At 47.6% G+C, this 72,089-nt stretch overlaps 1 protein-coding gene across 1 annotated transcript; it reads right to left on the bottom strand.

The window, feature by feature from the left end:
• Positions 1–13,825: 13,825 nt before the first annotated feature.
• ICE1 (interactor of little elongation complex ELL subunit 1) lies at positions 13,826–70,784 on the bottom strand. Its single transcript, XM_059173598.1, has 19 exons — positions 70,461–70,784; positions 57,728–57,786; positions 57,172–57,206; positions 54,521–54,539; positions 53,667–53,778; positions 52,074–52,150; positions 51,031–51,068; positions 49,774–49,856; positions 49,553–49,592; positions 49,415–49,471; positions 42,490–42,576; positions 39,171–39,580; positions 32,241–37,025; positions 30,850–31,018; positions 28,010–28,170; positions 24,071–24,261; positions 22,069–22,175; positions 15,688–15,786; positions 13,826–14,877 (listed from the first exon to the last, which is right to left on the bottom strand). Exons 1-19 carry the CDS (start codon positions 70,542–70,544, stop codon positions 14,696–14,698), a joined length of 6,795 nt encoding a protein of 2,264 aa, XP_059029581.1. The 5' UTR covers positions 70,545–70,784; the 3' UTR covers positions 13,826–14,695.
• Between the last annotated feature and the right edge of the window lie 1,305 nt (positions 70,785–72,089).

Raw genomic sequence — 72,089 nt, 5'->3', positions numbered from 1 at the left:
ATAAACATTGGGGTACAGATGGACCAACTTGAATTCACACCAACAATGTAAGAGAGTTCCTCTTTCTCCACATCCTCGCCAACACATGTTGTTTCCTGTCTTGCTAATTTTGGCCATTCTAACTGGTGTAAGGAGGTATCTCAATGTGGCTTTAATTTGAATCTCCCTGATAGCTAGTGATGATGAACAGTTTTTCATGTGTCTGATAGCCATTTGTATGTCTTCATTGGAGAAGTGTCTGTTCATGTCTTCTGCCCATTTTTTGGCATGATTATTGGTTTTGTGTGTGTTGCGTTTGAGAAGTTCTTTATAGATCTTGGATATCAGCCCTTTGTCTGGAGTGTCATTTGTGATTATCGTGGGTTGCCTCTTTGTTTTGTTGACTGTTTCCTTTGCTGTGCAGAAGCGTTTGATCCTGATGAAGTCCCAAAAGTTCATTTTCGCTTTTGTTTCCTTTGCCTTTGGAGACATCTCTTGTAAGAAGTTGCTGTGGCTGATATGAAAGAGGTTACTGCCTATGTTTTCCTCTAGGATTTTGATGGATTCCTGTCTCACGTTGAGGTCTTTTATCCATTTTGAGTTTATCTTTGTATACGGTGTAAGAGAATGGTCGTGTTTCATTCTTCTACATACAGCTGTCCAGTTTTCCCAGCACCATTTATTGAAGAGACTGTCTTTTTTTTCAGTTTTATGAAGTTTAATTTACCAGTTTTCAAATTTTATGAACTCGCCTTTTGTCTTATAAGAAATCTTAATTTATCCTAAGCTCAAAAATATGGCCTTCTATGTTTTCCTTTTTTCTTGTTTGAGCCTTTACATTTTACAAAATCTCAAATAGGATTTTGTTTGGAGTGAATTTGTGATTGAGGTTTCTTTTTTAAAAAATGTACCTCATGCAGTGGCACCTGGGTGGCTCAGTCAGTTGAGCATCTGACTCTTGATTTTGGCTCAGGTCATGATCTCAGGATGGTTAGATCTAGCCCCGCTTCAAGCTCTGTGCTGAATGTGGAGCCTGCTTGGATTCTCTCTCTCCCCCTCTCCTTCTCCCTATCCCTCTGTGCTCTCGCTCTCTCTCTCTCAAAAATAAAATAAAATAAAATAAAATAAAATAAAATAAAATAAAATAAAATAAAAGGATCTTGTGCAAAGCACATTTAAAAAACTGAAATACAAGGTATTAATATAGAGCAATTAATATTCTCTTTCATCAATTTGGCAATTAGCAAAGATGTTGACAACTGGCTTTCATACGCCTGGGGGCATTAGATGGTCCACTGAGGTCTGCCTGCCCTTCTTGTCTGTCCAGCTTCTCTTGAGTGCCACTCAGACCTACCAACCACACTTGTTTATCACTGTCTGTCTCCTTGTCATCAAAAGAATGTTTTCTTCCATCCTTCCATTGTTTAGCACAGTGCACAGACTGGCAGTCTCCAGATGATTCACCTCCCCTGATTTCTTCCTCCGTCTACTTGGAACACACATGCACACTTAAAACGTTTCCTATATTTATACAAATATGTACATTTTCTGGTGCTCTTCATTGCTTCCTACAGATTTGGAATTGGAGTTGACATATTTCTTTAGCCTGAAAAAATTATTTTAGTGTCTCTTAGGGAAATTTAATAGAAAGAAATACGCTTAGTTTTATCGTCTCAAAATGTATTTTGCTCCAATTTTTAAGTTTCTTTTTATTTTGAGAGAATATTTGCTCCACAGGTAATTTTAAGAAACAGGGAGATCCCATGTATGCTTTACTCAATTTCTTTCAACGATAACATCTTACCAAAGCTGTCTACACTACCACAGCCAGGATATTGATACTGGTTTGGTCAAGATACAGAACGTCCATCCTATAAGAATCTACTATGGCATTCTCTGTAGTAACACCTCACACTCTCCATCCCCTAAACCACTAATCTGTGTCCCATTTCTGTAATGTTGCCATTTCATGAATGAAACTATAGGATGTAACAATTTGAGATTGCCTTCGCTTCATTTTTTAAGCCTATTTTTCAGGATATAGAATTTCAGGATATAGAATTTTCAGGATATAGATACAGTTGATAGTCGTGTGTGTGTGTGTGTGTGTGTGTATGTGTGTGTGTGTGTATCCTCTGTATTTTTCCTGATTGGCTTTTTCTGAGAATTTTGGAATTGTTGGTTGATGTCTTTCATCAATTTTAGACCATTCAGAGCAAATATTTCATTAATTACTTATTGTTTCTTATTCTCTTTTCTCCTTAAATTTCAGTTACATACTTGCTGGACCATTTGATATTATCCCACAAATTAAAACACTCTTATCTAATCTGTTGTGTGTGTGTGTGTATAATTTTTTTTCCTTTTTATATTTTTGTTTGGATACTTCCAAGTGACCTGTCCTCAAGTTTACTGATTATTTCCTCTGCTGAGTCACTCTGTTATTAAACCCAATAAAATATTTATTTCTGATTTGCTATTTCTTATTTCTACTGGATTCATTTTTATAGTTTCTATGTGTCTGCTAAAATTCACCATCTTTTCATAGCTATTGTATACTTTTCCTAGTAGACCATTTAGCATATTTCTAGTTATTTTAAAGTTTTTGTCAAATAATTCCAATATCTAGGCCACTTATGGGTCTACTTCTATTTACCATTTCTTTTCTTGATTATTATATATGAGAACAGTAGAGACTGAAGTAAGTAATATTCCCCTTTAGGCACTTCTCTTTTGGTTTAAAGCCACTGGCTTGGAGCAACCAAGTAAATGGTTCGTTTTACAGTTAAGCTACCTCTGAGCTTCTTGGCAAGTTTAGTTAATTCACCACTATCTTCAATTATTTTGAGACTGGGCTTAGGATTTTCTATTCTGCAGTGCTTGGGGTCTGGGCAGCAGCAAGACTTCCCAAATTTTTAATTTACCCAAAACACCAGTTTTCCACACCATGAGATCTTTCTGGTTTGTAAGTCAACTAATAGGTCTGTACATCGTCAGGGTGCTCTCTTTGCTCTCTGGGGCAGCCGCAGGCCTTGGGGTATGGGCAGAGATCTTGTTCTGCCTGGAGTGGGTGGATGGATGGGTTCTTTCAGCTCTCCCATTCCACATGCAAAACATTCACGGACAGTCCCCCAGGTCTCTTGCTCATGCCCGGCCTTCGGCAGCTGTGCATCCAGGGTGCCTCCGATTCACTTATATCTGTTCTCATGCTCTGCTTCTCCTCTCCTTGGTAGGTGGTTGTCTTGGACTTGGAGGAGGTGCCATGATTGTCAGGGGACATTCTCCAGCTTTCCGTGCAGCTCTGATTCTGAGCACTTGATTAAGGCATGTGGGAAAGACTTGCTCTGTGACTGGGGGGGGGGGTCCTCAGAATTCTAATCTGTTAGCCTTGTGTGACTGTTAAAAGATTGTTAAAATTCATGCCCACTTCTTATCCCCACCTAGGGCAGAATCCTTTTTTCTTATATCTACACCAGGAAGGAGAGTAGCTGTAGGTCTCTTCTCACCTCTGAATACCTTGCCATTTTCTGGAGTTCAGTTCCTGATGGGATTTTTTTTTACATCCTAAACTCTGTGATTGGTTTAGAAAGACTAGGATTTTGCAGGTTATACATCTTGTTTGGATTACTGAGAGTGAGAGACTCTTGGGAGACATCTTCTGAGTCTCTTACCTTCTGTTTTCTACCATTTTTGTTTGAGTTGTCTTCTGTAATTATGTACAGAGCCATCTTAAACCAATATCTCATCATTTGTAATTAATCTGCTTATATCGTGCCTTCTCTAAACCAATATCTCATCATTTGTAATTAATATGCTTATATCCTGCCTTCTGGCTTTATATTTTGAAATATATGTGTATGTCTCTATCTTTGTTTTTAGAAGTTTTACTTTGTTCTTCACATCTGTTGACTGATGAGTCTCCCTAATCTCTTCTCCTGTTATACTTTCATATTCCCATCCAATTTCTTTAAGATACAAAATACCATTATTGCATGTAGCCTAAATCTGAGAAATAAGACATATACAAACTCCATAAATCCAATTAAAAATCTACTTTGTTGTCTCTGGAAGTTCCCACTCATGGGATGGGTTTTATTTTCTCATCTGTTAAGTAATTTCATGGGTATGAGTAAGAATTCGTGTTCCTTGGAAATTGATCTATGGAAATTCTTTAAAGACTGGGCTTAAAAATACCTTTCTTCTATAAGGATTGACATTTAACTCAGGTGCTTTAAGTTCCCAAATAACTAAATTGGGATCGCTGTGAATGAATCTGGAGGGCTAGGGGCCATACAAGTGGTGTACATTCCTGCCCATGTTCACTTGGGTGCAGGATTTGGGGTAGAAATTATCGTGCAAGATACTGGTGTGTGTGCGTGTGCGCACGTGCGTGTGTGTCTGTGTGTTTTCCTTGTTCCAGCCATAACTAGAATTAACCAGGAGTTCCATCCCTACCTTCTCCTTCTGTGGGATTTTTTTCTTGGCTTGACCCAGAGTTTCATCTCTACCTGTGTCCTGGCTTCATGGGACATGGTTGGTTGTCACTGGTGGGCCTCCTGCTCTTCTGGCTCTAGGTCTTGTCATGTTTACCCTTCTCTGCAGCCTGCAAACCTCAACCTGATTGCCGTCTGAGCCTGGCTGACTGCATCCCTTTCTCCCCCAGGCAGATTTGGATCCCACCCTTTGTGGATTTCAGCTTCCTTGTCCTCTCACCTTCAGGAGATTTTCTGATTTTCTGCCACCTCAACTGTGCACTAGGTTTTCATGTTTTATTCAGCATTTTTTAGTTGTGCTCCTTGTCTGCAATTCTGCAGGATTCCCTCTTTATCTTTCACTTCTAGCGGGCTCACCTGACAACTAGTGTGCAAGTCTGTGGTTTCCAGGGGCACTCAGGAGCCATTTCATTCATTCATTCATTCATTCATGCATGCATGCATGCATTCTAGAGAGAGCAGGGAGGGGCAGAGAGAGGAAGAGAATTTTAAGCAGATTCCACACCCATAGTGGAGACCACTGAGGCCTCAAACTTACGACCCTGAGATCAAGACCTGAGCTGAAACCAAGAGTTGGGCGCTTAGCCAACTGAGCCTCGCAGGAACCCTGGGAGCCGTATTTTTAAAGCACACATTGGGATTTGGGTAAGTGTGGGTAACTGTGTGTACTTGTCAGATAAGGCAGCCACACACTCATCCAGATACCCACCTTACAGAGCTTCTGAAGGGGAAAGCCTGCTTCTTTCTCAGTCCACCAGCCCATTTGGATTTTTAAAATATTGGGTTAAAGTGACTTTTATATTAGTTTAAAAGTAAGTCTAAGAGTATCACCACAAACTTACTTTTGGTCAAATTAAATTTCAAACAAGCCTTTATGATTTTTAAAAAATGCTTAACAATCATTTCTAATTTTAAATTAATCATTGGGCAGAAATACACACTTCTAAATGATGACTAGAAATTGTCTGGTGTTAACTGCTCTTAGAGATTTTCAGGAGTGAAAGGTGGAGTAAGTCTGTGCAAGCTCAGTAAAAGGAAGTACATAACCAAATCTGGAACTACAGAGACATGCTGGGTAACAGTGCAATCAGTCTTGGAATTCTTAATATGCCTTCCGTCCTGCAGAGAAGAAACACTTTACGTGTGGGCACAAGCTGGGGGCAGACACAGTGGGCATTAGAAACTGCAGGTTCTTGGGGCAGCTGGGGGTATCAGCCATTTAAGCTTCTGCCTTAGGCTCAGGTCATGATCTCAGGGTCCTGGGATCGAGTCCTGCATTGGGCTCTCTGCTCAGAGAGAAGCCTGCTTTTCCCTCCCCCTCTGCTGCTCCCACTGCTTGTGCTCTCTCTCGCTCTCAGGAGGTTAAATGAAATCTAAGGAAAAAAAGGAAGAAAGGAAGGAAAGGCAGGTTCTAGACTGAAGCCACAGAGACTCGACTCGGACGCCATCTCTGCCTCCCCATGGCTGGGTCTTGGGGCAATGGGGTTGACATTCACCTGCCTCGTGCAGTGCAGTGGCCATCCTGCCTTTTTGGTTGGGGCACATCTGCAGCTCCCTTCTTCCAAGAGACATCAAGAGACAATGGGAGGGTCACCTTGGTGGCTCAGTTGTTGGGCGCCTGCCTTTTGCTCAGGTCATGACCCCAGGATCCTGGGATCAAGCCCTGCATTGGGCTCCCTGCTCAGCGGGAAGCTTGCTTCTCCCTCTCCCACTCACTGTGCTTGTGTTCCCTCTCTCATTGTGTCTCTGTCAAATGAATAACTAAAATCTTTAAAATTAAAAAAGAGAGAGAGAAAGAGAGAATGGGAAAGATCATAAACAAAGTCTGACCTTTCTGACCCCTTATGTTATGCTTTGCTCAGTCCACCTGGTGAAACCCAGGATCTGGGATGCAGGAAACACCTTAACCATGGACACAGACAATTCACAGACCAGCAACAAGTTCCTGCAATTCTGTCTAGGGCTAGCCCGTATCGTCACTAATGTCAAGGAGTCCTAGCCTGCCTGCCCTCAGCTCTGGGAGCAGCTACAGTGATGGCCGTAGCTGAGTTTTAAATGGCCTCAAAGGAAGAAAGAGATATATAACATTCCTTTGTTTTAATAAAAGTAGCTTGCCTTGAAAAACTCCCTACCAAGCAAAAAATTCAAAAGTTTAATCAATTGAAATTAGTGGCACTTAATTACTTTAATAGCTAACAAAGAATATTGTGATATTTGGATATAAACTTGAACATTTAAAGCAAATCTCCCACCCCACCCCCCAAAAATGAGAATCAACAAGAAAACAATAAAGGTAAAAGAAAGCCATCAAAACAACTCCATTCCAATGGTACAAGATTACTAGCTGCAATCACCAGGCCACCAGGACCGTGGAAGAAGACTATCAGAGCTTTAGTGGGCTGTGCTAGTGAGAAGTGATGTCTCCTGAGCTCAGATTCTCAAGATCTGAATGGACATTTTTGGGGGACACCATGCTTTCTATAGAACAGTTTTGAGCCCCACCAAAATCTCTTGGGTGACTCTTAGAAGGATATGACTTAGAGTGTGCACCAGTGATGGCTGCACCAAGACAGAAGACCCATCCCAAGGATGCCAGGAGCCTCGAGAAGTCACCAAAGACTAAAGACATTGTCCCCTCCAACTCCGCCTGAGAAACAGCACGCATCCCTGGCCCTGCTTCCAGCCCCAGGGTTCCAGGGAAGCCGCCTTGGGATTGGGTTAATGGGGAAGAGCTTGGTCTCCAAAGCCCCTTGCTTGAAGCCCTTTTCCAGGCCCTTCAGGAGCCCCGCCGACACCAGCCCCTGCGTCTGTGCTTCTGCAGTAGGTCATCCCCGGAACACACCCGGGGGGCACATCTGGGCTCACCTGCGATATGCATGAGGTCCTTTTTTGTCTATGCCCTTCTGAGCCTGGGACCTTGAGGCTGGGCCCGACTGAGGGGTTCTGCAGGCTGCGGACCAGGTGCAGCGCGCCCCCACCCGGCAGAGCTGGCACCACGCCTGTCACAGACCCCGCCTGCCCCAGATGGTTTTGAAATCCTGTGCAGGAGAGTCTTCTTACTCTAAGATTTTTCTTCTCTCTCTCCTTTCTCCCCACTTGGCCACACTGTGGAACGTGAGTGAAAAGGAATTGCCAGGTAGAGGGCCACATGTAAAAACAAACCATGCACCATAACCTCTCCCCTGTCTCGGGTGCACTGAGAAAACGGGGGTGGGCAGCTGGAGAAAGCCAAAGATAAAGCCACGTGAGCGGACAGTTGCCACTTGTATTTATCTTAATTCGTTTTTTTCAGCGCCAGTGTTTCTATTTAGAAATGAAAGTTATAGGTTTCACAGTTGCACCAGAATCCAGAGAACTCATTTCCTCATCACTAGACAAACAGGCTTAATGAACAAAGACATCTGAAGACATTACTCTGGACGACCGCCACCAGGTCCGGAGCCTGTGTCAGGGCCTGTGTTGGTCCCCTCAAAAATACAAATTTGGAAAGGTCAGGAGTGAGCGCTTTCAAAACTACTTCCCATTCCAGTGCCAGGTAACACACAGATTTCCCAGCTGCAAACAAAGGCTGGCTCTTGGGTGTAGACAGAGGAGAGGTGGTCTGCACAGCCCCTGGGCCTGGGTCTCACCCCTGCTTCCACTGCAAGAGGGCTCCCCAGGGACTGTCCCTGGGGACCCAGCTGGAGACCGCCCTGCACAGGGACTCCTCCCACTTCGTAAAGCAGCTCTTTTGCATTTGAAGGTGGAGGCCAGGGTCCTGTTTGGTTTTCTCAATTGGTCTCTCCCTGGATTCTCCAGAAGAGACAGGACTCTTGAGTACTTGCTGCCACCATGAAGGACCCCAACTCTGCCTTTCTAGAAGTTTCCACACTCATAAGTCTCCAGAATTAGTAAACGCTCTGCAAGAGGCAGGTCCTCCGCACGTGGGGTGTCTCTCTCCCTCTTATCCCCCACACCCCCGGGGTGACGTGCTTGCAGAAGCTCCAGACGAAATCACAAGAACATTGGAGTCATTGATGGGGGCGCCCCCTGCTCTGGGCAGGGCAGCTATGGGGGCTGGCAGCGTTCCGTGGAACACAAGAAACCCCTGTAGGCTAAATGCCTTTTTTTTTTTTTTTAAAGACTACACTTTTTCTCCACAAACTCATTTTTTTTCCAGACGGAGAAGCATTGTTAAAAGACTACAGAGATACAGGTCAGGGGAGCTTTCTGCCTGCGCTGGCACACTCAGCACTTACCCAGTCTTCCTGCCAAAGAAGTTTCTGCAGGTCAGATTCGGGTTGTCCAAACATTGGCAAACAGGACTGTTCATGATTAAAAGAAAACGCGTGCCGGATTATCTCTGCTCATGACTGATGGGCAGGTCGAGGTGGTTTCCAGGTCCCCAGGGACATGTGGGAAAGGTGCAGGGACCAGGCAGAGTGCCTGACATGTGAGGCCTTGGCCATTCTGCCAATGGTTCACTAACCTCTTGTCCCCTTCCATTAGTCCATACGATTGAGGGGCCTTAAATACAGCAGGGAACAAAGCAGGTGTAAACAGATGCTGACTTGGTTAACTCCGCATCATACAACATACTCCTTGCCTCTAGATTCCAACTCCCAAAACATTACTAGGTGTTCATTTTTGAATGATTGTCACAACAGCTTAAATACCATGCCTCAGAAGGCAGAATGGTTCCTTCACTTGGGGTTTGCTACCTATTTATTAGGTTGTTTGCAAGAATCTGACTGGTGTCGGCTTGGACATCAGGCGATCCTAGGAGTCGCCCACCCGAGACAAGGGGTTCAGATGCAGGCGCTGTCTGGGCGAAAGCTGGGTTCAGGCCGCCGCACGCCCCTGCTCACCAGCCTCCCCTTCCGTCAGCGGGCTCCGCAGCGCTCCCCACGCTTCAGGGGGAGCAAGAGCCCCAGTGGGAGCTCCGCATCCTGAGGCCGGAGCAAAGGGACAGCCCTCCAGACCCTCCGGCACCTTCCGCTTCAGAGCGTGCCCACTTCCAACAGCTCAACATGATTCAGTTCTCTTGGTCACCCCAGGCCCTCCCGGCCCCATGCCTTCCACCAAAGGGACAGCTTCCCCAGAGGACCCAGTTCCCCATGGGCAGGAGAATCTGCAGCTCAGCTGTTGGTGACCTCTGGGGTCTGTGGCAGACAGGGAGGACAAGGGCATGTGGCCCCTGACACTGGCCTCAGGACACCACCTGTGGATGTGGAAGGAAGCCCAGGAGCCCAGGCGGGGAGCTGTGGGCCCAGAAAGGAGGGCTGGAGGAACGGGGCTGGAGGGAGACTGACGGGCCAGTGTGTGACCTGCTTTCATTTTTAATTTATGACATGCACACAGTACGAAATCAACATGGAAATTAAATTAAAAATACACCGTATCCCAATTAGACGATTAAAATGGGTCTATAATAATACATATTTACAAGCAGCAACAGGACAATGGAGCGGAGCAGCTCCCGTGAATGCAAAGGCGCGCTGGGCTCAGGGCTTACATACGCGATCCCTAGCTTTCCTTCTCTGAGGCTGTACACTCTTGATTTAGGGCAGATTATCCCCGAGCAGCCAATTAATGACTGTTTGTTAAGAAAAAAATTAACACTCTGAGAGACCCCGCAGACAACTGAGAACAAAGAAGGATGGTTCTCGGGGTGGGAAGAGAGTAACGGGCCTCCTCTTCCTCTCCCGCTGCCCCCACACTGAAGCAGGAGGGGTCAAGGGGGTCTCAGCCGAGTGGCCGGGAGGGCAGAGGTAGCGCCCAGGGACCCCCGCTGCTGGAGCTGTGCACCTGGCCTGCAGGATCGTTCCGCACAACCTGGACAGCTCCACTCTGGGACTCTACGGGTGTGGGGGGAAGTCATGCCCTCTGAGAACCAGGATCTGGGGATTGGTCCACCCGGCGCCCCCCAGGGTCCCCTCCCTGGGCACAGCGCCCTTGGATGGGCTGGGCAGGACCAGCTTTCTGGTCCCGTAGGAGAGTCAGAGGTCCACCTGGGGGAGGCAAGGCTCCAAGTGTGGGCATGGACACGCGGGGGCACGTGTGCCAGGAAGCCCTGGTTGTAGTGTTGTTTGCAAACCCCCAAGGTCCTCCACAGAACGCAGACACTGTCGCTTCCCTGCAGCTGGAGCGCGCCACCTCCCGCTGGCACGTCACTCACAGCTCGGTCGTTGACCACTCCGCACGAACACACTGGCTCAGTGCGGGACCGCTCTGGACCTCACACAAATGACCCCTGCACATAAAGACAACATGTGGCGCCATACATGTAGGTCCCTCCTCGGGAGTCTCGAGGCAGGAACACGAATGGTTTGAAAACCATGAACTGAATTTCTCGGAGAAAGTGCCCGGCAAACAGAAGGATGAAAGGGAGGAAGGCTTTAAGTTAGTGGCTGTGTCTTCCTTCTGAAGCACTTCCCCTGTGTTTCCAGAACATTCCACACTGAAGCCTGTGTGGCTTCTTCAGTCTTCACGAGGCACGGTTAGACGTACACTTCTGGGCTCTCTGCACACTAGGTTCCTGACAATACCGTGCGACACGAGAGGACACATGAGGAATGTGACCTGGAGGAGCGGGGAACGCTCAGTATGGGCAGGCTGGCGTCACACGCCTGGCTAACCGTGGGGGCGCTCACACAGCCTCCCCCCCACAGCGCCACCACTGACGCACCTGGCCGCCTTATTTACTCTTCGTTTTGTCAAAGCATTCCGCTCTAAGATCATTAAAGAACATCCAGAAAAGAACCCAACAAACAGGCAAAATCTGCATTTGCAGTTGGCGGGAGGGGGAGGAGTGCTCCCCAACTCCGCGGTCTCCCACGTTACCTCCACGCGTCCCTCCCGTTCACTGCTGGGGAGAACGCACTCCGCTCAAGGCCCAAGGCGCGCAGAAGGAGGTCTCCCTGGGTGACAGGCCGGGGAGGGTGACGCGCACTCGGCCTGCATCCCAGCGAAGGTGCCCTCTGTGTCCCGGTGGTGCGGTCCATGGGCGAGGCTGCAGCGCCCCCTAATGGCCACGGCGCGACTCTTTCCATTCCCAAGCTCGCACGCAGTCTCCGGCTCTCCACATCCAGGCTGAGCTCCACAGTCACATCCTGTCTTGAGAGAAATGACAGCCTGAAGTATCACCCGCCAGTGGATTTTGTGTTTGGGATGAAAGGCTAGGGCTTTCTCAGGAAAGTTCACGGGCACAGGGCTCAGAAGTGAGCTCAGATCATGGGCCACACTGCTCACTGCCCCTCCTCTCCGGCGCCATCCCGGGGCAGCTCCTCAGGATCCTGCGCCCTTTGTGACCAGCAGCCCAGCCTGGAGCGTGTGGCCCCATGAGAGCGTCATCGCAGGAGCAGAGGAGCAGATGGCCAGGCTTGTCCTGGCTGCTCAGCTTGGGCCACCCAGAGCCCGTGTGCTTCCCGGGCGCCCGGTGGACCCAGCGCTAGGCTAAGGCCTCCCCCATTCACTCCGGCTGCAAGTGCTCACTCACCTGTTGACACGCTCGTTTAAATCCTACACCCCACAGCCCAGGGGTCTGCTTGGATACCAGAAATTCAGTCTAACCGTAGCTTAGAATTGCTTCACAGCCTGAGGGTGCCAGAGCGCTCCAGGGGACGTCGGGTCTGTCCAATAGGCCACAACACCGAACGGACACTGACAAGTGAGCTCCACACACCTGGTGACCAGAGCTCAACAACCAATGGAAAAAGTCTGGGGTTCCCTATCCTCTGCCAATTAAAAACACATAAGCCTACTGAGCTTATAAAACTATGACCAACCCATTCACCAGAAATTCCCCTACAAGCCACCTGCAAACCTAATCTCTTTGCCTTAACATGCTTACCTTTGGGAAATGCTCCCCAAGGTCACTGCCACCCACTGAAGATAAAATGCACTCATCACCTCGCCTGACCCGTGGCACAAGTGGCCGCCTGCCTGCCTCCCCCCCCTTCTTCGCTATGGCCAGGAAACAACCGTCAAGGGACCACACCACTGCCTCCAGCCCCTGCAACTTCAAGTCACAAGGAGGTACTTGTTGGCAAGGTCTTCTCCCTTGTGACTTCACATGTGCATGCACGCGCATACACACACACACACACACACACACATGCACACAGGTACACAGCTTTTAAATAGTCTCCCCACGATGTCAACTCCCCAGCTTCTGCCCGATTTATTCTACCTCCATACTTTTGCCTATAAAAATTATGCTCGTGATTCCTACATCCTGAAAGCACACTTAGTATTTGTGATTCCAACCACCAAACCTGTGCCCATCCCCAACCCCTGGTGCCTAACCCAGTAACCTCGGAGTCTCGACTTCTACTTGGCCCGTTCCCCAGTGCGTGAATTTAGCAGGGAACCTCCAAGATAGATTTGAAACCCACGTACCCTTTGTCTTCTGCGGCCACCCCAGGCTCTCCCCAGACTTCCTAAGCAGTCTTGGTGCCCCTCTTGCCCTGCTCCCATCCTGTGGCCCCAGAACGGCCCTACTAAAATGTGATCTCGCATAGGAGACCTCTGCTCAAACCATCCAACCACCACCAAGCCTGGAGCTGCCCAGGTCCAAAGGATGGCAGTCACCTGCATGACGGACCAAACGCTCGCCTCCTTCAACAGCGTGTCCGGGCTATACCAGCCCCTTCCCGCATGTAACGGGCTCCTCCCCTTCAGAGCCAGTCACCGGTCCAGGACGGTCACTGGTCTCCTCTCAGGGCTGGCTCCCGCCTCCCAGACCCTAGCTCACCTGCTGCCTCCTCAGAGGGACCCTCCTTGCCCAATACACAGAAAGAGAGGAGTCACCCCTACTACTCCTGTGCACAGCTCCACGCTTCCTTCATGCCCTCACTACAATTTCTGACTGCTCATTCACTGGGGTGGGGGGTAGGATTTTCTCTCCCAGCAGGTCACAGGCCCTGGCTTTCTGCTCTCTGGCTCCTCCCAGCGAGGCCCCTAGCGCGAGCACATACTCAGCAAACACTGGAAGAAAGAACAACACACCAACAAAGAGCTTCCAAAGGGCAACGAAGAGTTATTTATAAATCTCAATTATGTTTGTTATAATTACTTTAAAAACACGAGGCAAGAGTAGCAAAATAGTTGTCAAATGTAATTTTTAAAGGGCAGCAGTACTTGTAAGTAAACAAACCCAATCATGGGGGCCAATCAGTATGTAATCATCCGGTTTCCAATGTCACTAAGAGCATCTCAGAGAAACCCGCTAGACAATGGTAATGTAGCATGTTTCTACCACTTGGAATGGCCGTTTTATCTTTGGTTAGAGTGGAGAATTTTCCGTCTTTGGTTAGAGTAGAAGGAATGCCAAAGTGTCACTCTTCACTGATCAGAACAATCATGTGCATGGCTTACTTTTAATTTTTTATTATAAAAAACACATACAAGAATTTTAAGAAATGATGAATATAAGACAAATCAGAACCACGGTGAGTTATTAAACCCATTTTCTATGTACAAATACTAAAATTCCGAAAGTGGAATATCATCAAATGTGAAGCACATCATAGCACGGTCCATATATACACGGCACACACAGAGACCTGCCTGTGCGTCTCTGAATTGTCTATGTACAGGTCGCTGACACAAAGCCTGCAAGTGAACGTCTACTCTTCAGCCCTCCTTGTCCTGATACAGTGACAGTTTGAAGGGCCTGCAGAGATAGGAAGATGATGCACTAGAGCGGGTCTCTAAGGTTCTCTTGGGTTCTCCTCTGACCAGTCGCGCACTATACCTTGAGAAACAATTTGAAGCCCATTTCCAGCTGAGACAGCCGAAGAGTCTTCTAGCTCTTTCTCAGCCAGCTTATTTTTCCCTAGTCAATCATTTCAGCGCAAAGTTCAAAATTAGCCTGGGAACCAAATCACTGCTTTTATATTAAATTCATTATAAAATGCCACTCAATTTTAAAAAGCGACTAAAGGACACTTTCTGCAGCAAAAAAGGGCTAAGTTCAAGTTTTTGTTGTTTGACCAAGACACAATAATACAACCCACATGTCACGGAATCACAACAGCCTTAAGTGAAATGTATGCGGTTCAGGGAAAGGCAGCCCTGCCACGGCTGGCTTCTGTCTCCTCACCAGTGAGGAGAGCCTCTGGGCATTTTCTCTCTTCGATGTCTTTCCTTTTAAAACCTCAGTTTGTGCTCCGCGGGCTGACTCATCTATTTGTACTCGAGATATGTAAAGGCACTTCTCTAGACACCGGGCGCGGGGTGGCTTAGCCGACTTCCTCCGCGCACAGCGAGCTGACTTCCTCCAGGCAGCTGAGCACCGCGGAGGGCACGCTGTGCGCGGTCTCTTGGCGCCAGGCCTCCAGGATCTTGGATATTTCCGCTGGATTGCTGGGACTCAAATCACAGAGCGCGTACACAGCCGCCAGCTGGATGCCCCACGGGATATCTGCAAGGAATTTTCATATCCGTCATTACACAAGAAGATGCTTGTGATTCAAAATGTTCATGCTGTCCTCCACTGAATCACTATTCACATACAGGGCACCCGCTGCCGGCATGAAAAATATGAAAGAAAAGTCCTACAATGAAACAATGGGTGAAGCACACATCTGCAGATGGAAGAAACAGAAGAGCAGCGGAGCAGAAGGGCTGTGGGCAGGCCCCAGTGCTGACCTGGCCCCCAGCCCTGGCAGAGCCAGCACAGGCCATGCGGCCAAAAAGCTCCCAGCCTCGTGTGACCCGCGCCAAAGCTTCCCGGAGCAGCTCTGGAAGGATCACACTCCATTCCAGAGTCTCCATAAAATGTGGATCCCAAAGCATTTGGCAAGTGGTGAGCCCACTGGCTATCCAGTGGGAGTTTTACACGTTGCTCTGAACACGAGGAACGCAGCCCTGCGGGGAGTTTAGCCCGCCCCGCCCCGCACACCACAGTGCACCACCGGAGCAGCAGCCGGGGCCACCGGGCCGCAGCCAGGCCCAAGACCCTGCTGTGAGGGCCTTCTCATTTCGCAGAAGGCTTTTCAGAAGTTATTTAACTAAAATCAGCTAAATTTTAGTTAAATTGTAATTCAAACCACACACCAGAAAACCCACAGCAGCTCCCACGCGGGGCGCACAGGCCGAGTGGCCACAGGCCAATCCCCGCAAGCGCGCGGCAGTGGGGGGCACCGAGCACCGCGCGCAGGAAAGATGCAGATGCTGTGTACAGGAGGAACGCGCGGGACTCAAAAACCACTTCAATCAACAAAGGTTTTACCTTCGTCCCGGGCGTGCTGGATGAACATGCCGATAACAGAGCTGATGTTCTTCACAGCGGACGGGAAGCCCTCCTTCAAGCCCAGCTGGCCTAGGCGACCTGAGGACACAAGGAAACCAAAACGCAAGCCACCTTCAGTGAAGTGTGAACTTCTCGTAAAGCTCTAAAATTCTGGTTTCCTTCCTGTAACACCGTGTACGTGAAGGATCCTGAAGTTCAAATGGGAACATGTTTCTTACATGAAAACAGGTTAAAATGTGAGGCACCAGGACCCCACAGAGCGCCATGTATCTTACTGGGGGCGGTGGGGACCGAGGCGACCAACCACCCCACTCTCACTCACACGCAGGACACAACAGGACCTGGCTGTCTCAGCAAAGGTATCACAAGGAGTGGAACTTGGAAGAAAGACTGGCTGCCGCAGGCTCACTGGGAAATGGTGGACTTCTATGAGGTTCCAGGAAGCTCTGCACAGCTGCCCAGCAGGCCTGGCTTTGGTCTGACCCACAGCCGTTCTGACCCAGCCGAGAAGCACAGCGGCACTTGAGTGTGGTTCGCAGACCCCCAGAGTCCTCAGGGTCAAAACCATTTTCACACCACCAGCACTTTCACTCAGGAGTGACCTGCCTTCTTCCCAGGGCTCAGCCCAGACGGACGGCACGAAAGCCGGGGCCCCAGGGCCTGGGAGCTGCTGGCATGGGGAGGGAACCAGGACGCTCCCCAAGCAACACCCACATCTCCCTGAAAGAATGACTGACTGACTACAGCTCTTCAGACCAAGACAGACACTTTCTCAAAAATGAATAAAGTGAACCTAGTCACTGCAAGGAAATTTATCACTGTTGTCCAAGATAAAATGTGAGCTCTTAAGCAAAACCAGTATTTTGGAAAACCTTCCATCAGCCACCCAGAGCTTGACAGCTTCAAAAATCTGATGAGATCAGTGACGACATTAATGCCTGTTTTCTCGATACTGTTGATATTTGGAAGACCTGTGCAAGTCAGTACTTTCCAAGTGCGCGGAGCAAGTCACAGAATCACGACTGGGCAGAAGGCCACCTCCACGCACTGCGAGAGCCCCAGGCCGCTCAGTGGAGACTCCCTGGGGAGGCTCAGACTTCAAGCTGCATCCAGCCTTCCGGGAGGTCCCCCTTGTGGAAGTTCACCACAGTGTCGAAGAACATCCACAATGATCTGAAGAGGCTATTAAAATACTCCTCTCCCTTTATCAGCTCCGCACAAAACTGTATTATCTTCACACACTTCAACCAAAACAATGTCCTGCAAGAGCCTGAGTGCAGAGCAGAGAGGCCCCCGAGCCAGACAGTGAAGAGGTCCGCGACAGGATAAACGCCTGCGACAGGATAAACGCCTGCGACAGGATAACTGCCCGCGACAGGATAAATGTCTGCGACAGGATAAATGTCAGCGACAGGATAAATGTCCGCGACAGGATAAATGTCCGCGACAGGATAAATATCAGCGACAGGATAAACGCCCGCGACAGGATAAATGCCCGCGACAGGATAAATGTCTGTGACAGGATAAATGTCAGCGACAGGATAAATGTCTGCGACAGGATAAATGTCCGCGAAAGGATAACTGTCCGCGACAGGATAAATGTCCGCGATAGGATAAATGTCAGCGACAGGATAAATGCCCGCGACAGGATAAATGTCTGCGACAGGATTAATGTCTGCGACAGGATAAACGCCCGCGACAGGATAAACGCCTGCGACAGGATTAATGTCTGCAACAGGATAAATGCCCGCGACAGGATAAACGCCTGCGACAGGATAACTGTCCGCGACAGGATAAATGTCTGCGACAGGATAAATGTCCGCGAAAGGATAACTGTCCGCGACAGGATAAATGTCCGCGATAGGATAAATGTCAGCGACAGGATAAATGCCCGCGACAGGATAAATGTCTGCGACAGGATTAATGTCTGCGACAGGATAAACGCCCGCGACAGGATAAACGCCTGCGACAGGATTAATGTCTGCGACAGGATAAATGTCTGCGACAGGATAAATGCCCGCGACAGGATAAACGCCTGCGACAGGATTAATGTCTGCGACAGGATAACTGCCCGCGACAGGATAACTGCCCGCGACAGGATAAACGCCTGCGACAGGATAAAAGCCGTCCTCCTCACCGCTGTCGTCGCTGGGCAAATCCTGCCCATTCATTTAATGTTAAATGAAGAGCTACATGTTATTTTCAATCCTGAACATGTTAACACCTGGTAGGTACGACCTGGAGTGACAGAAGCTCCGGGGTTTCTCGTTGGGGGCAGCGAACGCCAACTGGAGGCTAACGCAAACAAGAGGAGGCCACACAGCTAGTTCCCACTCACCTGGTCCTTCCATCATTCCCAGGATCCGGGGACTCGAGCTTGCTTCAAAGCAGAGGCCCCATTCTCTGTCTCACGGGGAGAGGACTCTGGGACACGCCCGGATGCACTCGTACCACCTTTCTCCTGGGTTCTTACGACAGGCCCCTGTGATCTCTCAGTTCTGCACCCACGTGTTCTCGGTACCACACACATTCTCGGGTCTGTAAGTGAACCCAGGCCCTCAGCTGCATCTCCTTCTCCAATATGGAGAAACAGGCCGAGGACACTACACAGACCTTTACTACTTACTATCCCCAAGAAAAACCAACTTAGTGCTGGTTACATGCACCCTAAATGCTATGACAGAGAGCAAACACTCCATAAATTCCTACTGATGGATGAATGCCTGGAAAATTTCAAATCCAGGATGAAACTATAAATATCTGGATAATTTCTGGTAAATCTTCCACTGAGGCTGAAAAGTATTGTACTTCAGGGATCAGGAACTTCACTTACTGATCACTCAATAGCAGGTAATTATCTGCTTCCAATCGGATCAGACTGGTAATGGTATATCCCCAGATCTGTCCTGCAAGACAATCTACCAGGGGGGTTCAACCCGTTAGTGACAGCAGAGATAGGAACGGGCGTGTGCCAAACACAGATGTGGGCTCATCCATAGGATGTGAGTATAATCTCAGGTAATAGAGAACTCTATGAAAATGGCTTCTGTTCTTTCAATTAAAAATGCTTAATGAATTGGATTTTGTAAGTGATTTAAATTAATGGAGCTATCAGGGTTATAGTAAGAGGAAGTCATAACTCAGAGGTAGGTGGCTTAGGGGAAAAAACTTACATACATGATGACAAAGATGATGGACAAATTTGCTCACTACATGGGAAGAAAAGTCCTCCTACAGAAGGAATGTGAGTCCAGGGTGGCCCAGCCACATTAAAACATAACAAGTAAGAGATGTGGACTTAACTTCCAAGTCTAAGGACTGCCCAGCACCCAGGGAAGCGTGAGGAGGGCAGCTGGGGGCCAGCTGGGAAGGTGCCTGTGTAGCCACCAGGGTTTTCATTCAAGAGTGCAGATACAGACATCCCGAGGGAAAAGTGTGCTGAGATAATTTCAAAAAGGGAACAAGCCCAAGAAGAGACTGGGTGCAAATCAACAATGGTTACACAGCTGGCCCCACAAAAAACTGCTGTGCGAAATGGCGTTCTCCTAGCTTCTAGGATCCAGTCAAGATCAGATGGGCCAGGGGTAGTTCACGAGCTCTCTGGGGGCAGAAAAGGTACCACGTAGCCCTGCACTCAACGTGATCCAGCAGTATGCCAACTGCGGTCCCCACTCTGCCACTCCCCACGGTGTGGCCCCAGAAACAAGGGCTGCGCCTTTCCAAGCTCATGTCTGCCCGACAGAGGTAGGTTCTTCCACTTCTCATGGCCCCCTGAACCCACAGCAATGCACTCTACAAAATGTGCTAACACGTCATCGTTGCAGATGTCAGACCCTGATCTCATAATCCTACACTGGCCAAGAGCAATCTTCACACCCCTGTCCAGCACCAGACAACACAGAACTGCTCTGACAGGAAGCGTCTTTATTTCCCATGGAGTGAAACTCCAGTTAGGGTTTTGCAAATCTAGAAATAAAAATAAACATAACTCCTTTATTTTATGAATGATTAGTGATTTTGGTCATTATTAAATCACAGCCCAGCAATTTAATTACTTGCTAAATTCTTCAGTGTCAGCTTCAGAAACCGCAAGAAGTTCTCCAACGGACTATCTTCTTAGAAACAGTTCCAACTCCCAAGTCTGACAGGTGTGCAGACAGGCCCACGCACATCCGACCCTGACATGACTCCTCAGAACTCTGCCAGCAGGCCTCGCCTGTCTCTGCCCCCCACCCTCGCCATCCACCCGCATCCCACCCCGTCACCCAGGAATATCGCTTCGGTGGACAGCCAGCCAGAGCAGGCAAAGCTGAGCCGCCACTGGCCAGCCCCAGCCCGCGGAACCATGGCCAGCCCGGCTGTCCCGGCGGCCCTCTCCTGTCTACAGAACTAACGAGGCTCCCCAGGCCTGCCTCTGCTCTCACTTTCACCATCACCACCTCTTTGCTATCCACCCTCTGGATCACATTCGATATTTTTATGTTAACATTTTATCCCACAATACTGGTAACTATGTATTGTCAATTATTCCTGTAATATACAACTATGTATGACTTTAATTATGTCAGTATCCACACACACACATCTTCTAAAAAGCTTTTCAGGCACTTTGGACATCCAGCCAAATGTGGAAGACTCCTGAAAGCCCACTGTAGGGGAGATTCAAGCATGAGGCTGACGCTCTGCCACGGACGCCCAGGGACTGTGAGGAAGTTACCAGAAGTGACCAGCAGCCTTCCGCTCTCCCACACCCGTCCCCTCTCCTGTTAACGGCCAACACATATGTGTATGTAAACAACAGCAAAAATCACACCATATTTCCTAAGTGTGACTTCAAAAAGTTTATCATGTTCTTTTCAAGATTCCAAAGATACTTTATCTAGATCAATAGATCTATTTAAGGATTTAACAACATCTCCCAATTTTTTTAATTTTCAAATAGGTTCTATAATTTAAAATGTCATTTCCAAGTATGAACATTTTTCTTGAATCCTGGAGAGAAGATGCTATTGAAAGCAGAGCGAGATGTCCAGGTGCCAGTGCACTGCTGAGAACATGTCCCCAGCCCTGCTCCATCCGTACTGCTTCTGGGGTAGGGCTGAAATGGTTTCTCAGGGCTTCCTGAAATAAGGGACTCTGCACACTGTGTTTTGAGACAGTCCCCCAGGGAGCAGTTCATCCACTTCCACACCTCAAGCTGTCTTTGGAGGCATCTCTTCAAATTCCCCTACCGCCTCCAGTAATCACTTGGCCCACAGGCTCTCTTTCTGGTAACTTCCCCCCAGGTGTACTTCTGGCTCTATCCAGTGGAAGGAGATGTCTTCCCTAAGAGCAGGCTGCTGGTTGGACCATTTTGCACATTCACTTAGCACCACGTGCTTCAGAGCAGCGATGCCTGTTTACTGGGACGGCAACCTAACTAGCTGTTATATACACGTCACAGACGATCTAGTTATGGGACTTACTTAGGTAACTTAAATATTCGCAAACCTTACTTCAAGTGGTACTATCTTGAAGCTCTAACTAATTAAACTCCAAAGATCCTTAAAGGTCACGGTGAGTATGTTCTAGGATCTGAGGGGCTACAACACTGGTTATCAGATGAGCCTTGATGGTGTGGCTCAGGGGGCAAGACTATGTGCTAGAGATGGAGAAGTCCGTTCAAAGTAAGAAGAGCCTTCCCCAAATTAGCCGATCTCATCAGTGATAACTCTGCACAGTCTGGAGAGCAACTCGTCAAAGATGATGCAAGGAGGAAAAAATAAGTAAAAATAAAAAATAAAAAAGTATGGGCGACAGGGAGTAGAACCAAAAACCCCAGAGATCCTGCTTACCCACGATGGAAAAGCATCTATGTCCCATTTAAAATCTATTTAAGCAAGATTTTAATTTCCGGTATGGGCTTGGAGGAGAACAAGGCTAGTAGTCCCTAGTCATGGAGTTGTGTGATGTGACCCTGCCCGGGCCAGCAGAGAACGTGCTACACGAGCAGGACACAGCATGTTACAGACACCGAATGAGTCCCGAGCATCACAGGCTGCAATTCCATGTGCTGCTGGGCACATGGGCATGTGCATGTCCCAGGAGGAACCAAGCAGCACACGTTCAATCACATGTCCAGTGGACCGCGTGAAGACCTCATCTCTGACAAAGTCAGAGAAAACAGTGATTTATAAAGAAAGGGTCTGAGCGAGGAGAAGGAAGTGAGAAGGCATCTGATGCGGTGGTGGCAGAAATCCGTCACTGCGGGAGGGTTTGGTCAGCGACCGCTATTACACTTATTCTCATTATTACACTTATTCTCCCACATATAATATGTGATCAGTAACAATAAACATTTTATTAAAACAGACAACTCACCGATCAGCCTCAGTATCGACGCTATAATAATGTCAGGAGTATATGCAATGTTCGCATGTCCTTTTCTGTATTTTATCCACTTATCCATTACAGGCCACAGCTCTTTACTAAAAAACAACAGAATATATATATACATACACATGCATATACGTACACGAATGTGGAAAGCTTGCATGCTCACCGTCACTCAAAGATCAACAACTTCAAAATGGTCCATGAGAAACAGACAATTGATAAAGAAGGACTTTTCTTTTTAATTTACTTATTTTAAAGTAGGCTCCATGCCCAACGTGGAGCTCAAACTCACAACCGTGAGATCAGGAGTCGCAGGATCTACTAAGCCAGTCAGGCACCCCAGAACAAGGTCTTCTGAAGATGTAACAAAGAGACCAGACACAGGAAGCTCACACAGTCTCCAACCATTCAGATACTTGGGTCCACACTGACTAAAAAGAAGCTGCAAGTACCTATAGGCTTGGACCTTTATTCTGTTTCCACCCCTTCTACAAGGCTTTGAATAGGGACGCTAGACAATGTCCCCAAGTCACAGAACTGGAAGAGGTGGGAATCTGGATTTTTACTGGGGATATTACAGACGTGCATGTGGCACCTGAGTTCTAGAAGCCTCTGCCATGTCCTCGGAGGATCGTGGAGCTCAGAGGCAGCAATCAAACCACACCTTACAAACTCTCTACTGACTGAAAACAGTGCCAGCTCCTCTTTGCTTTCCCTTTCTTCCAAAGTCTATTTACTTCTTATATAGTATTCACAGTATTAAAAAGTTAAATGCCAACACACAGAAAAAAGGCAAATTAAAAGCACCTCAAATTAAGACATTTTCAGATAACATTACTCAACTAATTCTGGACTTTTCTTTCCCTGTACTTCTCTAGGCGCACAAGTATAAATCCAGTGACGGTGAGCACAGCACTCAGGGCTCCGGGTGTGGCACTGGCTCAGGCACAGATCCCACTCTTCACCACTCTGTCCTCGCCCCCAGCAGGGGTGCCCAGAACCACCTGTGGTGGACTTACTTGTCACCCTGCCTGCTGGGCTCCTCTGAGGCAGGAGACGAGGCCACAGGAGGCACTCACATCTTCATACGGACAGTGCTAGACATGCTGCACTCCCTTAGCCAGCAAAGCATGGGAGCTACTTCCATGTCAGTATCTACACATCCACTTACAGCGATTCCTTTAATGTGGCAGTACCATAATTTAATTCCCTATCATTTGACATTTAGACATATAATCTGTCCCTAGTGTTAAGGAGGAACAGTTTTCCACAGAACACATTCAAGTACCTGCAGGATACGGACTATTAATCCTTTGCGAATCCTCTATAATGCCACAGACTCCTTTAAATCAGTCTTTCTCAATCAGGCTTCCAAGAAAATTAAGATCTATGGAACAATCACCTGAATGACGATTTTCTCCGCTCTCCCACCTCCTGTTCTTCCAGAGATAGTATATGGCTAGTGCTAGAATTCTCCATGCACAGAGAAGAGCAGATTCATTACATAAAACAGATGCCTGAGACTAAGCTCCCTCCAGAAAGCCAAGTGAGAAGAGCTGCTAACACGGCATTTTTCCTATGTCTGTTCACATGGGTTTCCCAAGTATCTGAATGTTAAGATCTGATCATGGCACATTCCCCTACACCAGTCATGGAGGGCTGCCTTTCTGGGCACTGCTCTATGAGTTGGGGATGTTCCAGTGAACCCAAACCCCTCCTTCACAGGGGTCACCGCTCCTTGGGAGAGAGAAAGTAGTATCAGAATATCAATAAGTTACAGCCACCACAAAAACAAAGCAAGGGGATGTAACAATAATACATGTCTTTTAACAAGAGTTTTACCAATTTTTAACCAAATCAAATATTGCTTGTAAAATGTTTCAGCAACCTTCAAGAGCAAAACCAATTCAAACCACAATTCAAACCATGTGACAGCCTACCTTCCAATTCAAGAACCCAACTTTCAGTAAGCACAACAGCCTCGTACCTTATAATGTTATCATGTGTCCAAATCCACTTCTGATGGCAGCAGAGCAGGTCGATAGCAAATATATACTCCCAAGTGTTATCACTTAAGTCTTCTCCAAATTTTTCACTGGACTGAAACTCCGTTTTGGGACACAATTGTATGGTCAACAGCAGCTTAGAAACCATGAAACCCACATCCACAGGAGCATTCTAGGAAATGCAAAAGAAAAAAGAAAATTTAGAGTTTCAAATATAACACATCTTATATTAGTCATCTCATAAGTAAGAACGTAATAAGCATTAGGTGAATAATCATTTAATTTTAAAAAACATTTATTCAAAGTTGTATTTTAAAAGGAACTCTATTTATCGTAGTCCTATACTATTTGCCCTAAGATGATTATAAGCACAGAGACTGCTAGGCCAGATAAGAAAACTCCAGGCAGGGGCACCTGGGTGGCTCAGTTGGTTACGCATGCCATCTCTTGGTTTTGGCTCTGGTCATGATCTCAAGGTCCTGAGGTCGAACCTGGGGGCTCCATGTTCCAGACTCTCTCTCTGGCCCTACCCCAGGAAAGAGGCTTACTCACTTGTGCTTTCTAAAATAAATCAATAAAATATTAAAAAAAAAAAAAAAGCCTCCAGGCAGAAAGCAGAATCTAATCAGGCAGGAAGGAGATAAGCAGCAATACAGACAGAAATGCAGATTATTTTACCTCAAATCAGGGAAGAAAAGTTGTAACTTTTTTAAACTTTGAAAAAGTTCTTCCAGTTCTATCATCCTCTGACCCTCAATATCAGTCTTTTTACAAAAATTCATAAACTCGAGTCAGCCAGCACCAGACTCCTCACCCGGCATCTTTCACACCTGTGCACATCTGATGCTATACGTCCCGGGAGCCCGAACAGTCGCTCCTGCAGCTGAATGTTATCCTTTATGTGAGGGACCAGTCTGCTTACGCACTCACCGCGGCACACAGCCCCACTATCCAGCCCAGGTTACCCGTGAAATGCTATGAGCGTGCATATAACCTGTCTTTATGTGGACATTAATTTGACATCTCTTGGATAAATACCTAGCAATGGATTTGTAATTTTTTTCCTTTCTTATGCCTTTTTTTACTGGGTTCTGTTACTAAAAATAAACAGGGGGTGCCTGGGTGGCTCAGTTGGTTAAATGTCCGATTCTTAATCTCAGTTCAGGTCTTGATCTCAGGGTCATGAGTTCAAGCCCTGTGTTGGGCTCCACAATAGGCGCGGAGTCTACATTAAAAAAAATATTTCAATAAGTAAAAAAAAAACTTGCAAAACATACTAGCAAAAGACTGGAATTACTGGGTTCTTCAGAAAACTAGCCAAAATTCAGTGGAATCTCCACATGCTTTTTATACAGTAAACTATACATCAACATTTCCACCTCTTTTGTGACAACTGAAAACAACTGATTTATCAAGCGTTCCACCTCTAAAACCAAGTTTGGTCATTTTTATTTTGCTAAGAAAGCATCCTCAGCTTCCAGCCTGTCACTACAAAGCTGCAGGTGGTGGGCTTCTCAACCTCTCTCCCACATCTGGAGTCTGTTTTCTTTCTCATTTTTGAAATCCTCACTATTTTCTATTTTCTCTTTTTTCATTAATCTGATCTGGGAGCTCTATGTTTTGCTACTATTTCTTAAAGGCAATGAGTTCTTTTTCTACATGTTTTTTCCTTCTCTGTTTCATTACTATTACCTTTAAACTCTATTCCTTTTTTCCTAGATCCCTTCTAGGATCTCAGATATTTAATTTCTAAGATGACAATCAGCCATTCTATTATCTAATATTAAAACATTTAAACTACCTTAATGAGTATAAGTTTTATAACAACTAGAGCTCTTTGGTATAGAATGTTTTCCTTCTCAATGACTTTTACAACATTTGTCTTACTTTTGAGTTCCTGTTTATTCCCAGGTTGTCCAGGACCACGTATGCCAACTTTCAAGTAGTGTTTATGGAATCTCTGAGTTACTTATAGAGGATTTCATGGAATTACTACCAAAGAATTTTGTGTATGGAATCTTTACTTTTTAGGAATTAAAGTTTTTATGTGGCCAAATTCATCACTGGTTTTATAAATGTGCCACAGACATGCAAAGAAATATATATTCTTTCCAGTTTACTTGTTGTATTACTGAATTCCACTGTTCTACTCATTTTTGTCTATATGATCTGTTGAATTCTGTGAGAGAAAATCTCGAAGTCTTATAATGGTATTTTTATCTCAAGTATTACTCACTTTTTATACTTTTGATTTTATATTTTTATTTGATATGATACAGAACAAACACATTTGGTGAAAGTCTATTTTCTTTTTAATGTCTTTGACCATCAAACTACCATGTCTGGTTTCACCCCGACCGGGCCACCAGGAGGCGCCGGTGCACAGCAGGAGGACAGCAGGGGCCCCTGGCCGGCAGGAATCTGGGAGGATGCGCATGACTGAGGCAGGCCAATGGCATGAGGTGGAAGGGCTCTTCTGACTAAGCTGCTGACCTGAGTCCGATGGTGTCTCCCAAGAAGACACTCATTTCTCTAGACGAGTTGCTGGAAAGATGATTACAGTCTTGCTTTTTAATGTTTCCTTAACTTCTGTTTACCAATATTCCTTTCCTCTATTTCTTACAAGAAAATAGAAGTCGGGGCACCTGGGTGGTTCAACCAGTTGGGTGTTGGGACTCTTGATTTCAGCTCAGGTTAGGATCTTCGGGTTGTGAGCCTGAGCCCGGCATCAGGCTCTCTGCTCAGCACGGAGTCGGCTTGGGATGCTCTCTCTCTCCCTCTCTCTCGTGTCCCTCCCGTGCTCTCGCTCTCTCTTTAAAAAAAGAGAAAAATTCTCTCTCCCCTTCCCTCTGCCCCCACTCATGCTCTTAAAAAAACAAAGATAATAAAAAAGCCTAATGAATATTAATATCATAAAACACAAAAATGGAAAGCAAAATGACATATAAAACTGCACTACACACATAAGCCAGGATAACTACAAGAGGAAATTAATATACGGTCATTTAAAAACAAACCAAGGCTGGGACTCCGGGGTGGCTCAATTAAGTGTCCAACCCTTGATTTAGGCTCAGGTCATGATCTCAGTTTCATGAGTTCAAGCCCTGAATTAGGCTCTCTGCTCAGCACGGAATCTGCTTGGGATTTTCTCTCTCCCTCTCCCCTGTGCCCCTCCTGCACTCTCTCTCTCTTAAAAACAAACAAACAAAAAAATCCCCCAAAAACAGAGATTCTCTCCCTCTGCCACTCCTCCCACGCACATGTGCACACTTTCTCTAAATAAATAAAAAATAAAAAACAAAGATCAACCTCTCACTGAATTCTACATTGCTTCTTAGAGTTTACCACTGTCAATTCAGCCTCCAGAGATTCTCACTAGACCACCGCTGTAACATAAAAGAACACTAATCTAGATGGTATATCAGCACTCAGTTACCAAAGAAAATCAAAAAAAGAGGAAAAGAACACGTAAGAACTAAGTATTTAAATAAAAATTCCATCAATCAAAAAGAAAAACACAATATTTAGATTTTAAAAAGTCAAGACAGGAACGAGTTGCAATGCCATTTTTCAGTTCTCCAAGTGCCCATCACAGAAGCCAACGCCATGCAGCTCCTATGAACCACCCCCTACCTACACATTCCACATGGTCATCAGTCATAAATTAGTGAATGAAAGAAAATTTTTGGAAATTACCAAAACGCCTACAGCTCCAATCCTTCCCAAAGTGCCTCATGCGCATTTCCTGAACTAAATGCATAAGCTTAAGCTAAAATGGTATTTTAAAGGATTCAATAGGAAGAGTCCTGTCCCTGAAATGCCTATGAACTAATTCAACACGAAACACAAAACTGAGTAAGGACATTCATAGGAGATCTACAAGTAAGGTCTGACAATTGAGAAATAAAAACAAACCTTACCTTTTCCCAGTTGAGAAAGGCTCTCAAACAGTTCCGGACCTCTCCTTTAGCACGTTGCCTGGCAACCAACTGCATCGCCTTATTAATCACCGATTGGGAAATAAATATATCATGCCACATATTTGCAATGAACAAAGTCAGTTTCTCTGACTCTGGAAAATCTATGAGGAAAAAACAAAACAAAACAAAAAAACCTTTATGTCTAATCAAGTGAATAAATTACAAGCTAAGAACCAATTTTAATAATTTCACTTGTGCCTTGCAGGGTCTCGTACCACTGAAAGCGGGTGCCCGAGGAGGTCCTGCTTTGTGCAAATCTGCTTGTTTCTCCCCCAACCTTTTCCCTTTGGCAAACCTTCCTTAACTAGATCTGAAACAGAATACCTGGACAATATACAGCACTGTCTCATGAAAAGAGCCATCAAATCCGGACACGAAGCAAAGGCAAGCCTCTCTCTTCAGACTTCTGAAACCCTAGAACTTCCCCATTTGAGAAGTGTCATTTCAGGCTATTTCTTATGCACGGGGAAGACAGAACTCACCTGTGCAACACATGAAAGGCTTCGGATATGGAGATGTTCTTATACATCACGGATGAAAGCCTTCTACTGTGCATGCTTCCCCACAGTTGGCTTTGTTTCCTCAACCTAACCCACACGCCGCTCACACACAATGAAACACACTCTTAAGCACCGTCTGATGGATTCTGATGAGTGAACATGTACCCCCACCACAGCCAACACAAAGAACATTTCCACCCTCCCAAACCCCATGGCCTGCACCCTTCCGGTGCCTCCCTTCGCCCCCGACACAGACGACCCCGACCCGCTCCCCGACACTGCAGGTTAGCTCTTTCCTCCGCTGTCCGTCGGCGCGCTCGGACAGCGCGACTCTTTTCTGCCCGGCTCCCTGACTCAGCAGAATGCTTCCGCGACCCACTGTGCTGCCACCGCCTCAGCAGCCCCTCACCTTGTGTGGCCAAGCAGTACTGAGCTGCTTGACACCACACACCCGTCCTTCCTGCAGCTAACAGACGTCCGCTCACGCACTCCGGGATCTGCGGGTGCGGGAGCACCAGTCTAGGGGAGGTGTGGCTCCACGTCTGCTAGATAAGGACCTGCGAGTGGGATTTCTGGGTCATACGACCAATGAAGATTTTGATCTTGTGAGAAACCGTCCGTGTTTTGCGACTTGGTTGAACCAGTCGACACAGAAAATCCTCCCACCCCAGGACCCTCTCCACATGCGGCGCCATCTGCCCGGCATCTTCTCCCTCATTTTTTAGTTGTGTTTTTTTTTTTTTTTTTTTAAGATTTTATTTATTTATTAGAGAGACACAGCCAGAGAGGGAACACAGCAGTGGGAGAGGGAGAGGGAGAAGCAGGCTTCCCACTGAGCAGGGAGCCCGATTCGGGGCTTGATCCCAGGACCCTGGGGTCATGACCTGAGCCCAAGGCAGACGTTAACCGACTGCGGCCCTCAGGCGCCCCCTCCCTCACATTTCTTAGAGGCACTCGCTGGTGTCTTCACACCTCCAGTTCGGAAGCTGCTCTGACAAGGAGAGCTTCTGTGACCCCCCAGTCTCACAAATCCCCCTCCACGGCACAGCCCCTCAAGCAACAGATCCTCAATGGCTGCGTACAATGCATCCTTGAGGGGTAGGGGGACGTAGGGACAAGACCGAATCCCGGCCCTGACAGAGCACACAATGTGGTAAGCGGAGACGGCAAACAGAAGCGTTCGGGATACAAGGCCGGGGGGGTAAGCACCGTGAAGAAAAAGCCAGGAGCCTGCAGGAGGAAGGCCATGGGAGTCCCGACAACAGGGGGGGATCGCTTCTGAGGGAGAGACCTGCTCCCCACGAGCCTGACAGAAAGGGGGCTGGCGGTGTTTGACAAGAACAGAACCTCGCGGGGGCCTAGCAGAGTCCACGCCGCTGGCCTGGCTACTTACCCGCCACTGCGGGAGCCCCACGTGCGCCGGGGCCACGTGACCAGCAAACACGGGCCTCACCACTCGGGCGGGTCTGCGTCTGGTTCCAGTCACCAGTCACCGTCCGGGCCCTAACACCTAGCGAGCACACCGGGAACTACTGCGGACCCACCAACGCCGGCAAGAGGAAACCAAGAAAGGCAGAGGGCCGCGGACGGCAGCCTCGCTCACAGAGGTACACACGCCGGGCACCTTCCACTCCCGGCTTCACAAGCCCTGTGAACGCCCTAAGAAGGATGAAAAACCCCATCGAGCTCGGACTTTCTGACAGGAAACTGAGCTGCGTTTGTCTATCGTTACTCTGTTTACAAACGTGCCCACTGAGCACGTCCTATTACAGAGGCGGACTCCTGACCCGCCCCGCGAGCGGGGAGGGAGGCAGGGAACGGAAAAGCCGCCCCGGAGAGCCCGCCTTCCCGCCCTCTGCCCCCTTCCTGCTCCGGGCCGCTGCGCCGCTGGAGAGTTCGGCCTTCCCCAGCTTCCGATGCAGCACGGGGGTCTGTCCCTGACTTTACAGTCATGCCCTTACCTCGTGTTGCCAGCATCTGACTCTTCAGTAACTACACCAGGAGACAAACACACAGCGATGAGAGACCCTGAATTATGTGCCAGTGCACATGTATGTGTTGAGAGAAGCACGTGTATGTCACGTCAACTCTCCCACTGAAAACCAGGCAGGGCGTGGGACAGCTCAGGCTCTTCATGGCCTCTGATAAATGCCCAAACATTAACACTATTTTGAAAGATACACCGCAAACACTTAGCTGCAAACACAGATCCAAGCGTAACAATGAGGTAAAAAGGCAGAAGTGGGCTTCCAAAACAGAAATGTCACTACCTAAACGTACCTTCCTTAAGTAGGCTGTAGCAAAACAAACGAGCTCTTTCCAAGTCGCCAAGTTGTCGACAGATGCCCACATACACTCTGCAGAGGGCGTGAATGTAATTGCGCTCCATGGAGATCTTCTGAATTTTCAGTTCTGAGAGGATAGAGTGCAGCAAGCACTCTGCTAAATGCTAGGTTTGAGAAAAAGAAGAAAAAAGAGAAGGTAATGTACACTTGAATTGCTTCTGTCTACTAAATAGCTCAAGTTACAAAACTGAAATAGGGCCATAAATCTCGCACTCGATCAGCCAGCAGAAAAGAGCGGTCACTGTGGCAAACCACCTGCTTTTACTCAGCCCAGTGACCCACCTCCCGTCCCCCCGCCGGTGTGGGGGGCAAGAGGTCCAAACCTGCAGGCTGCCTGCAGGGGCCAGGGGCCCTGGCCGAGCACATCCGTCTGCCTGCGGCCGCGCCAAACAAGTATTCTTCCTTGTTTGGGCTAAAATAATTTAGTGTGTGTGCACTGCACTCGCTCTACATTCTTCTCCCATTTCTGTTTTCTGAATTCTGATGTACCCTACACATTTATCCTGTTTAGGTCTTAAAAATACTGGGCAACCATTTTCCTACGTAAGAAGAAGGGCATTAAATAATTTGATCCATTTGTTCACTTGAAAATAAAATTATCTTTTCAAAGTGACATGTATTACTTTCTCTACTTTCTGAAAGTAAGCAATCAACAGAAGACACATCCGTATTGTTCCCACCATGGCTCTCAGGGTGTGCAGGAGACCAACACGGCGCGATCCAGGAGACACTGGAAAGAATCCACACAAGGTGTCGACATGGAAACTTGGAAAATACAACCCTAGAGAAGTCCTAAAACACCAGTTGTGTGAATCTGCACAGTATTCCCACTTTAACTGTCCCTATCTTGAAACCAAGATCGGTTCCTGTTTCATAGGTGACAGATACTAAAAAGGAGGCACAGCGGAACCCCTTGCTCTCTTTCTGGAAGGTGCTCAGACTCAAATGTGTACGTACTGTTCACAGAAAAGAGAGGCTCCATTACAGGAAAATAATTTGATATTTTGGAGCAAATCATTTTGAGCTTTTAATCATGCCAGAATGGATGGGAAATATGCAACTGTAATCCTGACAATCACTTTTATTTCTTTAAAATTTTAAGGTATTTGATGAATACAAATGATCAGATCCCCAGTGTCTTTTTCCATCTCAAGTACACAAAATGCTGACTAGAAACAAAGTGTAGGTCACAATGTTTATGTGGATATCTGTCTATCTCTGAAATCAAGTTTCTGTTCAGGGTCATCTGCCACTTTGCTGAGAGCAGAGAGCCTGTCTCTGAGGACATGCAATTCCTAGCACTCCTACAGAAGAGCAACCACGTACCTTTTTGGTTGTGCTAAATTCATGAACAACTTCCTTCTCTTGATCTCTCATGACAGGCTTTTTGGAGATATTTCCTACATACACGTGACTTCGAATGACAGGTAAGAGATCAAAAGACGACTCTGCGATCTTCTTCAGCGCATCGGCTATGGCTTTGTCATGGGACTCTACGGTTTCTTTTGGGTTTGGAGGCAACTGTGAAACGGCACTGACGGTCAGAGGAGAACTTTCTTCCTCTGCCGCCACAGCTTCGGCTTGCGGGAGGCTCCTCCGGAGGGCCTTGCTGACTCCTGTAGTGGCGCCCCCAGTTTCTGGTTCTGGGGACCCGCTGTCCAGCCGCAGTCTTTTGGCGCTCGTCAGTGTAGATGCGGACAACGTCCTTTTCCCCCCTGCATCCTGGCGAGTCCCCCCGCCTCTGGACTTCTCCTGACTACAGTCACTCCCTGAGCTGCCCCCTGTCTTAACAAAGGCGGTGGATGTTGAGGTGATTGCCTTGAAGCCTGTGATAGCACTGACAGGCCCCGCTAAGCTCTTCCGGTCTGCAGGAGGACCGCGAGTGAGCTGAATGTTCCCTTTGAGAATGTTGAGGGTACGGGCCCTGGCAGACAGTTCTGGGTACATGGTGTCGAGGATTTTAACGGAATTCTCTTGGGGTCCAGCCACAGCTGTGTGGGCTGATGCCAGAGGCGGGAGGCGGCCAGGCACAGGGAGGGCATGCTTTGGGGTGGCAGCACAAAATTGCAAAGGTGAGGACAATATCCTCTCGCCGGCCGGTGCAGCAGATGGGGACGGAGATGTGCATGGGGGAGAGAGGCCTCCCGGCCCTTCCGGCAAAGGAGACATCACAGGAGGCACAGGGAGTTCACACAAGGGAGAAATCTGGCCAAGAGGAGAGGTAGGTGAGGAGGGAGAAGAAGTTGCCAGCAGCGGAGAAACCGGCTGCGAAGTCCTTGGAGGTGTAGCGACCAGAGGAGCAAGCAAGGGCGGCAGAGGGGGCCCCACCTCCCGCCGGATTTTACTCAGCGTGTCAGAACCATCTGTAGGGGTTGATGTGTCAGCATTGGCTAGGATGGTCTGAGTTTGAGTTCTCTGAGTTTTTGTGTTCTCTCTTTCCCCTGAAAATGACTGAGAACCTTCATTCTGATTAGTGTCAACTCGGCTTGATGCCAAAGTCTTTGCCGACTTGTTCGATTGATCTTTGTTTGAAATCTTTGATCGATTCTTATTTTTGCTGAACGGCTCTAGTTTCGAGTTAAAGTACGTGTGATCAGATGCAATGGTCTGAGACTCAAAGTTCTGATCATAGATCTCAGAACTAATCCTTACGCTAGGTTTGACAGGCCTGTTACGCAGACGGCTTTTATCAAAGTTGGTGCTCTGGCTACTGCTGGAAATTTCCTCTTGCGCACATGATAGGTTGCTGCCGCACTGGGGCTCTGGAAACGGAGGGTCAGGGTGACCAGTCTCTGGAGATTTCTCCATGGAAGTAAGGGAAATGAAGCCAGCTCCGAGGCCTCCTCCATCTGGGGAAACAGGGGTGTCTTCAGGAGTGTCACACAGTATGACCTGGTCCACATCTGGCATGAGAGCTACCCCATTTATGATGGTCCAGTGGTCCCCCTTTTCAATGACGAGATTTTGATCCTTATTGATGAGCACGTTTATGACTTCGGAGGTCACTGTGGATATCTGGCACTGAAACGTTGTTTCTGCCCCCTCCTCAGCACTGCCTTCTATGGTCTGCCCCGCCACGGAGTCCGAGCGCTGGGGGGAGGGCCCTGCCCCACCACCGATCGGGCTGCTCACACTGGGAACACCCTCAGGACTGCCAGGAGTGACGTCGTGACTCGACAAGCCGCTAGCAGAAGGGCCCTTGCCAGTCATGCTGGCTACTGGAGGGGATGAACCTGAAGGGTGTGGCGGGAAGCCACTCGCCCCCTGAGGGGGGACGTGCTCTCTGCCAGGCTCACCGGTCATGCCACCGTGCGTATTTGAGAGCACTAAGTCAGCAGCGTCTTTTCTAGGAGAGCTCTCGCAGCCGGCCTGAAGCTCCCGTCCAAACCTGGTGAGCACCTCGGACAGCGCTTCCAAGGAGCGCCGAGTGAGCCGCCCTGTGCTCTTCAGAGCACCCTCCTCGTCCTCCGATTCAATCCACTCTTCGGAGGTTTCCAGGGTTTCTTCCTCACAGAGCTGCTTTCTGTACTTTCCTCCTGAGAGGTCACCTGGCTTTGAGTCTTTGTTCATTTCTTTACGCAGGGTTCCTTTGCTAGAACATTCTGAAACAGAGTCCCCTGAACTGTAATCTCTTAACTGACAACTTTCAAGAAACTTCACGACCTCTGACGTAGAGAGCCCGTCGATCTCAGAAAGAGTACTGATGTTGAAGTCCTGCAGCGCGGAGGTCAGACGGCCCACCTCGACGGAAGGCCGGGTCTCGGCTGCGCCAGCACCTGGGGCTCCTAAACCTCTTCTGGAGGCACGGGCAGCCCCCTGCAGTCTGTCCCCCAGCGCGGCTTCGGGCTCACTCTCCCACTCGCTGCCGCTCGGCGCCTCACTCTCCTCCACCTCCGTGTCGCCACCTCCTCCCTCCCGAATGCCCGAGTAACAACACAGAGGCCCAGCGAGAGCACTCGCGGGGACAGCACGCGTCTCTTCATCTTTTCTGAGAATCGCCGACGGGAGAGCCGTCCCTGTGGTGCCTGAACCTTCAGGAGAAGCCCCGCCAGGAGTCTGAGACGGCAGCTCTGGGGACTCCTGCAGGCTCGGGCGGACACGGGGAGAGCCCTCCGGGATGGCCAGAGCCTCACTACCAGACCTGCCCGTGCCCCCATAGGGCACTCTGTCAACAGCGAAACTTCTCGACACTGGCCCTTCTGGAGCGGGACGGAGTTGGTCCCCATCCAGCCCAGGGGAGTCCAGACTCACGGCATGAAGGAGCAGACTTTGCTTCGGCACTGCCTCCTGTGCTGAGGCTTCGGTTGTGACGCCTTGGTTTGGGACAGGGATGTTTTTAGGAGAGAAAGACGGTTTGCTATTTGTGGAACAAGGAGAACTTCCGACTGGTGAAGAGCCACTTGGAAAACTGAAATTTAATTTTCTCCACGAGGCAGAAACTTGTGGCGAGGTCCCTTCCTTAGCAGCCGCTCCCTGGGCAGCCCACGCCGTGTCCTCTCTTTCTCCGCCATATCTGGGTACAGAGGACGTGGCAACAGCCCCAGGATCGGCGTGTGCTGCCACGAAGGGAGGCTCAGTCCTCTGCTGCCTCCAGGGTTCCAGTCTAGCGCTCTGCACTCTGTCGGGCCGGGCCTGCTTAGTGATCACGGACACTTGGTTAGGCAACAGTGACGTAGCAACCCTGAGCCCCATGGGGTTATTTTCTGAGGCAAGTTCAGGCTTCGATGTGGACCGTCTACTTTCTAAGGAGGATGCGGCCTGTTGTACCTGGTGGTTAGTCTTCTGTTCGGGCTCCGACTTGGCCCTCAGCCTTTCTTCCCCACCTCTCCGCAACACATCACTATGGTGCCACGAAGGGCTTTTCAAAACAAACCCACCCTTGGTCAAGCTACGCTGAGACGCTAGCAATGGTGTAGAATCCGCCCTAGTCCCGGGGAGCTCAGCGCTGGGACCCTGGCTTCTGCACTGTGCCTCTTTCATAGCTTGTATAAATACTGACTGTGCAAGTGAACAGACTTTGGGAATGCCTTTCAAAACGTCTCTGGACTTGACCTCACTGTCGCTCTCATTATTAAAATGTGATGCTCCCAACTCAGGGCTCAAAGCACACAAGCTCTTCTCCAGATGGTTCTCTCTGGCAGGACACTCTGGGGGCGCAGGCTGCAGATCTAGCACATTCAAGGTTTCAGCTTGTAGCTTCTGTTCTGAGTGGTGCAGTTCCATCGTGGTAACTTTAGCAGGAATGTGTGGGTCATGAGCATACTTTAATCCAGAGGAAGATGGGGAGTCACTGCAGACAGACGATGCTCCCGAGGTAGAAGAGGAAGAAAGGCTGGCATCACCACGGAGCCCTGGGGCACCCGCTGCGTCACCTGCATCGTCCTCTGGCTCAGGCGATGCTCCTAAAATGAAGCCTTGAACATCTCGCTTCTTTCCCAATACGCTACACATTCCCTGCAAGTGGTCAGAGATTGACAGACGATCTGATTCAAGAGGGATTTCATTAGTTAATGTCCACTTAGTAAACTGTGATTTGGGGGATCCTATCATTTTGGATAGTAGGGTTTTTCCTTCAGATTCCATGAGTTCACTGAATGGCCTCTTGCCGAGGGGAGAGGAACCCACGTCAGACTTCCGGAGGGCCACTCCGTTGCCCTGTGCCTGGCTGCCAGACGACATCTCAGCACACACATTTCTGATGGGTTCATGAAGTGTGTTCTCGGTCTGCACTGACTTATCCGCCTCCCTGACTGCTCTCTGTCCTTGTGCCTCATCCGAAACGGCTCTTCTCCCGTCCCTCGCGGACTCACGTGACACCATCCAGTGTTTCTCGCGAGCTCCGGGGTACGCAGCTGAAGGCTCTCTCAGCGTCGCTGTGAACGTCCCAAACCCGACAGCTGTCACTTCATTTACTTCCAACGTAGTCAGAGCCTGGGTGGCTTCATGTGATTTGAGCTTTTCCTCCCAGGTACCAACACTTCCTTTACTTTTTCTGGATGAACCAAAGTACTGTGATTCAGATGTCTCATCTTCTGAAACAGACTCAGCAGAATTTCTATGTTGAGACAATTCATTATCACTGGAATCTGTATACTCTCCGAAGTACGTTTCCTTAAAAATGAATGAGTTATTCTTATTAGTTAAATGTTAACTAAAACGACTAAACATACCCAACAATTAAATGCCTTAAAAAGCGATTCTTAAGAAATACTAATTGGACCAACTGTGTCTAACTCTCAATCAAATGCATTCCTGAAGAATCCTTTCAGACACAGCCTAGGAAAGGGGGAGGAAAGGGTAGCCCCATCCGGAAGCTGCCAGCAGGGAGCCGAGCTTAGGCAGAGCAGCCCCTGCCACCATTCCGGACCGCCTCCCCGAGCCCCCCACCCCCACACTCGCAGGGCACGCTCCTCCCACAACAGACAGGGCCAGCGTTAGTCTATCCTCCAAAGGGCCAAACATTCCTACTCTCTGGCTCTTCCTCCCCGTTTCCGGGCACAGAACATGTCCAACTCCAGCTGCACAGCCTTCCACCCCCCGCTTCCAGGTCACTCCTCTGCAGGCGTCCAGCTCCAGCAGAGCGGAACTGGCCACCACTCCGGGAAGCGACCTCCATGTACCTCCTGCAGACATGTCCTCGCGCCTGGGCTGCATCTGGGCTGCTGTTACCAAGTGAAGAAGCTCTACCTCTTCCAACAGTACGCACACCGACACTGCTCCTTCCCACTCAGCCCCTCGTCTCTGCTCCAGAAACGCCCCACACCCCAGGGCAGCCCCTGCTGTTTTAGCTGAACTGCCCCCATCACAAGGCACAGCAGGAGAGCTGGCTCCTCCATCGCCACCAAGCTCCACCATGCTCCTGGCTCTAAAATCCTAGTGCCCATGTCCCCTGCAAGCCCGTGCGCCCCGCACCCCTGCAGCCCCGGCTGACACCGGCGCGCCCAGCCCCTCCCCAGAGCAGGGCCCCTGCTTTCCTTCGCTATTTTGCAGCATCCTCGCCGCCTCCACCTCCAACCACTGCACTAAACACCGCGCCGAACCCCCGCCGCCTCCGCCTCCGCAACCACCGCACTAAACACCGCGCCGAACGCTGCTCGTCAGCCTCCGAACGCTTCTCAAACCAGCCCCAGCTCTTGGACCGCAGTGCTGCTGCGGGGAAGAGGTGTGGAGAACGCTGGAAGCTGCGGATTCAGGCCGGGATACCCCCCTACGCTCTTACCTCTGTCCAGATCATCCCCAGTCCCGATGCCATCACACAGAGGCTACAGGGAAACTTGCAACTGAACGTCTAACTTTAAATCCACTTCCCAGGTCCACCAAGGACTTCCTCCTGCCCTCACGATAAAATGGAAAGTCCTAAGGACAGACGGCCTCTGCTGCCCTGGTAAGCGTGAACGTTCTCTGGCACAAGCTCACCTTCGGTCCCATGACCCTGTGTAAGAGGTCCTCCACCGGAAGCACCCCTCCCTCTTGAACACTCAGCTGGGTCCTGTCTTCCCGGAGCATCCCTGCCCTCCTCGGCCTCCCTCAGGAGCCTGGGTCCTCTCCAGCTGGTGTGCCCCCAGCTGGGCAGTCTCTATCACAGCTGTGCGATCACCTGCTCCCTCCCCCGCCCAACTGCCACACAAGATCCAGCCAAGTGGTAACCACGGACTAAGTCACATCCGCGTTCCCAGGCCAAGCATGGCCCTGGAACAGAAGAGATGTACACTGCTTCCTGAAGAAAGGGAGTGACTCAGAGCAATGCATTTATCTGCTCCTTAAGCCAAAAAGCATACAAATCTGCTTCATCAAGACTTAACTCCCTAAGAATTTACAATAAACCATTCTGCAAAACATGAAAAGGTGATGAAGTCATCAAACGGAAGCAGGGAATCTGGCAAACAGAGGTTAATGGGCATGTGTGTTACGTACATGGATTCCCCATCTCTGAAAAGCTTCAGGCCTGCAACCATACTTTAATGCATTCACTGCGCTAGGTTCCAGGCAGCAGAGAGAACAACAACTAGAACACGGTCCTCCCACAGGGGAATGTGAATTAGGGTGAGGATAAAGACACACAGAATGCAACCTTAAGTGAACATGTCATGGGCTCCACGTTCTTGTAAAGAGCATGGGCATGCCCTCGTCAATGCGCACATCTGCCCCAAGAAAGTCTGGTTTGAGTATCACTGAGCAGCACCCCCTGAACATAGCCAGCGTGCCCGCAGGAGCAGCGCGCCCACAGGAGAACTCAAATGCCAAGTACAGACTCACAGGCGCCAGTGCCGACGGTAACGTGCTCAGGGGTGGCAGGGACACCAAAGGGGGTGACGGCACCGGAGACAACAGAGGAGGAGGACGTCTGAAGAAGTCAACTGCAGCCTGGAGGTCTTCATCGAAACAGTGATCACGGTCAGAGACGTCAGCACTGTCCTCGTCAGTCCCCGGCGTCTCACGCTCAGGACGCAGGCCCTCGTCAGCTACGTGGTCACTGCAGGGCGCGGCTCCACCGTCCTCGCGCCTCCCCACGTGTCTACATGCAGAGAAGTCGCCCTCTATTTCCATGGATAGTTCTGCCAGGCACGTCTGCACAGCTGCGCCTTGGAGTGGCCTGCCTCCTGCTGGAGGGGGCACACCATCGTCCCTGGACTCTGTGGGCCCGGGGTTTTCTTTGGCAGGTTTCTCTGTGGGAGAAAAAAAGTAAGTATCAAACATATGTAACATTAAGAAAACTTTAAAAATTACCCTAAGTATTCAAAATGCCTGCTTTATTGAAGAAACCCAAAAAACAAGAACATTTTTTAAAAAACGCCCATTCCCTTTCTAGTGAACAATCACTCTGTAAGACCTAAAGACATTTCCTGTAGGTACACTTCCCTCCCTATACGCAGGACCAGGAGAAGGGCAGGTGGGTGGAGGTGATGCCCTGGGGCCCACGGGCCTCAGCGCGCACAGGTGGAAAGGCATCACGGCGGCGGGAACGGGCCTCGCTGGCACACTCCCCTTTTCAGTAACTGTCTTTCCACACAACCAGCAGCATTCGGAGACACATCTTTGTGCAGAGAGACCGACAGGGAACACAATTTCCTCTGTCTGCAAAACAATAAAAAATCAGCCAACGATCAAGCCTACCCAATAACCACGTTCATACAATGCTATAATGAAGAACCTCAACTAGGTCACATACATACATCGCATTACGGTGCAATGGGAAAGTTACTATAAAAAGCCAGTGATTTGGGGGTCTTGATTTTGATGAACTGCTGTGGTCCCAATTATCAGTGAAGATATTTGTGTCCTGGGAAATAACCACAAATAACCATTTTTCATACTTGAAAGCTGTACATAAGGACTCACGGCTCCCTGGAGAAGTGACTGACTATAGGGCTGGGGAGTGGGAAATACAAACAGGGCCTGAAACATCTTGCCGAGCCAGAAAGAAGTTCTCAAAACAGGCTGGGGTATGCCTCAAGGGCCCAGGAGTCAACCCAAAAACAGTCCCAACAACCAAAGCTGGAGCAATATGAATGATGAAATAAACACAAGTTATGGAGCACAGGCAGAGAATAGAGTTCCAGTTAGTAGAGGTAGAAGGAACAGAGAAACTATAGAATCACTAGCAGACCAGGCAGTAGTGGTACCACGCAGGCTTCATCGGCAGATGCTAGACTCAGCAGGCCAGAGCGGGGAGAAAGTGACTGACTGCAGAGCATCCACGTGTCTCTCTCAAGATAATTCACAGTAACTTAACACTGGAGAAGCCCGGCAGATACCACCTTAAACAAGCACTTCCGCTGTCACCCCAAGTCATCCATTCCTCCAATCACTCGCCGGTACAATGTCCCGGGCAGAGCACAAGGAAACCACGGCAGAGTTCTTGCTGGAAAGAGTCGAACTTCACTTAATATGAGAAAACAGCACACGAGACAAAACTGACAGGTTTCCTATGAAATGATGCTTCCTCTCTGAAAGTAGGAAGACAGGAGACAAAGAGACACGGATGAACCGCCAGACCTGGGGGCCGAAAGGCAGAAGGCTGCTAGGTGCAAGGTGGGCTCCGGGGACCAACACGCGCCCACACATCCATGTGAGCTTTCACTGAGCTTAACCGTCTTGCACCAAGGGTTAAATTTAGGGGAATTTGGATTTGGAGTCTAAGAGAATTCCCTGCACTATTTTTATAAACCTTCTCATATAAAAACAAAAAATTACAAAAACAAAGAGAGTATGTTTTAAGACTGAAGATTCCAGGGCACCAAAAAAAAAAAAAAAAAAAAAAAAAGATTCCAGGGCGCCTGGGTGGCTCAGCGGGTTAAACCTCTGCCTTCAGCTCAGATCATGGTCTCAGGGTCCTGGCATTGAGCCTCACACCAGGCTCTCCGCTCAGCAGGGAGGCTGCTTCCCCTCCCTCTGCCTGCCTCTCTGCCTGCCTGTAGTATCTATCTGTGACAAATAAAATCTTTAAAAAAAAGAAAAGATTAAATAGGGAGCCCTTTTAATAACATCTTAAACAACATAAAATCAAGTGTTTAGAATAAAACACGGCAACTAGCTGATGAAGCTGACTGAGAAAAGGCCCAGGCTACTTCTGCCCGAGCTACTTCTGCTCATGGACCATGAGCCTCGGAGGCTGGCTCAGGAGACCCAGGTGCCACCTGCTTGTATCAGCAGGGTCCCCACACAGCGCGTGACAACTGACTGAACAGCGCCCCATCCAACAGGCCTCTCTCCAACTCACAAAACCTCACGGAGTCAAGCACAAATGAGAATCAGCAACTTGCCTGGTAACACTTTTCTGAGGGAACTCTGCCTTCTGGAGCCTGAGAGAGAAAACTAGGTACACACCTCTACAGACTCAGATCCTCAGCAATCTGTGAACTCATCAGAAACCAGTATAATGGGGGGGGGGGGGGGGTGTTAAGTAAGGAGCATTTTAATCTTATGCATGACAGCTAACTTCTCCCAATCCACTCTGGGATAACTAATACCTCTATCCAAAGCTTAAATCCTAAGTAGGGTGTAACTGAGAACGTGGCAGAAGGCCTCCACAGTTTTGCCTGCAGATCAAGACAGCCCACAGATGAAGCCACACCTGAAAATGAGCGGACAGCACTGAAGAGTGCTAATCTGATATGACAGCATGAAAGGAAACCACTGCTTATCGGACACCACCAGTATTCTAAAGGACACAGTGAATGTACAGCAGACAGTTCAACCAAAGGAACTGCTTACAAAAGTAAATCCAATGAGGCTGCTACTGGACAGAGGACACCGAGAAATGATTCGGAAAGCACCAGGCCTCCCCAGTACTCTGCATGTTCCCGCCACACGCACTCCACTAGGTGCCCTTCCGGCTTCCCTACACGCCCTCTGACGGAAGCCACCATTGGAAGAGTACAAGCCAAATGCACTTACTGAGACAAGAAGCCACGCTGAAGGGGAAGGAGCTCTGTAACTGAAAGTACCCATTCCAATTTATCTTATTCTTTCAATGTCAGATTCAGGAGGCAGCAAAGGCTGAAGGCATATAATGCCCACGGTAAACATTTCTACTTCCGTACATGAAATGTACTTCTGGAAGCTTCTCTCTCACCTGTGATGCATCGGCTGCCTTCACCAGGTAGTCTGTGTGTTGTGTTTATGCAGAGCCAGAGCTCCTTCAGAAGTAGCTTTACTTTTCCTGCACAAAAGAGCAGAGTATTAAAGACATGTCATATGGCTCAATCCACAAAAGGCCGACACACACTCCTGGGAAATCAGGATTTCTTAGGGGCTGGGGCAACAGCTACGGACCAAGACTTCTTCCCCAAATCCAACCACTGTGCATAAACAGCTAAGCTGCTGATGGGAAGGCCTGCAGCGCTCCAGCTGAACGATGAGGGCAGGCTTGTTTTTTCCCTAGGGGTGAGGGGAATGGGAGGGCATAAGACTCCTAAGACCAAATCTACTTGCTGGTAAAAGTCTTTATCACCTATTTGTATGAATGGACCATACACATTTTTGGCACTTTCTATAGAAAGTGGTGAGAGATGAGGGACAGAAGCACAGATATAATGTCTGATACAGGAAACGCTGGCTCTACGTTTACTGCAAACAATAGCAGAAAACACCCCTCAGTGACATGAGGGGGTCAGAAAACTCATCAGAACTGACCATGCTGGGTAGAGTGTCCAATTCATGATCTCAAGGTTGTGAGTTCAAGCCCCACGGTGATGTAGAGATTACTTTAAAAATCTTAAAAGACAAAAATCAAAAGACAAAAAAACTGACCATGTTGTAACTAACCTGGGGGCTTTGTGGAGAATAGGACTCATTAACAGTCTTAAGGGGTTAACAGGGTGGAAGACAGAAACGTGTGTGTAATAAACACGTGGAAAGGAAGAGATTATCGCACAAACAGGCAGACTCACAGAGAAACATAAGCTTTTAAAAGGGAAGTGAAAGCCTTGGAATTTTTATACATTTTCAAAAGGATTAGGATTCCTAGAATAGTTAAGAACCATTGGTTCAGGTTGAGTACACATTTCTACAGATTTAGGTCCTCGATCATCTGTGAATTCAGATCGTTTTAAACACAGCAAGCCTAATGAAATTCATATAACTAAGTGACACTATGGTTTTATAGTGAGTTTAACATTAATATGTATATACATTCCCAAAAAACTCCCAGAACAAAAAATATTCATAAAAATTTAAGTATGACTAGCTTGTGGCCAAATATGCATAAAAGACCAACCGTGCTAATAAAAATTCAACTAAAAAAAGGCTTTAAGTATTAAATAATTTCAGGCCTCCTCAAGTTCTATTATAATTTCCCTTAAGTTCTTAAATCGGCCTGAAGCATTTATTGAAAATACTGAAATCTTTAATCCAGTTCTAGAGAAGATAAAGACCAACCTTTTAACCCAAAATATCTGCAAGAACTCACATATTTTGAAATAGGTCAGCCCTATCTAAGCTGCCCAGCTGCATCACTCCACAAAGAGCGCTGTCCCCAGAAGAGCGGGCCAGGCTAAGTGGTGAGGACACAGTAACAAGGCAAGCTTAAAAGTTTCCCATTTCCAACCTCTCTGAAGCCCAATCGACTTCTGACTGTCACCGTGTATGAGGCACACCCATTCTCGAGTTTGAAAATTCCGTGATCAGGTAACTTATCCACATTGTGATTTAACCTACCCAGAAGCCTGCTTCCAAATACTGTAATCCCCTTTGCTTAAATGACCTGACCAGGAGCCCTGCTTATTACGTATACCCAAAGCAGCAAACAAGGAACCTTAAAAAAAGAGAGAAAAAGTTACTTTTCTATTCCTATGGAAGCTATTAAGCAGAGCTATGCCTTTTCTGAGCACTCGTTCACTACCTCTCATCTCACAAAGCAGAACTATCCTTTCCCAATAAAGCAGGACAACACAAACACACACCCCTCCAAAAAAACCGCACACTGTGGCTTCATTACTTAGCTGTGAAGAGAAAAGCTCATTATGTTGAACCGCACACCTTCCACCAACCCCCAGATCAAACCTAAGTATCAACCTGCCCGTATCAAAACCTAAGGCGTCCATGCGTGTCTCTGTACTTGTCTGCTCCGCTGACCTGCCCGGCGTCACGCGAACGCCACGCTCTCACAGTGACACCATCACAATTGTGTTTTACAATCTGGGTACGCAGGAGCGTCACTCAGGTTTTTCCTTTTCAAAAACCTCATTATTCCAAACATCTATTATTCTACCCTGAGAAGCCTAAATTTACCATCTGCTTGCCCTTTCCCATCTGAAACTCAGTGGGATTTGAGTAAGGCTGGACCCTTAGAAATACGCCTGGGGGAACTTCCCATCTTTATGCTGTGAGCCTCTGACCCAGTAACAACGTCTGCTCCCGTGTCTGGGCTTTCACACTCTTCCGCAGCTTTACAGGCTTCTTCACAGAGGCCTTGCACACTGCTTGTCGATTTTTCTCTTCCTAGACACGTTGGTCCCACTGCCTTAACAGGTGGTTCTCACTCCGTCCTGATTCCGATAGGCTGAGGACTGTGCATTCGATGTGCCCGAAGCTTATGTCACCACTCTGCCAAACTCGGATACTTGTTTTCCAACTGAGTCTACTGAGACGGTCTCGTCATTTGAAACCATGACAATTCTGCCGTGACAACTTACAGCCCCCGCTCTTCCGTGAGGGCTCTGCTGCACAGCTCAGCGGGGCCCCCAGTGCATACTAAAGAATGGAGGTAACCAGAAGCGCCCGTGCCCGCTTCTGACAGGCTCTTCAGCTTCCACCTTTCTCAGTTTCCAAACGTGTTTTTCGACCATTACCTCACCAAATATTTTTTTTATGAAAAACGGGTGCTGAATTGAGATGATCGTATCATTTTTCTCTTAGCCAGTGGTCGTGGTCTTCCTGAGATAAACCCTTAAATCATAATGAATCCATATATTCTACTACCCCGAGAATGGAGTTCTCAGAATTTCATTTGGTATTTCTGCAGCTGTATTCCCAACTGACAGCACGTGTGCGAGTGTGTGCGTGTGTGTGACTCTTAGCTGGTTCTGGTACAGGCCTATTTGAGTCTAAGACAATGACATGGAAAGAAGTCTATATTTTTCTAAGTTCTCAGACACAAAGAAGACATTAGTTTTACTCACTGAAGCCTTTATAGAACTCACTTGCAAGTCATTTGGATCTTGTATGGTATTAGATCTTTAACTAATTTTTTAAATTATTTTTGCATTATTTTCCTGTTCAGGTTTCCAACAACCATCCCAAGTCAATCTGAGCATGCTTCCCTTGAAAATGGTTCATTTCACAAACAAGATTCAATCGGAATATAAATGTGTGAATTTGGAAATTCTCTCATTGTGGCTTTTTTGTAGCTTTCCCAGCCGTGAGGGCGCTGTGTTTCTGTTCCTTCCTTTCTTGATCAGACCTGCCGACAAACTGTCGGTTTCAACAGCCCTACGAGGTTCCAGCTGTTTGCTCTAATGGGCCCAAATCAACAACTTCTCCTTCTTTCCATTTTCCTCATTTCTGTTGCATTTTCCAACTTTCCTCTCATTCTTGCTTTCTAAAACAATCACGTAAGATCACTCGGTCCAGTGAATACCACACTGACAATATCTCAGAGACTTTAATACTGCCCTACAGTTGTTTCAGTTTTTATGTTCTCTGCTACCCAAAAGGAGTTGCTTTATGTTAACGCATGCTCACTTATCAGACAGACATGGAAAGTTGTGGGGTTTTGGGGGGATCGGGGGGAGGGAGAGATTTTTATTAATATCTTATTAAATTTCAGTATCATAATAGTATCTCATATTAGGATGGAGTTTCTGCTGTCTAGCAAACAGATTTCATATATGTCTGAAAGGATTTTAAAGAATCCTAGGTTTGTGGTTTAAGAGTTAGATGTAAATCATCAATCCTGAAATTACAAATCCAATTCCACCCATTCTGTCTGCTTTTACAGACGACAGCATCTGAGAAACACACTAAAGGCTCTCACGGAAACAGGCGACTACTCCCTCTAGCATTTCCAGGCATTTACCACAGAGTCTCACATTCCTAGTCTATGACAGCACCATCTCCTTGGTGAACTGCACCTAACCTGGATATTTCCTTTCAATCCGTGTAAACTCATTTGTAGGCTTGAATTACTTTTTGCCTGGTTACTACTATCAAGTCAGCATTGGCTCCAAATTTCGCTATCCATCTCCCTACATTCGATCTTTCCACTTCAGTTGATTTTAAAAATACTTCCTACTAACATGCCAGAAATAAAGACCATACACAAAAGTCATGCTCAACACCTGACAGGCCTTTCTAGCAGAAATACTGCATGTGTGTCCTGCTCTGAGATGTGTCCTCCAATCACTTCTTGCTGACCTCTTCCGCAGGGCTCTGGCCTCCCCTTGGACAGGTCCTGATAGGTGACCAGTGCAACGTGTATGATCCTGCTTTCCCACTAGCTCAATTTCACTGCAGCAAGAGATTCTCTAAGGGCTCTAACTCTGTTTTTAATATTTTCTTCCCTCCCGTCGTGATTTAATACCATCTCCTCAGGGTTTTTTCCTTGGTACCTTTCTTCCCTGTGACTGCTGCTTCTAGATGAAAGCTGAGGCCGGCCATCTCTGAGCGCCAGCGTGCACTTCTTCAGCCTACAGTCCTCTGGCAATACATGAAGGTGCTCACTGCATGGACCTATGGGGCCCTGCCTTCGGGGGGAACGGATGCAGAGTGAAGCAGTTACGAGGATTTATACGGAGAACCTAAGTATCTCATCTTCTGCGAACAGGAGTGGCTATCCTTCAAAGCTGGTGTAATTTCCCAATTTTCTGATTTTCTTATATCCACACCCACTCCGAGTTCCTCCTATGTCGCAAATGACACTTCACAGAACTAAACTTCAGGCCACAACGTGTGGATAAATGCCAGCAACTGTTTCTGAAACCAGAAGGCTATACATGTATTTTTCAACCTGAATCCATTACGTGACAAACCACTAATGTCCTGCTCCATCTCCCACGCCCTGCACCTCTGATCTTAAGAAATGCAGGGCTTCTACAATCAAATTTGTTTTTTGAAGCCTGCTATTTTTGCTGTAATTTTGGGTTTCATCACCAACTGATACCATCTGCTCTATATTTTCCTCCACTGGTAGTAAACTTTTTAACTTTAAACAAGAGTTTTTTGTTGTTGTTGTTTTTTGTTTTTTATTTGGATTGTTTATTTTCTGACATCTCTGATGGACTGAGAAAGAAGGATAGGCAAGTGCGGCATTCAGGCGGCCTTTCCAAAAGTGAAGTCGACCCAATACACTTGCTCACTTGTGAATCTCTTTCAAAAGTACAGATGAGCCTTGAACATGGAGGTCAGAGGCGCTAACCCCTGCCGAACTGAAAATCCATCTGTAACTCTGACTCCCCTAAAACCTAACTACTAATAGCTCAGTGTGAACCAGAACCTTTCCTGATAACACAAAATGCAATATGTATTTTATACACCATGTGCATCATATACTATATTTTTACAGTGAATAAGCTAGAAGAAAGAAATCTGTTAAAAAACCGTAAGAGAGAGAAAATACATTCACATGAGAAAATACATGCAGTGTATTTATAGGAGAATACCCGCACAGAAGTGGATACGCATGCGGTTCAACTCAGCGCTGGTGAAGGGTCAACTACATGGGAGAAAAGTATTAAAAATATACTTAGTAATTAGGAATTAAATCTCCCAATGTCCACAGGTAAATAATTAACAGATTCCTAAAGCCTTCGTGTATTTACCTGGAAGAAGTAAAATGTACAGCAGACAACACTCCCCCTCTGGTGAGGGCAGAGAACACAGAACGCGGGGACAGAGAGCAACTCTGAGGACACAGTGCGAGGGTCCGGTTTTAAACAGCAAGGATTGAGAACAGTCAAATCCTAAAACAAACCCGTCAGCCCAAAAGAGAAGATGACAAAAGCAGCTGACCACTGGCTGGGACAACCGAGCCCCGCGAGCCCTGCGCTTCCCTGGGCAGCACTTAGAACTCAGAGACTAGCCTTCCACAGGGAGAGCGAGGGAAAGAGGGTTGAAGCGCGTCCCAGGAAGCAGCGACTGTGGCAAACAGCAAACAGTGCCCAGGCAACGGAAGGTGTTAACTACTAAAGCCTTTAGTCCAAGAAAAGGTGATCTTGTGTTCTGAATTAAAAACAAAAGGGCAGGATGAAGAGAGGGTAGAGGAGGCGTGTAGAGAGACGCGGTACCCTTGTAGAAACAAGGGAAGTGGTTTCAGTCATCTCCACTTAGAGGAAAAATAACACACTGGTGACATAAAAATACCATTATTTCCTTATTTATCATTTGAATTTTATCTCTACCAAGAAAGTAAGACAGGTAGAGCAGAGACCCATATCTCCTTTTTAAAAATGGAGAATGAAATGCAGAGAAGTAAATGGCCAAGGATCACACAACTAATAAAGAGAAATATTAGAGCAAACGCTTCAACTTCTCAGCACCCACTGCTGTATCTTCTCGCCTGCAAGAAAACACACTGCATGACAAAACAAAGACCGAAGCGTCTGTGACTCCCCGTTCCACAACTACTGTCTTACGTCCCCAGAACACTTGGCCTTCCCTCCAAAAATACACTGGAGGGCTTTGATTCCAGTTTTCCTGCTTGACTTTAACAATTTTTATATACTTGGCACCCACAAAATTTTATAAATTAAACTGGCAAACTGTACCCTAATAAAAAAAACTATACTTACTTATTGAAAAGTATGAAGATTATACCACAGACTGGTTTCCCTTTCCCAAGCAATATTGCTTGTTGACTCTCATTCATCTGATTATTTGACCAGAAAACACGGTGATATCATACATACAACAGATCACACAAAGATGCAAAATGGGTTATGACTTCTCTAACACAAACATCTGCTAAACCCTAGAAGTTCTGCAATCACAGGTAAGAGCAACAAGCAACCTCCCAGCGCACAAGTAAGGCACAGAAATTCGTAAGAAATCTGTAATATACTCACTTTTATCTATGCTTCCGTAAGAATCACTTGAAATTTGTGTTCCAATATGCCTCAACTCTAAAATCATGGGAAGAAATACAGTTAATAAAGAATATTGCATATCAAAACAGAATTTTCAAGCAGTATGTGAACACTCACCCTTTTCATTTTTCTGTTTAGAAAATTCATCGAGCTGTTCCTGTGGAAACAAAGCGCTGAGAGGGTTTGAAAGGGGCAGGGAGTGCAGGCATCACATACCCGATGTAATGGCGGGGGGTCGCTTCCACCAGGCGGCCCAGTTCCTGACTCCCGCATGACAAGGGACGCTATGGAGCCCTGAGGCCACAAGCGTCACTTGGGTGCACACTATTATCTATTACCTGTGTCTTCTTAAATTCCTTTTCAAGTATTTTCTTCTCGTTCCTCAGTTGCTTGAAGTCCTGTGTTTGCTTGACAGCAGCCTCTTTAAAGACACAGTGAACAAGACACAGCAATAATTTACCGACTTCACAGCTACCACTAAGAAAATACTCAAAATATCATCTACTGAGAGCTTTTCTCTTTTCATAAAACTTTGAAACAAATTTTGTAAAAAGTTACTGTCCCTTTAGCACTTCCTCAGTCAGGGATAAATGAAGGAACACAGTTTGTTTAAATTATTAACCATAAAACCACTGACTTGGCAGAGGCCCCAAGACGCCTTTGCAATCCCAGCACAAGCCAGCCCAAGCCTTCTGGTCAAACAAGAACCCAACACACATGACCTCTCTAGGAGGGCACTGTTCCCTCCTGCTCTTCAGCAATAAGCAACATTCATGTTTCAGAGATTTTAGAGCTGTGGTTTCAGCTCAGAATACAGCCAATACTTCCCTCTGTACTGGGGAAGTGGACAATCTTCTCCATGCTTCTTATATTGGAATTCCCATCAACAAGCTGATAGTTCCAGCTGCTAATACCTTTGCTCTAGATCTACTTTTAAGGTATTGTTTTAGTTCTTCTCTGGATCTTCAGCAAATTCTTCAGTCTGGTTTTTGACTCTGAAGCTCATGGTCCAAATACATTAGTAAGAATCTAACCAGTATTAACTTTGCCCAGTACATTCAGACACAAGTGCCATGAAAACTAAAATCCCATAAAATGCCACAGTACCAGTTCTTGCCTGACTCCTCTACTGAGCTGGACTGTTTCTTTACCTGATTATTACGCCACATCACTCGCTAGGGAGAAATATTTTTGTCACATGAGAAGTAAAGGCTGTACTTCCCTTCAAAGGAAATCTGTCCTGAAAGTCGCAGAGTCTGAAACACACAGGCACCTCAGATCTCTTTTAAAACACTTCCTCAGACACTTATCTCCACACACCAGCAAGAGAAAGCCATATTCAAAAAGAACACAGTGATGCCACATTTACTGCCGTATTGTGCTTGTGCGAACACCAAATCAGAGGAAAAATTGTTAACAAAGTATCTGTACAGTTTAAATCTAAAAACCTGGGCTCAATCTAGGTAAATTCAAGCCCAGAAGCATTTTCAGCAAGTTCTTGCCTATATGCCCCACCTAGCTAAATTTAAACTTGCACCAATGATCTGTGCAAAGACCAGTGGCTTCCATAGCTAGATAACAACAGTGCCAGTTACCTTCCAGCTTCTTCACCTTGGCTTCTAGTTTCTTCTTCCTGAGAAAACAATTTTATAAATAGTAAAAACACATATATGTTATATATATACACACATACATTAACAATATATGTGGGTGTATATACAGTATATACACACAATTTGTGGTACATTTTTTAAAATTAAATTTTTTTTATTTAGTAAAATTGATATGACAACGAAATGTTGGTCATGGTGGGCACGGTGCATCAGCCACTGAAATCGTCAGCAGCTGTTCTGGGGTAGAGTCAACGAAGAGAGAACAGTACACCATTTAGTTTATAACATCTCTAGAAAGAAATCTGTATCTTTCTGTCATGCCACATCTGGGAGTCTCCCTGAGCCACAATGGCCTCATGTCCAGGCTAAGCTGATGCCCCCCCACTGGCCTACAACCAGTCCAGCATGGCCACTGTCACTCTTGGGGAGCATGCGTGGTGGCAGAGATCACAATTCCATCTTATGGGAAGAAGAGGCTGGAGAGCTGCACCAGTTTTCGGACAGAGTTTTGGGTCAAAGAAGGCAGGTAACTCTGAGAAACTCTCTGAGGTACCATGACATCACGTCTACATCAGACTACTATGTGTGTAGCTCACAAGCTCTGTGAATTATGTGACTATCATCACTTGGATGCTTGCAAACAGCTTTTTATTAATGGTAACAAAGACACCCATTCCACAGCACACCTGTTGAAGTCCCGGTACAGAGGACGGAGCTGACGATCATGTTTGAAAACACACAGACATGTACACATGCGTGCATACGTACAGACATAAAACACTTCCTATGGAGTTCTTCCTTTGTGCAGCTTTTTAACTTATCAAGACTTATCGATCCTCCTTGTAATCCTCCAGGGGAGGTCTAATTTCCACTTGACAGACCTCTAGACTAATGCTGCGTGCCTAACTAGTTTAAGCTCCCAGTTACAGCCCATAACCCAAAGACAGAGAGGAGAGAGCACTGATCTAAGAACTAGCCATTTTCAGACATGAAAACCTAATGTCGACAGGCATTTTAGAACTTACTGAGCATCAGTTTTCAAGCATTCTTCTTTTACACGTGCATATTCCTGGTGAGTATCTTGGTACAACTTGAGAGAACTCTAAGAAAAAGATAGCTGTTGTCAATTTGAAAGTCAATGACCATCGGTGAGAATCTACTTGGAACTTTGACCTTGATAAGTGAAATTATTACCATTTTTACCAGTAAGAAAATCAACCAAATGAGTACATTATTATTAGACAGGAAACCAAAGCATATTCTTTGAACATTTTAATAGAGATAATCAGATGCTTAACAGATGTAATATGATTAACAGTCTCATCAAACAAAGCTACGCCAGTTAAAATGTACTAATTTTAGGGCAACTCCAAATCTTCCTAAGACTGAATAGCCAATATTTTCCTTAACCAGTTAAAATTCAACAAAATCTAAAGAAATTCTAGAGCTCAACAAATATAAGCTATCATTACTTGTACACAAAAATATAAAACAAATCATTATATTTAACGATCACTAAGGAAAATGTGCTACCGTCACTCAGCAGGTACCTCCTGATAGCCACCACAGGACAGGAAAGAGTCTGTTGCCAAGCACTGTATCCTACTACAATGTGCATATGATAGGTCTTTAACGGCCACCGACCAGATGGACTTTATGACCCCCTTTTATAGATGAGATATCTGAGGATCCAGAAGCTGACTTATTTTTCCAAAGTCACAGAGAACAAGTGACTAATCAGCATTTCACATTGAGTCTGACTCCAGTGTTCATGCTTCCTCTCAGACAGAGCTGACAATACTGGTATATATTGGAAGCAGACAAAATTCAATGTTGTGGTTGTTTCTGTTTAATCTTCTTCAAGTAGTTACATATACAATGAAGACTTTCTACAGAAGGAGGAAAGCCAATCGCTGCTCAGGTACTCCGTAAGACCTCAGCCCGGTGCACAGCATTACACAAACAGCACCTGTCGGTGACTGAGAGCCAGACTCCACCATGAAAAGCGCTCACTGAACAGGCTGAGAGGCAGGCATCATTCCAGCTTGGATAGGATATGTCTCACGACCAACTAACTTCATTGGCCTTTGAATTATGTTATCTATAAAAGCTATGAATTCTCTCCTAAGACTCCTGAAAAGAGTAAACCAAAACTTATAACAAGCAAGTTTATAGCATTTTTTTTGTACTGCCCCAAGCATAGCATTTTAAATAACTGTGTTACTGCAACTTGCTTTTGAAACAGAGAACACGATCTCTCCACCTTTAAGTTTAAATTTTTGCAGATTCTTTCACACTTACAGCAAAACCAATGTGAAAAGGCAACCAACACAGGACACACAGAGCCCTAAAAATTTCCAGCCAGAAGGTTCCTCTGCAGAATCTCAAAGACCACATAAGCAACTAACACAGCATCAGAGAACTAGTAATTACTGTGAGGACCAAGCCATTAATTAACAAGTTCGATGTTCTCTAAATAGAGGCATACACTTAGTGATTCTTGAGTACCCCTTGTTTCTTCTGTTAAGACATAAAATACCCCCTCATACCAATGACAGTGAATAAACAGATGTTAATTTATGGAAGATAAACTTTTGTAGGAAAATTTCTCTCAGTACCTTCTTCTCTTCCAGCTCTGCTTTTAAAGACCCCAATTCTTCCTGACATTTCTGCAGAGGAGAAATTTTTTGAAGCATCTGTTCCACTTGGTGATGCAGGGTACTATTCTCTCTAAAAATGGACAAGATATTAGCATTATTATACAGAAGCACCTACAACGATTTATTAAATATGTCGACTGCTGCTATTCTATTTTTTCTAACTTGGAAGAAAAAAGGAATAAAAGAATCTCTCTTTTTAATGCCTTCCTTTTATACCAACATGATTTTCACACTGCTCTTTATTCTTTGACATTATAATCTGCTTCTAATAAAAGTACATGAAAATCTCCTTGAGAAGCAGATTCTCAGTCTGATAGACAATATATGAAAGGACAATAAGCCAAAAAGTAGTATTAATAATAATTATGTTTTTCCAACCTTAAACTCAATCCCCATTTATCCAAATTAAATGACAGGCAATTTGTGATCTGGTTTATAACAATGTTTTGCTTTTTTCTAGGAGATGAATGTATTCAGAATATGAAACACCACTAAATTTTCATTCCATTTTAAATTGTTTAAAATACACATGATAACCACCTTACTAATCCAATTCACGCAGACAACAATAAGCTACATTTCAATGGCCACGCCATCAGTAAAACTAACAACTTAAATACCAGGCTGTAATTTAAGACCTTGGTAAGAAATTCATTTGGGTAATTTAATAGTAAGGAAAATATAAATCTTTTATGATGACCATCTAAGCAACATTCTATATGATGGGTCAATCCTATGCAGCGCTTTGACTATTTATAAATCTAGTCTGATCAGGGTCCACCCCCCAACCCACCATGCAGACATGTACTTACCTTCTTGCAAACTGCAGCTGTAAAACTTGTTAAAGAAAACTCTCAGTTTTATCTGATACTTGTCAGAAGATTAAACTCAATTAAAAACACCTGTAAAAATCTCTGTTCAATGTGTATACCAGGCAAGTTCACAATACCTAAAAAACAATTTTCCAAGGTCCATTTATAAAACAGTGTTAAAAATTTTTACTAAGTTACTCTATTTACCATAATATATACCTAAAGTTAAAATATCTACTTCTCTAAATTAAAAGGCATTCAATTACATCATTGATTAACACTGAGTTCGGAGAATAAATACAAAGCAACATTCAACTAATGGAACACTACTTTGGATCCTATAAATAACAAAATCCCCAAAAACCCTAACCTGAATTTCTCAAATAGTCCAGAGCATAATTCCAACAAACAAGAGTCAGATACTAAGGAGAACCATATATCACTATACTCAATGAGTAAAGAAAAAAGAAACAGGGGCGCCTGGGTGGCTCAGGGGGTTAAAGCCTCTGCCTGCGGCTCAGGTCGTGATCTCAGGGTCCTGGGATCGAGCCCCACATCGGGCTCTCTGCTCGGCGGGGAGCCTGCTTCCTCCTCTCTCTCTGCCTGCCTCTCTGCCTACTTGTGATCTCTGTCAAATAAATAAATAAAATCTTAAAAAAAGAAAAAAGAAAGAAAAAAGAGACACATAAAACCTAGATAACCTCTCACTTTCACAATCTACACAATATGGTAACTCCGTTTCCTATCTCATGCTGCCGGTGAAAACAATCATCCTTTTAAATTTCACCTCCCCCAAGTTTCTATGCATACACCATGAGGTGGCAAATGTCTGTAACAACATGTCTCTGTAACAACACGCCTCAGAATACAAATACAGACTTCTCCAGATTAGGGATCATACTCACCCTGAATTACCAGTCCTTGCAAAAAAGAGAAGTTCAAAAATACCTGATGAAATAAAATGTATCCTCTCCTTGCGAAAAAGGAAATAATAAACTTAACAGAACAGTCAGAATTACACAAAAAGGTAAGAAATCAAGGGGTGCCTGGGTTGCTTCGTCACTTAAGCATCTATCTGACTCCTGGTTTTGGCTCAGGCTATGATCTCAGGATCATGAGATGGAGCCCCTCGTGGGGTGTCTGCTGGAGAGTCTCCCTCTCCCTCTGCTCCTCCCTCTGCTCGCTCTCTCTCTCTCTCTCCAATAAAATCTCTAAAAAAAAAAAAATGGGTAAAAAATCAAGTTACATAACAAACCCATTTAAACCGGCACCTTTAGCACCTTCGGTTGGAAGAGCAAACTACTACACACCTAAGGTACAAAAAATACATATTTGGGGTAAACACCAAATGTGTTAAAAAAAAAAAGAATCAATATTTACTTGTACCCAAAGCTGAAGATTACCATATCACCGAATGGGTATCCCACCATAATTCCAAGGTTTATCAATTTTTAATAAACTATTTTAATGGTTTTGATTTAAAAATTTTATAAATTTTTAAAAGTAAACCAATTTCCCTGCTAGATTACATGTGTAATTACCTCATAAAGTTTATGCTAAAAAGGATATAATGAAAGTACGCTGTCCTGATACTGGAATTAACTGGCTACCTATCTCCTATTTAGCTAATTAAAATACTTATAATAACTGTTTCTGTACGGGTTTCATAATCAGAGATATTATCCTTGTGATAATATACGTTTATAGTTTAACAGACTGAGAATTTAAACAAATGAAATACAAATATTCACTGACCTAAATTTTTTAATGTAAAAATTCAGTACTAAAAATAAATCTAAGTCTTAGGCCTTGATTTTATTACTGTAATCAGACAAGTCAGAGATGACGGCACCAACACAAACAAGTAATCAGTGACCACGCGTAAGTTCTAGGAGGCCAGAACTCCTATCACAGCAGGCCTGGGGTTCCTGCCGAAGTGGAAGAGCAGCATCTGTCCCAAGACCTAGGCTGAAGCGGCACTTTAGTGAATGCCTGAAAATGGATCCATGCTCATTTTCATGGGAGATTTCATTCACAGTGTTTTCACCAAGAAATGCAGAAAAGTCAGTTACACACACTGTTTTCACCCTATCAATAACATATCTCCCAGAGGCCAACTACACTACAGGTGCACTGAATGGTTACTGAACAAATGCTCACCAGACTTGTCTTGTAAATACAAAATCACACTGTGATTATGGAGATCAATCTATCCATCCATCCATCTACTACCCACACTCATTCTCTACAAACCACAAAGTGAATTAACGGAAGCCCTTTTGCCACTACTCCAAATATTCCTACACTGCAGGCTCTACAAAAATCCTGAGAAATTCTCACCATACACGATCCAGCTTCACTTATTCCTGAGCCTGAAGAAGCTGTCATGTCTTGAGTACAAATGAAAAAGACCTACCCACTAAAAAGTTAGAAGACCTGAAGAAAATGAAAATCGGTGACAAAAACAGAATATTCTAAAACAGAGACCATCACGAATCATGTGCTCACAGGAAAAAACTCCTGTTCACTGCGCTGCTCAGAAGCTCCTGAGCTGTAAACACTACCTTCAACTGACAATTCCCATGGTTCTTCTAAGAAACTACAAATAAGTAAATTTAAAAACTCAAAGGAAAAAGCTAATAAAAGGATATCATCACATTTCTTCTGATATTCTGTTAATAAATTACTGCAACAAAGAAAAGAATTATGTTACTTTTTTGATCTAGAAAATACTGTTGACATCACTTTCAAAATATGCCAGGCCCCTTTCTTCCCAGGCCTCCTGCAACAAAACATGTTTAATTAATTAAATATGTATACACACACACACACATACACCACCTTCAATTATTTTAAAGCATTGAAATGATATATGAACTTTAAAAAAATAATAAATCTCCTACCGTGGCTATGAAATACTGTGAGGAAATCTGAGCTCCAGTCCTAAAGCTAAGGAGGCTTTAAAGATAGAAAACAGCTTTAAAATAATTGCCACCTTAGGAAAAATCACTTCCTGACCCACAGGCCTGCTGCAAAGGGCTTTGGACCAACAACACAGGCTTCAGCCTGCGGACAAAGCCCACCAGGGTTCCACCATGACCCACAGCCCAGTGGCCCAGGTGAGAGACTGAAGGCCTAATACACCACCCGCTCTGGCTTATCTGTCAGGTTCACAAAGTTCAACAAAGCACAGGAAAACATACTCACTCTGTATTAATAATTTTCTGCTTCAAGGTAATTAATGCTTCAACATACTCATTTAAATTCTGAAAGAAAAAAAAAAAGCCACAGTCAGCTACTTATTTCTGTAATATGAATGATTATAAGTATACTTTCCATACCATGTGACTTACTGTAAAACGTGAACATACTTACTCTCACATAAACATACAAATACATACAGGTATTATTTACGTTGCAGAAGAACACAGACCAACTGTTTGATCTTGAACCCATGCTGTACCTCTCTGAATCTTGCTTTAGGTGAACGGCGCGCTCTCTGACAGTAAGGGGGTGTGCAGACTCTCTCTCTGACTGTGTGCTCTTAGTGGGAATCTGGTATGTATTTACTATTTTTAGTTCACCAATTACCAGTAATCATCAGTCTACAACTCACTCTGCACTATCTCTGAAAGGATTTAAGACACCAAAAAGTCACATAAATCATTAAAAAAAAAAAAATAACATGGGAAGAACAAATAAAAAACTTAAAATAGGGAGGAAATTCAATGAAAAATTCATTTTTAAAGGATCTATATATATTTTAGAGACCAACCACAAATCTGGCTCTAAGTTACTATCAATTCAACAGGGAAAAGATCATTAGTAACACCCCTTAAAACGTTACTAAGATTTAAAAACCTATTTTTTTTCTTTCAAGGCACTATGAAGAAATATCTTCATATTTCTTTAGTAAATACTTCAGAAGAACTTATTTTTCACTGATTATCCTAAAGCATCTTTTTCTATATAATCCAAATGATTTTGAGAATTACAGAAATATTTCCCTTTATAGTAGTCTGGGCCTATCCTTTGCAGTCAGACATGTAACGTAGCAGTTAAAAGTAAAAAAGGTCCACACAGAAATACGTAAATGAGAAGTCTTAGTTTGGGGTGCATACGTGGCTCAGTCAATTGGGCAACTCGGGTTTCAAAAAACTCCTGGTTTCAGCTCGGGTCCTGATCAGGGCCTGGATGCCCACTGATGCTCAGCTCGAGTCTCTGGGTCCCTTTCTTTTTTCTCCATTCCCTGCCCCCTGCCCCAGGGCGCGCGCGCACACACACCCCCACACACACACACCCACAGGCTCTCTTATAGACAAATAAAATCTAAAAACAAACAAATAAACAAACACTTTGTCTTCTTTTACTGCCACCAGCAATGAAAAATCTCTATTCCTCCTCGCGGCTCTCCTCTCAGAAGTGTTCCTGCACACGTAAAGGGCAGCTGCGTGTGCTCAGTCGGCCACTCAGCACTGAGGGCCACTCGGGTTCTTCTGTCCCCACCAACCGCAAACCACCATCACTGTCCCTGCCCGTTCCTGTGAGACACTTACTTCCCTAGGATCAAGTCCAAATAGGCTTCCTGAGTAGTCATGAGCTTTGAAAATCTTAGAGCCATATTTTGCCACTTATATTTCTGTAGGAGTGTGACTGAGAAATCTCTTGCCGTTCAGTTTCTCTCTACTAATAGTTCCTTAACTCTGCTCGCTGGTATGGCTGCACTTTCCTAGGAGCTGCGATATTTGAATAGCAACATTTCATTAAATGTTACAAATATACACATAATGTCTGTCACTTGCTCACTAAAATACAACCACATAGGTAGGCATGAAGAAATTCTAAATATTCAGAGCTGAGGGACGCCTGGTGGGCCGAGTCCCTTAAGCGTCTGCCTTCGGCTCAGGTCATGATTCCGGAGCCCTGGGGTGGAGTCCCACATCAGGCTTCCTGCTCCGTGGGGAGCCTGCTTCTCCCTCTCCCTCTCCCCCTCCTCCTGCTCGTGTTCTCTCCCGCACCCTCGCTCTCTCAAATAAGTAAATAACATTTTAAAAAATATATGTATTCAGGGTCACCTGGGTGGATCAGTGGGTTAAAGCCTCTGCCTTTGGCTCAGGTCCTGATCCCAGGATCCTGGGATCAAGCCCTCCATCGGGCTCTCTGGTCAGCGGGGAGCCTGATTCCCTCTCTCTCTGCCTGCCTCTCTGCCTAATTATGTTCTGCCTGTCAAATAAATAAATAAAATCTTAAAATATATATATATATATATATATATATATATACACACACACACACACACATATTTCAGAGCCAAATCTTTCACTTTTTAAATATTTTGGTTTCCTGATATATTTAGAAAATTCTATTGCACCCAAGATGCTAAGGTAAAAGGATTCTTCTCTATGTCATTCTACTACTTCTGTGCTTTTGTTTTGTGTTTTCGTATCTTTAACCATCCTAATATTCGATACAGTAAACTCTAAACATAGTAAGTCAAAAAGACAATTAGTGGACCATACCATATTTGTATTTAATGTATATTTTGCTTTCCACATTCAAAAACAACCTTTCATTATATACAAAATAAATTTCACGTAACAACAGATTTCTGGGCCCTTTGACTCCCTCCCTAAAAGGCAGCTAAAACTGAAGCCAGGAAACTTTTTCCCCAAAGGCAAAACCCACAAAGATGAAAGCCGACTAAAACACAAATGGAAACTGGAAAGCAGATTCAAGATACTGACTTAACAGGCTACAGAAAGTGGGAGAGGTGGCTAGAGGGGAGAGTCTGTGACCCTGGGCTGCTCTGAGACAGGAGGCAGGGGCAGCACTAACAGGACTGGTGGCAAGCTCCCTTAGAGGAGTTAAATCCTCAAACTCCCACTTCTCTGCCACCCCACCATCCAGCAAAAGGTCTGCTGTTTAAAGAATTCTCTGCCTGGGATACTGTGACCACTCTGCCAAAAACAAAGGGACGAGGCAACCCTGTGCACGCTAACCTGACCCTGACCACCTGCTTGTCCCCATTTCGCTCCCAGACAGGGGCAGTGGCAGCCAATCCTTTGCCCTCTAGGCACGAGACAGAAAGTGCTTTCTCTGAGGACATCTAACCAACACTGCCAGGATATCCTTCCAATAAACGGACCACCAGACCTTCTGCAACGAAGCTCAGACTTCAGAAGCCCCACACGCTCAGCATTTCCAGTCAACATATTAGCCAATAGTTTTAACAGGAACAATCATGGACTTCCACGTATCAGAGAAAAACCTGTAACACCAAAGTGAGACCAGAACAAGAGAAAGCAACTTGGAGTAAACAAAAACCGAGAAGAAAACTTCAAAAAGTAATATGGTTAGAGATAAATGTTATATTCACAAAGCAACAATATTTCTGAAAGGGATATACAGAGTTCCTAGAAATTTTTTTTAAAAGCTCTTAAAAATTAAAAATATCCACACCCCGAGGATGGCTGAAACCAAAATGGCAGATGACAAGCATCCATGAAGACGTGGAGAAGTGGGCCTTGGATTCTGTGCCCGACCGAGGCTGGCGTGGACTGGCCGCAGCGCACAGCAGTCTGGTAACTTCTTCGAATGTCCGACACAGTTCACCACGTCATCCAGCAATTCCACTCCAAGGACCCTGCCCAGGAGAACCGAAAACACACATCCATGCCGAACTTGAACTCTGTGACTCAGAGCATTAGCCACACTGGCCAAAAAGCAGAAATACGCTAAAGGTGCACCAAATGATGAAGGAGTAAATGAGAGATCACACAGCCATACCACGTGATTACTTGGCAATGGAAACTAACGAATGACCCCTGCATCGACAGGGACGAACCTGGACAGCGCCGCGCTACATGCAAGGGGCCGGTCACAAGAGGCTCCATGCCACACGAGTCCATTCATAAGAACTGTCCGCACCAGGCAAATCCAAAGACAGAAGTAGACTAGTGGCTGCCAGAGACTGGGAGTGAGGGAGACAGGGAACGACTCTTACTGCCTCAGAGGGCTCCTGGCAGGGGCACCGTGAGGGCGATGGAGAGGAACGTGTCTGACAATTACAAAATGGGGACAGAGCTGCATAACTGTCACTGCACTAAAACCCACGGAATTGTACACATGAAAAGGATGAATTTTATGTGAATTATATCTAAAACTGCAGACCTAAATTAAAGACAAGGAAGAAAAATAAAAGCCTCAAAAGATTTGATGATTAAAAAAAACAAAGTTCCTCCAAACAACGCAAAACACAGACATGAGAAAGCACAAGGACAAATAAAAACAGGTGTACTGGTGAGATCCTCACATGCCCAACAATGAGTTCCAAAAAGAAAGTAAGAGAAAAGACAGTCAAAGAAACTGTGATATTCTTCAAATCTCAGAACTGAAGCCAGAAGTTTCCAAACCGAAAGGTCCCAGCACATAAACAGAAATAGCATCCAAACCATAGAACATCAGCACCAAATTTCAGAGCATCAGAGACAGGCAAAGACCCTACAGAAATCCCAAGAGAAAAATAAAACCAAAACATCCTATACAAAGAATCTGGGAATCAGAGGGGTTCAGGCCTTCAGCAACCATCTAGGACCTAGAAAACGAGTCTTTACGATTTGAAGGAAAGTGAATTCCAGGATAAAATCCGTACAAGCTACAATCGATTGCGAGGGTAAAACGGACATTTTTAAATCTGCAGAATTCCTACAAATTGACTTCCCAGACATCCTTACTTAGGGAGGTACTAAAGGATGCAAACACGACCCACCAAAAGCATGGAAGTCAACCCAGAGAAAATGACGCAGCATCCAAAAGAGAGGTAAGGGGAATCCAGGAAGGGAGCTGCGCCCCAGAATTCAGCAGATACAAAGGCTCAGGAGGGAATTTTTTTCCCTTAAGAAAGCGCTAGAATATCTGGTGGCATGAAAGCAGTAAGAGGACATTTCTACCTAACTGGCAGAGAATTCCAAGTAAAACTGACCATGCACTTACATCATGATTGTGTAAGTACCAGTGACCCCCCCATCCTTCTTCCAGTGGCTAGTTGGCCTCCTTTCCTCCACCGTGCCTCCAGATGCCGTCCGCACCGATAAGTGCTATGCAAGAAACATTCCAGAAATGGGACTCCAGAGTCCCACACAGTGGGATGCAAATTCCTGTCCCACCTCTTTCTGGCTGAGGGAACCTTGGGCAAATTTGTTTAGCCTCCCCCTGCCTCAGGACCCTTTCCAAGTCTAGAGATAAGTGGACTGAAACGCTGGGAGGGGCTGAGTGGGCCAGCTCTAGGGAGTACACAGGATAAGCCCCAGAAAGGGTTTAACCCAGTTCCTAGCATATGGTAAATAGTCCTTAACATTATGGAGATAAGCGATTGAATCAAGGATATCATCATACATCAGGGGAAACAAGAAAACACACGGGAAAGGAAAAACAATCACAATTTACTCCAGAGTATAGCTCTGAATAACACACAGTGATAACATCCACTCTGAGTAATAACTTAAGCAAAACCCTATGCAGGCTAAGACGACGGGGGTGGGGGTGGGGGGTAACAGCAGGGATGCTCAGGTGGGTGGGGTACAGAGTGGAAGGGGAGTTCAGTCTGCACCTTCCAAAGGCAGAAATCGAATATGCCCTACACTAAAAAACAAGAAGTAGCAATACAAGGCTACTATTTCATGATACTAGAGCTCATCACAGAACACACAGTGCAGGTCAAAGCGGAAGGGGAGAGGTGCAGCAGGGAACTGCCGGCTGGCTTCACACGTCTTGCACATCTAGCTACCTCTCTGAACTGTGTTCACGTATATTCGATAAAGAGAGGAATTTAAGACCACAAAGCATGACACAGGAAAAACCGGAGACGGAGGACAGACGGGGAGTCTCAGCTTCCTACAGAATTCCAGGTCCTGACTTTTTCCTCAGAGCTCAAATTTGGGCAGATAACACAGCACCCTAACAACACAGTCTCTTGTTCTTCTCCATTCTGGTCCAAATGCTATTTACCAGGGCTGCAACCATTTCTAAAGTATCTCGGAAGCGTCAGAGTGCAGCAGGCGGGGTCTCAGCAGCCTGTGTCCGTTTATGGGGATACCCTGCACCCCACTGCCGTCCAGCCTCTGGGAGGAAGCAAGGTGCAGGGTGCACCCCCCCAGGAGAGCTCAAAGCGATGTGCTTCCCCTGACTGCTGTTTCTCCCCCCGTGGTCTTGCTCTTCTGGAACGCCTCCTCCAATGCTCAGGCTTCCTCCCAGTCGTCTCCCCTAACCACAATCTATCTTCCTTCTTTCTCTGGCTTCTGGCTTGGTCCCTCAAGCTGCACTTTATGCAGCTAATACAATTCCCAGAGCAGCACGTTCTATGACTTCCCATTCCCCATTTGCTCCTTTTCTAAAGCATACTCTTTTAATTTTATCCACACAATATCCTCCAGAATGTCGCTGTGAACATTTTAGCACTTGGGGAAAAGAAATCCAGGCTACGTTTCTGTTCCCTCCCTTCTCAGAGAAGTGGAATCCACACAGTGGCTGAGCACACAGGGCGAGGAGGGGGCAGCAGGATAACCTTGGCCAAGGGGCAAGCCAGGTTTCATGGGGCAGAGGTGGGGAGAGGGGATGCCAGCACGCTTGGGAAAATGGCAATACTAAAGGAGTCAGCACAATGTGCAGATACGCAGCTGATAAATACAGGTGGTAACAGGACAAGCACACTGCCAAAGTCAACCTCAACACTAACATCATAGGCTGGAGGATTCTTATTTGTGGTGGCTCTCCTGTGCCCCGTGCAAACGTTCGGCAGCGTCTCTGGCCTCTACTAACCAGGTGGCCAGAGCACTCCCTCAACCACTAAGGTGTACATGCAGAGTTAACACAGCAGGTCTGAGATACTGTCCCTGGAAAGGCCTGCTAGGAAGGTGGGCCCTTGGTGGTGTCTGGGAACTTGGATTTCTAGAGGTTTCCCACCATTCTTCCAATGCTAAGAGAGGTTCCCTGTGCTTAACTACATGATGTGCTTTATGCTGAAACTTGCTTTCCTTCTGGGAGCCTGGAATTTGGGTAAGTTCTAGGTAGGCATATGGGACCAGTGCCCAAGAGACACTGCGCCATGTCACAGCGCACTACTGGAGAACTTCAGTGAGTCCACTCACCCTCACTGGGCTTCCTCAGGGTCCCAGCCCATGGCCTTTTCTCCTGGCGGATGTAGCTTTGTACGCTCTCACTATAATCAGCCATTTGGAGAGCAGGACGACACTGAAACTGGGAGTGGGTCTGGGAACACCTGATACAGCGTGACCTCCCAGTGTCTCCACACCTCCCCAAGGAGAATACAAGAATGTGCTCTTCAAGCTTTCAGGTACGTGAAAGGCAGAGAAAGTCTGTTGGAGGCTGCTGAACAGATGCGACAGTGCTCTACGACACACATGCCCAACCAGACCTGGAACCAGCAAGGCAGGCGGGATTCCTGGGCCCACAAGCAATGCCCGCAGGGCCGGGGGGAGGGCACGGAGTGGCACCGACGTTCATGTCCGGACTGAAGGACTGAAGGCTCATCCCGTTGGAAGGTGTTCAGATTGCGGGAAACACACCCTGCGGCGTGTGGGGCAAAGCAAGCATGTGTGTGCCTATCAATGACACCGCAAAGGAGGAGACATCTGAACACCTGGTGAATGGGGTGAAGAGAATACCAGAGTGTTTGGTACTATTCTGTGATTTCCTTGTAAGTTCTTAGTTATTTCAAAAGGAATTATTTTTAAAAATCACACCAATGCCATTAATTGCTCTGCTGGGGGCGATCCGGCTCCCTGTTCAGCTTGAATCCTCTCTGATACCGACATTTCCTCCTCCTACTTATAACTTGTTATTCACTGCTCTTAGGTAAAGCCTACACCGATCTGCATCAGAGCTGAGTGTATCTCTGTATCTCCCGAGCTGTGCTCAAGGACCCTCATGGGGCATCCTCTGCAGAGTGGACTGGAACAAGGCAGGAGGTTGCGAACCCCTCCTCCCCCACCACCAACTCCATTCTGGGAACTTTTCCACCAAACCAGGTGAGAGGCTCCGCCTCCTGGGAAGGCAGGCCCCAGGCTCACATGCATGGTCTTCAGCTGCCCTGACCGCATACATCATGCCTCCTCCAGCACAAACTACCTTCTCCCACCCCGGTCTCTGCACGTGGCGCCCCTCTGTCCACAACACGTTTCTTCCATCTCTTCCTCTTACTCAACTAAGGACCATCCTTCAGACAGACCTCAATTCAGATTCACCTCCTCCAGAGCCTTCCTCTGTCCCTGCTAGGTGCTCGCAGGCTCCCTTGGGTGCCCCCCAGCATGGTACTTATTTCATATACTCCTTCTGGGGTAGTTTTCTCACCATCTGTCACCCTGACTAGATCTCGAGCCCCAAGCCTCTAGTTCATGACCGTATTCCAAAACAAGGCATGGCATCCTAGACCCAGAGATGCCCAAGAAATGTTTACTCACTGAATGAATTACAATTCTGTGAGCCTTCTTTGTCATATAATCATTTACAAATCAGTGCATCTAAGAGAAATCATGATTTAGGTTCCAGATGATCAAGTTCAAACCACTGGCAGTATCACTGGGAGTCCAACACAAGTTCAAATAAGTAACAGGCTCAAATCTGCACCGAGGGCAGCCGAACACCACCGATTCTGAATCTACTGCAATGGTATGAGCTCCGCAGTAGAACCGCGCGCTCTCTCACCAGGGTTCCCAAGCGCTAAACTGTTTATCTCTGCAGTGGAGGATGCTCCTGAAGAGGGGGCTCTCCTCCACCAGAACAGCCTGTGTCGCTGGACTGAAAGCAACTCAGCTTCAGAAGTGTGGAAGTGCACACGGCCCCTGCAGGAAGGACCCGCGCTGCTCCGACGGGACTGCTCAAGTCCAGCAACACGTAGGGACCTTGGACTGGAGCTCAGGGACCCACCATCCCCATCACTCAGCGGCCACAGACAGGAGGTGAACTGAGGGGCTACAGAGCAAAGGCTACCAAACAGGTGCTAACCCACAAGCCTTCGAACGGAGCCACCCATCGCAGACATGGCGCCCATTTGTCAACACGGATGCCCAGACCGCAGGGACAAAGTTCCAGCAAGAAGACGAGACGGCTCCACTCAAGAGACAGCTTCCTGCTGCGGTTCCGAACCAGCCCAGTGTGGCCGCGACCACCTCCAGCGGGGAGACACCCGCAGCCTGCCTGCCCATTTCCAGTAGGTGCGAAGTGCCCATGTGAAACCACCCAGCCGGCCACCTCCGTGCAGGGCACCCGCCAGGCTTGCGGACACAAGTGTCTCTCAGGGAGGGAAGCCTGCAGCCTGTCCTAAGGTGATGTACCGTGCCGGACACCTGCTCCGCTCTCCATCTTCCCCACCCTCATTCCTGAGAGCGAGCTTCCCGATTTCCTTTTCTCACCACTCCTCGGCCACCTTCCGTCAGTAGCCAGCATTCCCCTCAATGACGCCTGAGGACGGCACCTCGTCTCATCATGTGCCACAAAGGCTCTCAGTGTCTCTAAAGGACCGAACGTGCTCACCCGTGCTCCTACCACACTCTCTCCCCCTAAAACTTCTCCCAAGGAACTCCGCGCCAACCCACCCAGGCCTCTGCTCCATCTCAGCGGGCCGTCAGACGCTCTGGGGGCCCAGGTCCCACCAACGGCAAATGTGAAAGCAGCGGAAAATGCCAACTCTGACCTCATTCCAGAACTTCAATCCCACGTTTCCAACACCTCTTGTCTTGGTTTCCACTTCTCTTCCCTCTAACAGCTCTCGGTCACTCTGGTTTTAATCTCTGGATCCTTTCGTCCCCAGATCTGAAATCCATCTCCCCTTGGTAGTTTCTCACACCGAAACCCTTTCGCTCTCTAGTCCCACTCGTGGGAAGCTTCCCACCCAGGCCACTGTCCCCAGCAGTGCGCACTCGGAAAATACCATTCCGAGCTAGCTGCACCTCCTCCGACCCAACCTGTATTCCACCACCTGCTATTTTTACCCAAAACACAGCTCTTATGTGCTAATGTGCAAAATCTGTCTCTACACCATAACCCTGGAAAAATAAGTATAAAACTTAAATGTGGTTAGCATTCAAGATCTTCGATGATCTGCCACGAACCTATTTTTTCAGCCTGCCTTTGCAAAATTCAAGATTCATTTGAGACCCTACATGTAACAAATCACCCTCTTCCCCTAAAAAGATGTTCAAGCAGAAACCCAAATGCAAGAATTCAAGAGATCTGAAAAAGGCAGGGTCTGCTTTTGTAAATCCAGTTCCCCTGGAGCCCAGCTAGGCCCACCGGTTTACTGCTGCCTGCTCTGCTTGTTCCCTGTCCAAGCAGGTAGATGACCTATGAACAATGGGCACACCACAAGCCCTACATCTTGAGGATCTTGCCCCTCGCAGAACAAGTCTGCAGACCCTGGACTGCAGGATTTAACGGGATTCCTCCCACTGATGCTCTGAGAACAGGAGGAATGCGGCAAGGGTGGAAGAGGAGGCGTCCTCAGGAGACTGGAGCCAGAACCTCCAGGCCAGAGAGCACACTGGTTCCAGGACTGGAACGGGCAGCAACCAGTGAGGAGGGAGTGAGTCATGGAGGTGGTCAGGATGTTAGAGAAAGACAGGAACCAAGGAAGACACCTATAGTTTCCCGCCAGGTGCCACCTTTAGCGAAGATGAGGACTGCCATGGGCAGATCAGGCTTTTGGAGAAAGACCAGATCCACAACTGAAAAGCATCACTGACGCCAGCTGTTCTCCTGCAGAGGCACCTCCAACAACTCACTAGCCTTTCGGAGTAAAAGCCCAAATCCCTGCAATGGTGTCTGAGGGCCCACACAATCCCACCCTTCTTTTACTGATGTCATCGGACTTCCTGACTGCTATACCTGTTTTTCTGCCTCCCCCCCCCCAAATTTGTATGCTAGGACACCTTTGGGAAGTGATCAGGTCATAAGAGCAGAGGCCCCATGAATGGAATTAGTGCCCTTTAAAAAAGACCTCACAAAGCTTGGCTTTCCCATGAGATGACCCACCAGGTGACAGGGCAAGTAAACAGCGGAATCAGGCCCTCTCAGACACCAAATCTGCCCAGGCCTCATTGATCTAGGACTTGCCGGTGAACAGAACTCTAAGGAATAAAGTCCTATTGCCCAGAAGCCACCAGTCTATGCCCTTTTGTTAGAGCAGCCCAGAATAGAGCCAGAGCTCTACATTCACTCCGCCCCAGCTACAGTGGCCGCCTCCTCTTCCCAAGCACATCTAGCACGCCCGCATCAGGCCTCCACACCTGACCTTCCCACTGTATGGGACGCTCTCCTCCTCAAGTATGTCCAGAGCTGCTTCTCTCTCCACCTTGGCTCAAATATAACCTTCTCAGAAAGGCTCTTCGAGGATTTCCCACATGAATCCCACCGGCCAGTACCCCTTCCTGGCCCATCTGCCCTTTCCACCCTCTTTGCTTAATTCTTCTCTCCCATATTATCTTCTCATGTAACTTGCTTAATCTGTCTGCTCCCCCTCCTTGAAGCTCCAAGAGATCAAGGATGTTTGCCTTTTTTCCTGCTGCGACAATCACATTGCCTACAACACAGCATGTGACCTATAAATACTTTTAGGATGAAACTGGCACAAAGAATAAATACAATTTATTCAAGATCCAAGAGAACTTCACTCATGCTCCTGGGGTTTTAAGGGGAAAATAAAAATGCAGGTACACACGCCTCCACAGTGCTGCTCAACTCAGACAATGATTTAACTGTTTCCCTTCCATCCAGAATGCAGTGCACAACCCCTTCCTCTCTCCCCTGTTCCCAACACTTAAAACATCTGGGATCACTACGCAGATAATGCACTTAAAAAAAAAAAAAAAAAAAAAGGCAGCTTATCTCGATAGCCTGTAGCCTACATTCCTTTCTGGTCTCCTCACCACAGCCACTCTGCCCTCCGCACCGAGCTCATGTCAACCAGACACTGGTCCGCTTCTTAAAGGCACCCTGCTCCTTCCCCTCCTATCCTTCCCACCTGTTAGTCCCTCCACGGAGCAAGTTCCCCCCACATCTCTGCGGCTCGACATTCAGATCGCCCCATCTCACCTCCCCAAAAACGTCCTGCCCACCAACCCAGCCACGAGACAAGACCACCGTTCCAATTCCTCCTTTATTTTCGGAATATTTAAAATACTCTACGGTCGTACTTGGACACGTGTCTTACTTTCACGAGCAGATCATCTATTTTGCTCCCCACTGTGACCCTGGTGTCTAGAACACTAGGAAGAAAGGGTGATCATTTCATTCAATCTAGGAGGGAGGGCGTGTCCTACTTTGCCATTAGAGGCCCTGACCCTAGAAGCGAAGAAACTCTCGGTATCGGACAGCGAAGAGGATCTGCTCGGAAATAAGTGCCCGGGACTATTTCCACGACCTCACAGGGCTCGGGAGTCGGACCCCGGGAACGCCTCTTGTGTCACCGCAGAGAACAGGCCATTGTGCTGCTAGAGACGTCCAGTAGCTGCAAGCCTTTAACTGACCCACGACCCTCCCAGGCAGCCCGCACGTCGCGCCTCCAGGCAAAGATCCCGCAGGGCGGCCCGGAGCGTCGAAAACCTGACCCCTCCGGGAGGGAGCGTCCCTCGCACTTCGCCCATCACTCGCCGCGCGAAGGCGGCCCCGGGGAGCCCTGAGACCGGGACGTGAAGGAAGGGGCCCTCCCGATCTCGCTCGCCCCCCGCCCCGCATCCCCGCACACGAGTCCTGGGCCGCAAGCCGCGATACACCAGGGAGGCGGCTCCCCCACCCCACTGCGGCCGGAGGGAGCGGGCAGGGGAGGAGGGGAGCTTCCGCCGCGGGGCGGGCGCCGCCAGACCCCCCGCCCCGCGCCCTGGCCGGCCGGCTGCGCTGCTCCGAGCCCGCGGCCCGGAAGGCGCCGCACCTGCTGCAGGGAGGCGCAGCCCTGACACCGCGAGAGGTCCGCCGCCGTCCCGGGCGCCGCCGAGTGGGTCTCGCCCGGCATCATGGTGCCGAGGCCGGGCCGTGTGGGCCCGCGCGCCTCAGGGACCCGCGGCCTCGGCCCCGTCCTCCTTCTGCTGACGCCGCCGGGGCCGCCGCCTGCCAGGCCGCTTCCCGCCGGGCCCGGGCGGGTCCATCCGTGCACAGAGGTCCCCGTGGAGCTGGCGAAAGGCTCTCCCGCACGGAGCCGCCTCGGGCGCTAGAGAGAAACGCGACCCGGCGCGGCCCCCGAACGCGACAGCGCTCAGCCAGGACCCCGCCCCGCCCTTGGTCGCCCCGCCCCTCGCCGCGGCCTGGGGCTGCCCGCACAGACGCCTGAGCAACATGGGAAGGGGCTCGGGCCGAGGCGACGGCAGAGGCGCCCGCCACAGAAGAGCCAGGTCGATCCGAGGCACCGGAGTGCACTCCTTGTGCCGCGTAGACGGTTCCTCTTTTATTGCCAGCTTCTGTGGGACAGACTTTCCATAGACACCTCAAGCCCTCCGCGAGGGGGCGGTGCCCCGTGATGACGTCACGCAGGCGCCTGCTAGACTGGAAGGACCCGCACCCGGACGGGCGGGTGTGCGGTTTGCGACCGGAGGGAACCGCTCCGTGCGGGTCCCGCCGCTTCCCCGAGCAGCCGCGGGACTACGGCTCCCGACGTCCCGCGCGGCGGACGCCCCGGGCGACCCTGAGGCCGCGCCGGGTGCCCTTGAGCCTCGCCGCGGCCTCCGCCACGGCGGCCCGTCCTTCCCGCGCGCTCGCGGCGGCGGCCCGTTCGTGGGCTCGGAGGCCCGGCCGCGGCCCGAAGCGCCGCCGCATCCCGGCTCCCGCGGCTGCGGAGGGAACGTGCGACGTCCGGGCCGCGGCTGCTGGTTCGGCCGGGCTCCGACGCGCTCCTCCAGCGGGCTCTTTCCCTCTCGCCGCCGCCGCGATGCGCTTCTCGGCGGTCGCTGCGTCGCGCGGAGCCCGGCCGGGGCTCGCGGCGTCTGGCGACCGAGTCCCAGTTCGTGGCGCGGGGTCCGCGCGTCCGCGTGGAGGGACGTGCGGGCCGCGCCGGCTCCTGCCCCGAGCGCCCTGCCCGAGCGCAGCCCCTGCGGCGGCCCGTGCTGCGGCCCGAGGACCCGCGTCCCGGACCCGACCGCGGCGCCCCTCGCCCCTGACGCCTCCGACGGCGCCTGGCAGAGCCGCTTTCCTGGGTCCCTTCCCCCGAGAGCGCGGGCGAAGCCGGGCCCCGCGGGAAGCGGACGCGCCTGGGGAGACCCGCAGCCCGCCGCGGGCCGGGGGGGATCGGGGAGGGCACCGCGCGCGGTGGTGTCCGCTGCGGGCGGCGCGTCCCGGACAAATGGGCTTCACAGTAACTTCCGTTGATTTACGGGTTCCCAAGTGGGCGTTGGGTGTCGTGTGTTGTCTCCGTTACTCCGGTGGGACAGCGGCGTGGCCCTCGGCCTGTTCCTCCGGGCGGTCGCGGCGCGCCGAGCTCTCAGCCGCCTTCCCGCCTCGGTCTCTGCGCGGAGCGCGGTCCCCCGCGCGGTCCCCCGCGCCCCGCCGCCTGCAGTCAGAGCGGGTCCTT

The sequence above is a fragment of the Mustela lutreola genome, chromosome 5, assembly GCF_030435805.1.
Source record: "Mustela lutreola isolate mMusLut2 chromosome 5, mMusLut2.pri, whole genome shotgun sequence".
NCBI classification, from domain to species: domain Eukaryota; kingdom Metazoa; phylum Chordata; class Mammalia; order Carnivora; family Mustelidae; genus Mustela; species Mustela lutreola.
This window is presented reverse-complemented; position numbering and strand designations above follow the sequence as displayed.

What these genes read in the sequence shown, in the direction of transcription:
- ICE1 (XM_059173598.1), bottom strand. Translation starts at nt 70,544, where the DNA reads ATGATGCCGGGCGAGACCCACTCGGCGGCGCCCGGGACGGCGGCGGAC. An exon ending in CAAGGTGAAGAAGCTGGAAG is followed by an intron (nt 49,857 to 51,030) that starts GTAACTGGCACT and finishes GTGTCTTTAAAG; the next exon opens with AGGCTGCTGTCAAGCAAACA. An exon ending in AGGAATTTAAGAAGACACAG is followed by an intron (nt 49,593 to 49,773) that starts GTAATAGATAAT and finishes TTGTTTCCACAG; the next exon opens with GAACAGCTCGATGAATTTTC.